Below are 72,089 nucleotides of genomic sequence, written 5' to 3'. Positions count from 1 at the left end.
ACAGATTCAATATGACATTGAGTCTGTTAAAGAAAGAGTTTAGAGGGGTGCCTGGGTGGCTCAGTTGGATAAGCATCTGCTTTTGGCTCATGTCATGGCTTGGGGTCCTCGGATGGAGCTGAGTATCATGTATCTATCTATCTATCATCTATCATCTATCTATCTATCATCTATCATCTATCTATCTATTGGGCTCCCTGCTCAGTAGGGTGTCTGCTTCTCCCTCTCCCTCTGTGTGCTTTCTCTCTCTCAAATAAATAGATAAAATCTTTTCTAAAAGAAGAGTTAAGATTAGAACCAGTTGGGCTAAACTCAATGCTGTATCCACCATAACTTGCTGCCTCACTTAAATCAAAGCATTTAGGGGTGTCTGGGTGGCTCAGTGGGTTCAGTCTCTGCCTTCTGCTCTGATCATGATCTCAGGGTCTTGGGATCCAGCCCCACTAGGTTCTCTGCTCAGTGGGGAGCCTGCTTCCTCCTCTCTCTCCTCCTGCCTCTCTGCCTACTCTGATCTCTCTCTGTCAAATAAACAAACAAAATCTTAAAAAAAAAACCAAAGCATTTATTTATGTTTGTTTTTGTTTATTTTTAAAGATTATATTTATTTATTTGAGAAGGACAGAGAGAGAGAGAGAGAGAGAGAGAGAAAGGGAGCACAAGCGGGATCATAATCTGGGCCAAAGTGAGATGTCTAACCCACTAAGCCACCCAGTGCCCTGAGTATATATTTTCATTAAGGATTGCTTACAATGGGTAAATGATAAATTCTGGTAGTATAGTGACAGTCTGGACATGAGGAGGACTCAGATCAAGTTTTTCATTGTTGCGTTTGTTTTAGGATTTTAATTTTATTTATTTGAGACACAGAGAGAGACTATGAGAGAGAGAGAGCAAGCATGAATGAGGGGTGGGCAGAAGGAGATGGTGAAACAGACTTCCCTTTGAGCAGGGAGCCCAATAGAGGGCTTGATCACAGGACCCCAGGACCATGACCTAACCCAGAGACAGACAGATGCTTAACTGACTAAGCCATCCAGGTGCCCCAATGAGGTTTATTTTTATTTATTTATTTAATATTCTATTTATTTTTTTGACAGAGAGGGACACAGCGAGAGGGGGAACACAAGCAGGGGAAGTGGTAGAGGGATAAACAGGCTTCCCGTTGAGCTGAGAGCCCGATGCGGAGCTCGATCCCAGGACCCTGGGATCATGACCTGACCAAAGGCAGATGCTTAACCATCTGAGCCACCCAGGCGCCCCAAGTTTATTTTTTAAAAGATTATATGTCAATGTTAATTAGGTCAGATGAGGAATTATATTTAAATTTTTTATTTATATGACTCTTTCTGACATATAACAATCATTAATTCTAATTAGTTTCATTATAACTTTAAATCAAAGTTTACATTATAACTCACAGCTTTACAAAGCATTTTGCAAAGATAAATATCTATAATCTTGAATCATATTTTCTTTGATGCTGGGATAGCAAATCCAAGTCTGCCAGCTATTTTATTCATTGCTAACATATAACTGACAACTGTTCATACCTGAGGCATGCTAAATTAGCTTATATGTGAAAAGATAGTGGCAATCAATCTAAAACCCTCAGAATAGGTACTAAGTGATGACAAGGAAGTCATATCCAGGCAGCTGGATCTTCCTGTAAGTTTCCCCAGACATCCCCGTTAATAAAGAGGCTCCAGACTCTGATAAAAGGACGGAATGTTAACAGGTCCCTGGAAGAAACTGTTTCCTTGGCAGCCCTGTGAGCAGACGAGGAAAATCAAGATGATACAAGTAGATTTCTTCTCCTTTTAATGTGGTAGCCCTGAATTAGATCTCTATATTAACACTGACTGAATTGTTAACCAAATAAAAAAACTGAAACAACACCCATCCTACAAATGACATTTTCCTTTGTCTGCAGCTGAGTTTCTGAGAAGCACAAATTTTACAGAATGTCACTTTATTTGATCAAACATCTCTGAATGATTTGTAAGCCATACAAACAAGAAATGAGAACAGTGGTGATTATTTTTAGAGTCGTAATACTCATTCCTGAAATAATATCCTCTAATTAGAATGCTACAGGTGAATATTTAGCACAGTTGTCGAAAACAAAGTAAACATATTTGTAAATATATGCATCATTCAATTGGGAAAAATGAAAATATGGGTTATAATAAATTGTGCAGTCTTTTTATAACATTAGCAAAAATGGTTGGGGAAAATTATACCAAAATGGAATTCATAAACCACAGAAACAAAAGTTTTATTTACATAAAATACAAGCTGGTTAAAAAGCAAATATTCAAGGATTTAAAGCAAAATGTTCTCATTACATCATTGAAGCAACTGAGGCTGAGATAGTTTATGTAATTTCCAATTATAGAAACGCAAACTGATAGTTCTAATTCAAACTCATTTAAAAATTTATGTATAAATTTGAGAAATAACTAGTTTTCATTCCATCTTCATTTTTGAAATGAATGTAATAAAGCTAATTATATATATTAAAATGCTATCAGCAAAAATGGAAATTTAGCAAGTCACATGAAAGATATAATTCCATTTTGTTGTAATACTGAATTGGGTCATAATCTAGCATAATTTCTTCTATAGAATTTATTAATTGGTTTTAATTATTAGGTGTCATATTAATTATATTTAGGAATTGTCTTGGAAAACAGATGTACTGAAATGTAAAATGGAAGCTTCTCACATTGTTGAACTGCAACCCTTTCACCTGTGTTGACTACCTTTAAATTTGTTGAATATGCCTATATAAATTTTTAAAAATATATTATTCTCTAAGCCTCCTGTGTTCTTGGGGGAAAAAATTCAAAAGACCTAAAAGAGTTAGGTAGCAAGAAAAAAAAAATAAATGAATAAGGTTAATTTTGTCAGACAGAAGTAGCTATTTTCCTTTTCTCCATTTATAGCAAGTAAAACGGCCAAGAACGGACAGTTCCTAGCACTACTAGATGTGGAGACATGACTAAATTCCATCTAATGCCATCTAAGGCAGAAATACCCTCGTAGATATTCCTAAATAGTATCATCCTCTATTTCCATAATAAAACTTTCTATTTATATCATGTAAAATGGCCACGAAGATGGACAACTGCTAGCATTATTATGTGTGAACACATGATTAAATTCTGTCTAATTCCCTCTAAAGCAAAAATGTTCTACAGCAGCTTTCAGAGCATTCCTTAAGAGAAAGTGCTGATGTACAAACTCTGTCCCTCCTCAATCATTCCTTTCTCTATGCTTGTTTCAGGAACATAGATCTGTCTACAACTTGGTCCATGTGAGCATTCCAAAGATCATGCTAAGAATACATGAAAACAATTAAATAGAATTAGGTTGCCCAAAGACTTCACAGAGTAGACTATACTAACCTTAGACTGCTTACAGATTTTTATTTTGTTTACAGCACTTTTATTTTGATTCTTTATTTCTCATAGCTGAATATGAAAAGATGATACAAATCAATAGTCATATGCACATTATAAAATGAAAAGAAAAATAAAAGAAAAAATTAAGTTAGAAAAAATAGGAAATCATTTAAAGTTGATCTGGAGCTTATGCTAGAATAGCTTCATTTATCATAAGCAATCAAAAATATTATCCCTAAGGGCACATGGTTATATCTTTCTCCAAGTCTGCCGTAAGTCTGAAATTTCCACAATAAAAAAATAATAAAATAAACAAAAAAATCTGACACAGAGATAAAATCCTGCAGAACACTGGTGTGAAGAATGAGAACTGAACCAAAAACTACAAAAGAAATAAAACAAACTTTATTACTAAAAAAAATAAATAAGTAAGAGCACCTGCATAGAGAATGTCATGAAAAATAAAATAAAAAATATAATTTAAAAAATCTGCAACACATGACAAATGTCTTAATGAAAACCAGTTTCATCTTTCAATGGTTTAAAATTTTGGCAATACTTATGCTGTGGCTCATGTTGTTAAATGAACACTTGTATATCATTAATAGGAGTGGAAATTGGTGTAACATCTTTGAAAGGAATTTGGCAATACATATTAAAACTACATGTGCATGTGAATTTGGCAATACAATTAAAATGTGCTCTTTTACCCCCAAATCCCTACTTCTAGAATGTCACCCTATAGATATGTTTGCATATATACAAAGATGGTCTTTGCAAGGTGCTCATTCACAAATTCTTTATATTACCATAAAACTCATAAATTTATTGTTCATCAAGCTATGAGCAAGCAGTTCTCATTCATTCATTCACTCATTCATTCACTTGCTTAATGAACAAATGTTTATTTTTGATATTATAGGTTCTCTTCTAGGGCTGAGAACCCAATAGTAAAGAAAACAAATACCCTGCTCTCATGGAATTTATATTCTAAGGGCATAGAGAGAGACGGAGAGAGACAAACAATAAAAAGTAACCCCCCCAAAATCATCTTTTTTGTTGATAATTGTTGTAAAGACAAAAAATAGAGGGATGTGAAAGCTACATATTGAGGGAATAGTTTTGATAGGATGTTCAAGGGAAACCATTCTCAGGAGATAATTCAGCTGAAATCTTAATGATACTTTGAAGGCTGCTCTGCATACTCTGAGGGTAGCATGTTCAAGGTAAGAGCCAATTCAAAGGCAAAGATAATGAAGACTAGTTTGGTACATGTTTCAGGAACTTTTCTGTACTAGTAAAAGGCAACAGCTGGTCATTTAAACAGAACAGACTTATTTTAAAAAAAAGATTCATTTGTTTATTTTTAGAGCAGGGTGGTAAGGGTAGAGGGAAAGGGAGAGAGAGAATCCCAAGTAGACTCCCCACTGAGTGCAGAGTCTGTTGCAGGGCTCAACCCCATGACTCTTGAGATCATGACCTGAGCTGAAATCAAAAGTCAGACTCTTAAAAAACTGAGCCACCCAGGCACACTACCAGAATAGACTTTCTAAGAACTAAGGTCTATGTAATTGCTGGAAGAATAGGTTGTTTTTCCAGGAATGGCCCTCAGCATACCAGAGAACCAACCTGCAAGGGAATTTGTCTCTTGAGACTACGATTGGATCTGCTTAGTTCCACACATGCTGCCAAAGCTCTTATGTAGTGAGCCAAGATAAATTACACAGCTGTTGATATTCCACACCCACAAAGCTGGTCACTAGACACTGGAGAGAGAAATCTGGCCACTGCCTCCACCACACCTGCCTCTCAACAACCAGGAAACTGGAGAATGGACAGTTGAATATTGCTATGAGAACCCTTGGATCTTCAGATTTGTTTGGCAGAAGGAAAAGGCCAATTGGGCAGAAAGCTGCCCACTGTCTCACTTCTATCTTCCAAATGCTCACACAAGAGCATCTGATTAGCAATCCTGATATTCATCCAGAAATATGGCTGGAGGGAAGCCCAGGGAAAGTAGTTCTTAGCTCTCTCATGTTTAGAGGAAGGAATGAATTGCAGTTGGATAAGCCAGTTCAGCTTTGGGAGAACATTTTATGAGATGAGGCTGAGAAGGTAAGTAAGGGCCAACTCAGATAAGGCTATTTGGGGCAAGGAGTTTGGATTTTATGCTACGTGCAATAGAAAGACACTGGAATTATAAAATGGGGATGGGGGATCTGTAATCTTGTTTATATTTTGAAGTACCTCTTGAGGTTCAATGTATAGATTGAATTGTAAGAGGGGTGAAAACGAAAGGAAAAAGGTCTATAGCTATAATACAGGAGAGAGGTAACAGTGACGTTAATTATGAAGAAAATCAAGAGTAGAAAGATGTAGAATATATTTTGAGGAACAGCTAATGAAACTTACAGATGTACTGAATGTGGGAGGTGAGGTAATGACAAGAATTAAAATTGGACTCCTAGGTTTTGATTGAGTATATGGCCCATGCTAGTATGGTATACTAACATGAAGAAGCAGAGAAACCGTATGTTATGAGATGGAGGTTTGCAGTATGGAATTCTGTTTTGTCTGTGAAATTTTTGAGATTCCTATTAAATATTGATCTATGGTCTTGATACAGTTTTGAGAGTCATTGGAATATAAACAATATTTAGAAGCACTGGGTTCCTGGCCATCATTTAGAAAGACAGTATAGATAAAATAGAGAGAAAAGGAGGACCTCTCCCAGGATTGTTTCCATATTAATTAGCAGAGTTGCAGACAGGATGGTAGATTCAGAAGAGTGACAAAAGCCTAGAGAAGAGAAGGAGGATATAATCAATTGTGATAAATTAGTCATTGTATTTCCATATGGTATGTTCCTATGCTGTCCTTAAAATAGCTAGAGCAGGGGTGCCTGGGTGGCTCAGTGGGTTAAGCCTCTGCCTTTGGCTAGGGTCATGATCCCAGTGTCCTGGGATCAAGCCCCACATCAGGCTTTCTGCTCAGTGGGGAGCCTGCTTCCTCCTCTCTCTCTGCCTGACTCTCTGCCTACTTGTGATCTGTCAAATAAATAAATAAAATCTTAAAAAAAAATAGCTAGAACAAATCAATATATGCTAATATAGAAAGAACTTAACATATTATTAAGTGAGAAAAATGTCTATTTATTAAACTATTTGTGTGAACATAATATATTTGCATTTATATATATATATATAAAACTTTCATAATAACAAGATCATTTAAATAATAACAATGAAGAACTATTACATCAGCTTACATAGACACATTAGAATGTCCTAATTTATGAAATTATTTCACTTGTTTTTTGGAAATGCTTGGATAAGCCTCCGAGTAACCTCTAAGTGGCTAGACTCTTGTATAAAAAGTAGACAGATGTCCTTGTGTAGTAGACAAAACTAAGGAATTCTAGTCCTATATCTGGGGCTTTCTAGCACTATGACCTTAGCCAGGTAACTTAAACTTTTAGAACCAGATAACTACATGGATAACAGACTAATTCAGTTGTGCTTTTTAACCAGTTAAAAATATGATGCAATTGTGAAATACTGAAGTATGTTTAATATAATTCTTATTTATCAGGAAACAATACAAAGCAAGAAGACAATTGTAAGTAATAACAACGAAAATGACAGCAATGAATGCAGTGATGAAGGCTTTCCTAAGACGACCTCTTTTCAAGGATACCAAAATTTATCTGTGGTTCTTTCTGATGTTGCAAACCCACTTCTTCAAAACTACTGTCATTTTTTCCTCTATCAACATAAGCTCACTGAACCTATACCAAAAATAACAAACAAACATTCAAACAAAAAAGTAAACTGGAACTGCTGATATGGGACACAAAGGCAGAAGAATAATTATTAAACTTCCTTACCTACTGACAATCCCTTAAAACAGGCAGAGTGACCACCTTAAGCCTTTGCTAAGGGCAAAGGACAATCCTAGCCTGACCAACCCTCTACCCCCAACCAGGATCCTGTAAGTCTACTTTAACAATTCCTTTGGAAACTTTATCTCTAAACCTCCAAGATAGTGTCCACAATTATTCCCAAGCATATTACATCTAAAGGGTCTCACGAGAAGGTTTTATTACTGGTAATGAATAACCTTTTCCCCAGACAATAGCTAGCCCCTCAAGGTCCTAGAAACCTTGCTTCCAAAATTCCTTAGAGACTTACGCCATCCCTAATCCCCTCCCCAACTTACAAGTATATAATAGATCACTCCTCACATCCCAGAGCAGCAGCTCTTCCTGCCCACGGGTCCTGTCCCCGTGCTTTAATAAACCACCATTTTGCCCCAAAGATGTCTCAAGAATTCTTTCTTGGTCATCGGCTCCGGACCTCACCCCACCGAACCTCACTTTTGTTCTAGAACTTCATCACTGCTACCCATTAAATGTCTCCAAATTCACCAAAGTTTTTAGTTTTTCCTGACAATTTTTTAAAATATTCTTGGTCATTGTTTTCCTTCCAGCTTTCCTGAATATATATTTAAGGATTTTATTTATTTATTTGACAGAGAGAGAGAGAGAGAGCACATGCAGAGGGAGTGGCAGGCAGAGGGAAAGGGAGAAGCAGACTCCTCATGGAGCAAGGAGCCCGATGCAGGTGCTCGATCCCAGGACCCTGGGATCATGACCTGAGCTGAAGGCAGATGCCTAACTGACTGAGCAACCCAGGTGCCCCCTGAGTAATTTCTGGACATCTTAATGACATATCTCCAATCTGTCTTCATTCACTCTAAATACATAAATTTCTTACAGCTTTGTGGAAAATTGAGAACATTGATAGTGATCAAATATATTGCCCCATCATTATAGGCAACAGATTTACAGTTGAGATGGAGTTCTATCTATTAGACTATATCCTAACAGTTAAACATATAAAATAAGCCTATAGGGATTTGTTTTGGTGACTTCTGACCTCTCATAAAAGAGAATATCTAAAAGCACACAGGTTTGGGGGTTTTGTTTTGTTTGTTTTTTTGCAGAAAAAATGGTATATTACAGGTAACATTTAGCTTTTAAACTGTAGTTTCAGAGTATCCTGCATTCCAACTCTTGGCTACTCTCTGCTTCTCCATTTAGCCCTTGACTCCAATCCATCTGGATGTTTCTGTCCCTGACCTTACTCTCACTATACAGTCAAAACATCTTGAGCCTACTTGAGAGCTTCCTGTCTTTCAGCCAAGGGTTGCAAGCTATGTAGAAAGATGCCCCTCTAACTGTCTAAAAGCTGGCATAAATAGATAGCTGCCCAACTCCCTTTCAGAAATCAACTAAAATGGAAGCAAACATTTTGTCAGATAGAATGATCAGGCAAAGAACTATCTATAATTCTCTGTCTGGCAGAGCAATGCAATGTTGTCAGAACCATCTGAAAGAAATTCAGACCTGGCATTTCAAAACAGGGGTCAATATGCAGGAAATACCATATCATGGAAGACTTGGGGCATCAAAGGGGGCAGGATGATTCAGCACTTTATACTATTTCTTATGGAAATGACATAACCACACATATCTTGTTCTATTTTTAGTTTCTATGTTGATTCATTCATATGCCTGATTATTCTTGCCTAAAACTTAGAGAAAATAAAGTTTTGTTTTGTTTTGTTTTCTCACAAATCTCCTTCTAAATCTTTTTGAAAAAATTCACTAGCCCTACCATGTCTTTCTATAAAATTTCCCCTTGCCTTTCTCTAAATATGTGACATAAATGACAGTTTTATTCTTCCTAGATATATAGCATCGCTATAGTTCCCACAGTACCATGTAGATGAAGAAAAGAGAAAAAAACTAGTAGATGAATAACTGAGAAATCAGTGATGTGTTTGTCAAAAACTCACTTCTTAAAGAAATTCCAGATCCAATAAATTTCACAGAAAATTATATCAAATCTCCAAATAAGCAGCCAATTCCTTTAGTATTGGGAGTTTTCTATGGCACATAAAGAAAGGATTCTGAACATTTTTAAAAGACATTTTTCTATTAGATAAGGAAATAAAAATAAATGAAATGTGTATCTTAATTAAAACAACAGCAGAACATATTCTTAAAATCAAAACCATAATGCATTACTTTCAAATTATTATCATTTTTGATGGCTCGATTTTAGGAAGTCTTTTATTAGAACATATATCAAGAAATAAAAAGAAAAGGGCCGCTTTAACAGATGATCTGTTGCTTGATTACATTTAAGTTCTTTTCTAGTGAAAACATGCGATAAAGTAGGAGTTTTGATGGGAAAATTCAACACAAAATAAATGCAGGTTCTCCCAAACTTTAATTATAAATTCCAAGCAGTATAACTCAGAATCCCAACGGGGAATATTTGAACTCTGAGGGAAAGTGTTGTGGTAGTTCTCAGATTATACAAAGTATAAGATGACAAACATATGGACAAGATAAGTTCCAAATCATTTCCTTTCTATAGCATTATATATGCCTCATAACACAATGCAATAGGAAGTATGCAGCATCCTCATTAAATTACCCTTGCCTGCAAAACTGAACATAAATCTAACTTTAGATGTAACTCCTAGAGGAACAAGTTAAATTATACCACTGTTTTAAATTGTTTGACTTGTCTATTAATATGTGTCATCTTTATAATTAAAGAAAGAAAATAATTTTCAGGAGACCCTCTGCCTCAAGGCAACTGGGCAATTGGAGTGTGACCTGCTTTTCTACAGGGAAGATCAGAAACTCCCAGAGAATTAACACCTTGGGAAAATGCTCACTCATTGAGGGAAGGGAGTTGGTGGACTGCCAAAGCAGATATCTGGCCTCCCAGGGGCACGATTCTGGGATGTGTTCTTTCAGACCCACAGAACTAAAACGAAGCCTTTTATCCAAACTTCTATATAGAGGTATCGCCAAAATTTCCATCTCATTCCATACTCACTCAATCTATTGAAGATTGGTCTCTCCGACCCCCAGAATAGAATTTGAAGGAATTCCACTACACTATGTGTCCTTCAATGTTTCTGATGAGTCCACTGTGTCCTGGCTCAGGCAATACTTTCCTTACTACTGAATAGCTAGGAATGTTTTTCTATAACTGTTTATTTCCTCTTGCATCATCAATGTTTCCTTTATGTTTTATGTAACTATCATGTATTTTCCCATTTTATATAGTTACACACACACAATCACATACACACATGCATACCTCAAATGCACACACTCTGGTCCTACATGCTCCTCCTGCTTTGTCACTGATCCCTCTGCTTCTATTACCTTCTTCTTTGAACACATTTATTACCCACATAGGTATTGACAGATATCTGTGTGAACTACACATCTGAACTCATCACACTCCTACCAAAATTATCTAATTCCATCCCTATGCCTAGAGATAAAGTCCATTTATTCATGTGCCTGCTGATGAACTGAATGTTGCTTTCCTGTCCTGATCCCTTCTGTTCATTCTTGCATTGTATATTACTGTCTAGAATTACTGAAATACTACGCACTTTTTATTTTCTTCCACTGTCTTTTTGGTTTAGTCCAACCTGTTCAGAATTACTTATCTTTCTCCTTCCTTTTTTACATTTATCTTTTCCTTACTCTAACTGGCTAACTTCTATTCAACCTTTGAAATATAGCCAGTTGGAAGGCCTTGTCTGTTTCTTCAATGGTAGATGCATTACGTTTCATAGGAACAATCTTCCAGGGTTTATCTTTCCCACCAGATTTTAAGTTCCTTATAGAGTAGGACTCTATTTTATTCTTTTCTTTGTGTAGCACATGGCACATTGAGGCTTTCAAGTAATGTAAATAAACTAAATTAATGCCTTAATAAATACATTATAAATAAATTGATAACTGGAAGATTTCTTAACATCTCTAAATCATTTCCAATTTATAAAAAGTCACTAATAACATCCTTAGAGGATTGTTTAGTATATTATATATCTTAAGGTTTAATGTAGTATCTGGCTCATCTAAGCAGAAAATAATATTAGTCCCTGTGGCAGACTGTATTTTCAAAAGATAGCCACACCAATAAATACTCCATCCTACATGTCCTCTTTAAATATGAGGTTGACACTTCTCCATTAAAAGGTGGGATTTATGAACCTAAGGAATCTTTATCATATGCTAAGTTCTAGAGTAATTACATAGACATAGTAAATGAAAGAGTTCTAGTGTTACTTCAAATGTCCTATATGAGCAATTATCAGAATTGGTCTCATATGAAGGTATTTACAAACAATACAGCTATGTCTCCACATAACCATGATTGTGGTTGACTACATCATCAGAAAGGTAAAACACTAGGGCAAAAAAGAAAGAAAAAAGGGGAGAATGAAACAACATTATTTCATAATTATTTTCTCCATACATGTCAATTTTAGTCTAAAATAGTACAAACAGAATTCCTGATTATCGCTATGACATCAAGTTGGAGCATATGGCCCTAACGTTCAAGATAAGTAAACTGATTTCAAACTCAGACTGATGATTTCATGCTTAGACAGGGTCAGGTACAAGTAGGAAAAAATAAAAGAAAATGTGTGGCAGTGAAGATTACTTAAATGAGGAATATGTGAGAGTAGACATGAAATTTCCTTTGCATTTAAGGAGACAATAAAAGGAGAAAAAAATGAAACTGTTGACTGCTTTGGAGAAAAGATTCTAAGCACTAATTTTGTCACAATAAATTTTACCAAGTTGCATATATAGGTGGACACATACAGATAAGAGAATCCTCCTTCTAAATTTAAGTCATCTGGGGCTCCTGGGTGGCTCAATGGGTTAAACCCTCTGCCTTCAGCTCAGGTCATGATCCCAGGGTCCTGGGATTGAGCCCCGCATCAGGCTCTCTACTCGGTGGGGAGCCTGCTTCCTCCTCTCCCTCTGCCTGCCTCTCTGCCTACTTGTGATCTCTATCTGACAAATAAATAAAATCTTAAAAAAAAAATTAAGTCATCTGTTTTTCAATGTTGTATAATCAAGAATAATGTGTAGAAAAAAAACTATATTCCCTTATCCCTAGTCTTCCCATTTTGATTAAATATTGCTTATACTTCCTTTGAATTGTCTTCATATCTAATCAGGAGAGAGTTCTCCTTATTTCAATAAAACAGAAGTTGTGAAGAAATAGAAGAACGTTCCATTTCCTTAGCATTATGAAATTGATACGATGTTACTACCTTCAAATCTCAGGTAACATTCTAAGTCAATCCAGGTCCTCATTTCATTCAACATCTCTGAACACTTAACCATATCCTAAAATGCTATGCACTACAAATACTAAGATCCCATAGAAACATCATGTTTTAATGGGAAAGCAGTCAGGTAACCAGCTAAGAAACATACAACAACTAGTATAATAATGATATATTCTTAATCCTTTACAGTAAATATACAATCCTCTACATACCCTTCCGGCATCTGAAACTATCACAATAGCCTTTCTTTTCATGTCAGAGCTCTTACACAAAGGTTATTATAAATATATATACATATATACATATATATACATATATATATACATATACATATACATATATATATGTATATATATATATAGTGTCCTTTTGAAGATCTGTGAGGACGTTTGTAAGGACAATATGTGTCCTTGTACCTTGTCTTGTACCTTTAAATTAATTATTCTCTTCTGTGAGCAATGAAGCTGTGATTGGAACTCTGCAAACTACACTTCCCAGAAACCTTTACCATCCAACTTCCTGTTAGCTTTTGCCAACAGGGAATTTTAAAAAAGATTCAAAGGCATGAAGGAAGAAGAATCTTTACTTTCTTGTCAACATGGCACCAGCAAGAGGAATTAGCCCCACTAGCAGAAACTAGACTTCACTCAGCAATGGCACTTGACTATAGTCTCCTGCCATTTTTAGAATTTCTGTAACAAATCTCTTCAATAATCCTTGGGCTGTGCCCAGGACCACCACCTTGTTACCAGTAGCAGCCATACAGCTGCTATATATACTGCCCCATCCATGGAAATCCAAGGTATATTTCATAATGAAATATGATGGATTCCTTATTTAAATTTCTTCTGTTGAAAAGCCTAATGTATTTTTTATTTTCCTTACTGAACGTTCACTGAACCTACCACAAATGTATAGAAACAAACGTCTGATCACAAGAAATTCACAAGTCTTTGAATGTTCCCAAGAATTTATTCTATCATTCTTTTCTTCCTGACTTTTCAAAATGTTCCCACAGAAATTCAGTTTTTCAGCAGGTAATGAGTAATTTGTGTATGTGAATGCAATAATAATTATATACAGCTTTCAAAATAGTTATACCAAATACTCTGTTATACACCCACTCTAATTTTGAGGTTTTGAGGTCTTTTCTCCCCTCTATTCTATTTATAGGAAACTAGTCAGGAAAATATTATATGACAACTGTTCAGAAATAACTGCTGTTTGCTTTTTCAATTATTTTTAGTAAACCACAGGAATAACTTATTTATATGCATTAAATATAATTTTAAATTGAATTTCTACCATAGAAAATGTATAAGACATTTAGATATATGCTGAGGAAGCATAATTGAAGTACACAGAGGCATTATATGAAAATTGATATAAATTTTACATATTACATGTAAAATTTGTTGCCTTGGGATCTTTAGATAAAGGGAAAATACTGGGGAAGGGGTTATCTCATATTTTACCACCTCACTAACTAGAACTTATTTATCTAGAGGAATTTGAGTCTTGTAATAAATTTTAAATTATAAATAAATAACATTTTATATTCCTTAGGCACTCAGTTCAATTATATGCTATTAAGTATTTTATATGTAGAGATTCTCCCAGGCCAGCTTTGATGACTAGATAAGACCCATTTAGATTTAACAGCATCCATTTTTCTTTTAAATGACTGGTGCTATAATCTCCAAAGGAAATTTTCTTAAGAAAATTAAAACACCTTTTATTTATCCATTTGCGACATAAAATTGCATATCAAATTTGTTCTCTGAGATGGTAAGAATGCATTTATTCACTCATTTCAATTAATATCACCTCTTACAAAATACAGTTAGGTAATTCTCTAAATTTAATGCATAAAAATCATGTTGAGTTGTTAATTATATAAATTATTAGGTCATAACCCAGATTACTGAATAAAAATCTATGAGAGGCAGGCATAAGCATCAACATTTTTAACAGGCATCTTAGTTACATTTAATACTAGCAGTCTGTAAGGCATATTTATATAAACATTAGGGTAGTTTTGAATTCTTTAAATCTCAATTACTACATGAATAAAAAACTTGACTGACTGAAACTAGCTGGAATACTGGTATAGAAACACTTTTCCAATAAATTAGATACAATTCAGTATTTAGAGCATTACAAAAAATAAAAAATTTATAATTGATCTGCAAATAAGATGTTTATTCCCAATGAAATTTTGATAATTAAAAAGCTAAACCTTAATTGCTTGAAAAATTAATTTCAGTGGAATCCAGTATTCTTTGATAATACTAAAGTGAAATATTATCAAGTGAACACTGGTTACTACTATTTTTTAAAAGATTTTATTTACTTATTTTAGAGAGAGCGAGAGACAGAGCACAATAAGGGGAGGAGGCGGTAGTGTGGGGAGAGGGAGAAGCAGGGGTCTCCCTGAGCAGGGAGCCAAAGCGGGGCTTGATCCCAGGACCCCAGCATCATGACCTGAGCTGAAGGTAGACACTTAACCAACTGAGCCACCCAGACACCCCTTGGCTACTACTATTTAACAGCATTTTCAATGAATTCTCAAATTATTAATGAGGAAAATGTAATAGTGCTTCAACACTGTTCTCAATTTATACCCCAGTAAATCTAAGAAAATGAATAAGCTTTCATAAAATGTATTCTCGCTAATATTTGCAAAGAGCCCTGTAACACATTTTCCTATTATCTGAAGAAATGTCACAAAATTATTTTTTTACTTCTAAGGCAAACAAATGCCATTCTAAAAAATAATTTCTGGGTAGTCTCCAGACACTTCCAGCTGAGATTCTTATATATATGCAAAATTTAGGATTTGGGAGTCTCTTCTGATCTCTATACAAGAAACAATGGAAGACAAATGATAGAGAACTAAACTGAATGCCCAAGGGAAAAATCTACATTTCAAAATCTGAATATATTTCTATTCCAAATGAATGTGTTGCCAACAACCTTTAAGGATAATTCACATCAGCTGCAAAGGAAATGTGATTACAGCTTGTATAATGGTGGCTTTAATCACATATCCATTGGTCTGGAAAAAAGTGCATTTTTCTAAGGTAGGTGCTATTTTCAGACACTTCATATGAATTTTGGAGAATTATATGCATATGAGTAATTTTCCTGTTACGCCTTCTAAAAGAAAAAAAAAATGGTACATTGCCAAGGAATCTCAACACTATGGCAACATTAGCAGTTTTCTCTATTTGCCCTTTCCTAAAATAGAATCATTCTTTTTAAAATTTTGTATAACTTTAAAGTTCTCTTTTAGTTATTTTGGGAAAATGTTGAGCAAATTCACTTAACACCAGAGAATCTGTATTTCAGATTATCAGTTTTTATTTTTCTAATTTTAAGAATGTTCACTTTTTGACACACTGTAATTAATTAGCATCCTTTCTTTATGTCATTCTTTCTGCTTCCCTTCTTCATTTCCTCCTCGATCTTTCCTCTTTCTTATCATCCTTTCTTCCCTTCTTACTTAAATATTTCTCCTTTTCATTCACAAAGAATATTGGAGATTTTATATGAATCTTTCCAATACATATAAAAATGGGGCATTGGTTCCATAAAAATTGGAACAGAAAATTAAATTACCTTTTAGAAAAATAAATTCACATCATAATATCCACAACTGCTATTATATTTAGAAAAAAAATGTTTCTAACACTCTTAGTGGTTACTATGTAGTTTATATACATATGCATATATAAAATATATTTATATATTTTATTTTTATATATCTTACTTATATAATTTATATAATTTGTGTGTATATATATATGTAATTTATATGATTATCTTGGAGAAATATACTTTTTCTTAACTTAATTAAAGCTTTCTATTGAACAGATCTCTACTGAGTCCCTACGACAGCCATGCCCTATGTTAGGTGATTGCTTCAAATGAGAAACAAGATAAATATACATATATATGCATGTTCTTATGCTATGAGAGTGAGGTGCTAGTTAATGTCATGGAGGTAATCATTTCCCAATGAAAATGTATCCAGTCAATACACTTTGCACCTTAAACTTAGACAATATTTTGTCATTTATATCCTAATAAAGCTATAGAAAATGTTTTTGTGTAAACAACTGTTTTCACTTCTCATGAGTAAGTACCTAAATATGGGATGTGTGAGTAGTATGGTAAATGTATATTATATCTCATTAGATACTGTCATACTGTTTTCCAAAGTAGCTGTCCACTTTTTCATTCATATAACTGGAATCATGAAATACGTAGTCTTTTGTGTTTGATTTCAAGTGATGTATCTAGATTTGGAGTTGTTCCTTATCCTAAACAAACCATAGTTTGTCTTTTTTATATGTTAGCTATTCTTATATGTGTACAGTGGTATTAAATGGTGGTTTCAATTTGCATTTATCTGATAACTAGTGAATATTTTTTGAGAAGTATCTGATCAAAATTTTGCCTATGTAATTTTTTTTTTTTTTTCAGCAGGGAAAAAGTCTTACTATTGAGTTTTTAAAGGAATCAAGGGCTGTTTGGAAAAATGACCTATTCCACAGCTTGGAAAAGAAAAAATATAAGATGAGCCTGATGCAAAGAAAAGAGTGCTTTAAAAACTAAAAAATGGAGTATGCTATAGGGACCCAAAAATCAAACTGGAAGAACTCCTACTGGTTAAAGCTGGAAAATCTGAACAGCAAAATAAATACTATATGAGCCAATTATAACCCAATGCAGTAAATAAATACACACAAGTTCATAATTATATAAACAAATGATTAAATACATAAACTGAAGATAAGTGACAACAGTACTTCATAGAAAAATTCCAAATACTGCACATAGCTCCTTCCTTTCAATAATTCAGAAATCAAAGGTCTATCCAGATGACATTTTTATTAGTTCATTCAACAACCACATTTCGTATGAATAACTCATATCATGTGTCAAAAAAACAAAGATTAAAAAAATGTGGCCTCTGACCTCATCAGAATGCTTGCTTTTTCTTACAGGCTTTATTTCATTTGTGTTATCTTCATGTCTTTTATTATATGCATAAAGTAATTGAAGGCTGGAAATAAATTTCAGTCATTTTTAATTTGTAGCATTTAGTGCAAAGTCGTGCATGCTTGCTCAGCAAGTATTTGATAATTTTTCACATAAAAATGAGGAATGAACAAAAAACAGAACAATTTATTTCATACATCTGGTCTTACTTGCCACAATATGATTTAAGAAGAAACATGAAGGCTGACTCTGGCAGATACCCAACATATTTGGTGTTGAACAGAATTTCTCCTAAGCTATGCAAAACTCTTCCTATTTAGCATTTCTATTAAGATTTATTTTAGAATATGGGAATCTATTAAATATTAGCACTCTGTACTTATCATAACATTGTAAATATGGATTTATTGCCCTTTAAAAACCCTTCATAAATGTGCATTCTCATTTGCATTTGATCAATTCATCTTTCCTTTATTAGTTTTTGAAAAATGATAGTAATGGATTCAAGACTAGGTATATAATATTCTATGATTTTTAGTTACCATATCCTGGATTTGACTGAATTCTGAAGTTAAACTGTAATTGATAATTATTTTTCACAACTATAACACATTTGAGAGAGTATTGCACTATATCGATCTTTGATCCCGTTGGGTTTGTGATATTTCACAACATTTTAAGAATTGATTTTTTTAAATATTTTTCTCTGTACTTAAAATTAATATTAGTATATTATTTATATAATCTTAATAAAATTATCTCTGAAATTCCTTTTAAAGAAATGAGATTCCATAACTATTTTATTAGTAGACTTTTCTACTTAAATTTACTATATTTTGCCTATTTAAACAATATTATTGTATCATACTTGTCTTTCTTACTGTAATGAAGTCACTTATTCAATATAATACCTGTTTCTCCCACCTTTATGATGACGTTACAACTTAGTCTAAACTATAAACCAAGGAAAGACCTTACACATCTATTTCTCTTCAGCTATTGAAAGTACTTCTTGCAATTAAATACATGGCAGAGCATTTTATTTGTGTATTTATAGTGGGTATATGTGTGTGTACACGTATTTTTTTTCATATGCTCAAAGAACATTTCTCATTTTGCCTCAGATATTTTAGACTCTTTTGAGTACTGCACAGTAGTTGCAGGCAGAAAGCAAAAACATTTTTGTTTACCTTCTGTTATCCATTTTAAAAATTGTTTCATTCACTAAAATAAAAAAAAATCTTATCTCTTTTCTTAAGAAAATTAAATGTCACAACCTTTAAAATGACATTTATTCCAAGACTGATTGAAAAGTCTTACATACATTTGATTTTGTTGCCTTCTATTGAAGAATAACCTCGTAATAATTTCCCACTTACATTCTATCAAAAAAAAAAAACAAACCCTCAGCTGTAATATTGCTTCTAGCATTTATGTTCTTATACACTTGTGCCTATAATATTTGGCTGTATCTACTTCCTTTAGCATTTTCGTCTAATATAGTCAGCAGCACCTTTGATAGAAAGGGAAAAGATTTTCATATATTCTGCCAATTTCATTTTTATAGGAGTTTGACTTGAGTGTTTTAGCTTAGCTGTGTAAAAGCCTCACTTCACTTGTTGTCTAATTTATATTCCTTGTCAATGACTGAAAAGCTTTTTCTGATAAGTATATGTTATTTGTTAGAATTAAAAAATCAATAAATTATTTCTCAAATTACCCAGTGTTATTAATACAAACTTTTTAAAAAAATTTTTGGCATTTCTCATTCAGTCTTTATTTTTTTATTGTCAAACTATGAGCTTATCCTTACACTGTTAGCATGTAATTGCATCATTTTCATTATTTCTGCCACAATTCTGAAGCTTCCCTTATACTATGAACATTTAGAAAGAATATGGCCATCTGAACAATAGCACATTTAGAAAATACTTTTTTGTTTGTTTGGGCATAATATGAGTTAAACTTTTAAGAACATCTATGTATGTACTTTTGTGTGAATGTAACTTTTTATTTCTCTGAGAATGATGTCTTTTAGTGCAACTGTTGAGTTGTAGGTTAGTCCCATGTTCAGTTCTCCAAGAAACTGAAAAACTATTTTTCAGAGTAGTTACACTATTTTATATTCCCAAAAGCAATTTATAAGTGATCCAATTTCTTTACATCTTTGCCAAAAATTGATGTTGTCACTACTGATTTTATTTTACCTTTTCTGATATGTGTGCAATAATCTCCTTGTGTTTTAGTTTAAATTTTCTTAATGGCTAATGATGCTTAATATTTTTTCATTTGTTATTTTCCCCTATATTTGTCTGTATATCTATTTCTGTAAAATGTCTGTTCATATCTTTTGCCTATTTTCTTACTGAATTACTTGTTGTTGTTTTTTTATTGTTGAGTTTGAAAATTCTTTCTGTATTCTAGATAAAGTCTTTTGCTGGATATGTGGTTTGCAACTACATTGTCCCATCCTCTGATACGTCTTTTTATCCTCTTCATAGGGTTTTTGGAGAGCAAAACTTCTAAATTTTGATAAAGTCTAATTTATGAATGTTTCCTTATATAAATTATGCTTTGGGTATAAAGCCAAACTTTCTTCCTAGTAGTATAATTCTGAAGATTTTCTCCGATTTTATTCTAAAATTTTCATAGTTTTACATTTTACACTTATCCATTGGAGTTCATTTTTGTATAAGGCATAACACTTAAGATTCACTTTTTGTTTATGAATGGCCAATTGCTCAAGCACCATTTGTTAAAAATGCTCTTGATACTTGAATGAACCTTGAAAACATGATACTAAATGAAAAAAGCCAGACACAAAAGGCTACATATTACATGATTCCATTTATATGAAATGTCTACAACAGGCAACTTCATAAAAACAGAAAGTAGATCACTTGTTGTCAGAGGATGGACATAAAGGAGAATTGGGACTGACTCTTAATCAGTACCAAGTTTCTTTTTGAAGTCATGGCATATTATGGACTTAGTGGTGATGGTTACGCAAATGGTAAATATGCAAAACCCAGTAAAATGATGCCTTAAAAGGGTGAAAAAAAATGCTCTTTCTTCCATTGAATCAATTTTCTACCTTTGTCAAAACTAAAAAAATTGATTGGGCATATTTTTGAGGGTCAATTCCCATAATCTCTATACTATTCCATTGACCTACATATTTATCCCTTCATCAGTAACACAACCTTTACTGCTAAGATACAGAGTAAGTTTTGGAATAGATTAGACTTGATTCTCACTTCATTCTTCTTTTTCAAATTCATTGAGCTACTCTTTTGAGCTACTTCTTTGCCTTTCCATATAAATTTTAGTTTGTTTGTTTATTTAATTTTAGAGAGAGAAAAAGCACATGACAGGGAAGGGGGCAGAGGGAGATAGAGAATCATAAGCAGGTCTCACGTCCAGTTCGGTGCCCCACACAGGGTCTAACCTTAGGACCCTGAGATCATGACCTGAGCTGAAATCAAGAGTTGGATGCTTAACCCACTGAATATACCCAGGTGCCCCACCATATACATTTTAGAATGTATTGGTTGAGCTAGTTCCTTGCCTTTCCATGTACATTTTAGAATAAACTGTATCTACAAAAACATCCCTCTCTCTCTTACATTGAACTTGAATATTCATTTGAGGACAACTGACACTTTTATTATGTTTTTTTCCAATCTACAAACACAATATGACCTCTCTTTTTGACTTTTTTTTTTTGCTCACCACTTTAGGGATCTTTAGGAAATGGTCATGCAATTCCTATCATATTATGCTGGCCTTTTTCATTTGTTTCCTCATGCAATCCTCAAAAAATACTTCTAAATTATTTATTACTTCCTCTAATTTGCCAGTGAAAAAATTAAGACCAAAAGATGTCAACTAACTTCTCCATATTACACAGCTGGTAAGTAGTAGAACAAAAATTTCAAACAGTGTTGTATTCCAAAGTCCATGCTTTTTCTTCAATATATCAAAGCTTCCCTTGGATGAAACTGGCACTTCTTATAATACATCCAGGACATATGCATTTATTCTCAGTTCCTTTTTGCTCCTATAATTCTTTTTCCCTTATATAAAATCATTCCATTTCTCCACCGAAAACAAACATCCATACTTTATGATTGTTTAGGGAGTTTCACCAATCACAGTAATCTTTCCATTTACCTGGGCCCATCCATAGCTCTACTCCTCTGTAATCCAATTTTGTCTCTAATAACTACTATATAATTTAGAAGTTATTGAGCACCAAATGATCTCACTTGTATATTTTTATGTGGACAAAATACTGAGAATATTGAAGATAAGGACAAGTTTTTAATTTTCCTTTTTTTATTCAACCTGCTCCAACTGGTACCAGCAACTGATTGTTAAAATGATAATGTCTCAGCACAAAGAGTGATTTTAGCAATAATCCCCATTTTATCACTGTTTTTGGCCATCATACTGTCATATTCTTGTAATTTCCTCTACAGGTGTATTCATGAATTTATTTCATGCCTTTTGTGCAAAAAAAGCCCACAACAAAAAGCCCACAATAAAAGACTAACCAAAATCTGAGAAACTTTTAAAGATGTTTTTAATTAAAGAGCTCCAAAACAAAATATTTCCTATGTAACAAAATAATGAATCCATTAGACACTTGAGATGTATGCATCACCATCAATATTGTCATCATTTTCAATAATAGTTGTATATGTGGTGACAGAGAACATTACTGGTTATTGTCTATGTGAATTATGTGGATTCTATACACTCTTACATGATGAATGCATAAGACAGTTTTCTCTGATTTCCCTATGAAGTAGATCACTCTCCTGGCCAAGTACACATTTTTATGTTTAAAATACCATAATTTATAGGTTTAATTGCATGCAATACCAGTTTTGGAGGCATATTATATATGTGTTTGTATGTACATTACATAAAATGTTTTAACATTTTTTTTGCATTTACCATTTTGTTTTAACATTTTTATAAGAATATTAATGTTTCTTCAAATTTGTACTTCAGTTACAGGAGGAGCAAAAGTGTTTCTTAGTATATTCGCACAATATCTAAATCATGTTCCTTATTATTCACTTAATGCGCTGAATATTTGATGCCTCACACACATTTTTAATTTTGAACACATTAAGGAAAAGACCAATGCCCATATTGAAGTACAATTTTGGTGCCATGGAATATTAATCTGTTGATGTGTATGCCCTTGTTGGAGAGAACTGCAAAGAGAAGCAGGCCACTAATTAACTATTTTCAAATGATGTATCACCTCCATGTGGCTTTCTATGAAAATTTGCAATAAAGGTGAAAGTTAATGACAATTTGACCAGGCAGGAATACTGACATAGATCAAGAATGCCATTTAGCATTCAAAAACCACAAGCACATCAAAGGATTCTTTGAAAAACAAAGACTTTAGGTTTAGGGGCCTCAGAAAATCAATTTAACCATGTGTTTTACTGACCCCCAAGGAATAGGATCAAAAAATAGTAGAGATGCAGGAAATTATTATTTACTTTATGAGTGCTACCTCCTCGGCTCTCGAGGGAAGAGCAAATGTCAAATGAACATCACAGCAGTCCTTTAATCTAGGAGTGCAGGAATAGTGATTAGGAAAGCTGAGAAAACTAGTAAAATCAAGATTAACTTTATCCTAAATAGGAATTTAGACTCTACATTTTTGGGGAAGTTACATATGACATAGGCTCGTAGGCCCTTTTGAAATGATGAAAATGTCATACAGAAATATAGAGACTGATTTGTAATGGGGCATATACACAATAGTATCCAAATTACAGAACTATGAACAAGAAACAAATTTGTTTAAAATAATAATAATGTCCACTTTTTGTTACTCTTCAGTGTATTAATGCATAAAAAAAGAATACAGAAGGAGCTAAAAATATAAAAGAGTGAGATGCAGAATGGGGAATAAAAGTGGAAGAGAAACTCAAAGGAGGGGAGGCTGAGATGCCTACATATAAAGGAAAGGGAAAGAAATGAGAATGGAAAGGACTATCAAAGATAAATCAAGGACTGGGTATTATGAACCATTAGTAAACATGTTAATTACCCTCTATTTCCTTGAGTTATGGGTCACAGTGTATTAATGTTTCTTATTGTAAATATCTAATTAATCCATCAACCACTTCGACAGCTCTGCAACTGCTCTTTATCTTTACACGCATTGGGTCCCACATTGAATAATAATGCCATCACAACTCACCCCACTCTCTCTAGTTTTGAGCTTATTATATTTTTGAAGTGTTTATATTTATATTAAATAGTAGTTATTGGTCTAGAAAATTTTTATTCACAATAAAATTTCATAAGAAAGGAATATATAATTTTTGCAGACTTTTTTATTTTAATAAATTCCAAGAGTAAAAAAAAAACATATTGATGAGAAGATTTATATTTATAGTATACAACTAGTAAAAGTATACATATTGATGAAAAGATTTATGGCAACTAGTAAAAGTATACAGAAAAAGAACAGCTCCATCTCAGTTAAATAAAACAGCTATATTTAATTCTTCTAGTCTTTTTAACTAAGACCATAATAAAAGTATCTGTAATTGAGTACATATTTATGCACCTGACATGGTTCTAAGTGCTTTACACATATTAGCACATTCAATCTACTACAAGCTTATAGGGTAGGTATTATTTTTGTCCTCATTTTGTAGAGCAGTACACTAATATATAAAGTAGGTTTAATAACTTAGCCAAAGATACACAGCTAATAAGGAGCCATAGGTTGAACAATTTCCAGATCCTTTGCCCTTAATCTTAGAAAATCTTTATCTTAAAACATCATAATTGAACAATGAGCTTTCTGTTCCTTTTTTGGTCTGACATAAGTTTTGGTTATTCTACATCAAATTATTTTCTTTCAGCCCATGAGTCAACTAATTTATTTGTGAAAATGCCTAAGTAGTGGAAACAAATATTCACTAAAGATACTGGGACAAAGTTAATCATAGAGCAAATAAAACACATGCACTATATACATATTATTAGTGTTTCATACTAATATCTTGCTGTAAAATTCAGAAAGATGGGTTAATTTCCACATATGAGAAAAAAAGCACTTACTCTTCTACCTGAGGACTTTAAAGCATAAATTAGATTTTCAATTATTGTGCATTGATAAAAGTAACTAGTGTTGTTTTTATTGGAAAGCACATTGAATATAAAGTCAGAAAGGCTGAGCTGTCTTCCTAAGTCTGCCTAAGTCTTCCTAAGTCTGCATAACCTTAGGCATGTCACATAAACTCCTGTCCCTCTGCTCATCTTTAATTTGGGTTAACCCACTACCATGGTATCCACCCACACTACCTCTCTCTGTTCTTATGAGTATCAACATAAAGGATGTCTCTGAAAAACAATAGTGGGCACTGGGATGGCTGAGTCCCTTAGGTAGTGACTCTTGGTTTCAGCTCAGATCATGATCTCTGGGTCATAAGACTGAGCCCAGTTGAGCACCTAGTGGAGCCTGAGTCAGCCACTCTCTCGCTCTCAAATAATATAAATCAACCTTTAAAAAGAAAAGAAAAGGATAAAAGAAAAGGAAAAGAAAAAAAAAGGAAAAAAAGGAAAGAAAGAAAAAAAAAAAGGTAATCTCTTTAGTTAAAGAAAAAAATTCAAACCCTAAACTAAATCTCAGGATACACACCAATAGCAAGGGTTGATTTCAGAGACAGATTAACTTGTTTCTATTTGTAGCCAAATGGTATAATTTAATGGTCTGTCTCTTTTGGTTCTAATTCATAATTACCCTTAATAATACCAATCATTCAAGAAGGAGCAACTTTATGAAGTGAGATTGTTATCAATCCCTTTTGGCTTCTCCTCAGTGAAGAAGATACCTGGTCATAGAAGAGACTTAAGTGACTTTTACAAGTGGAGGGAATGTTACAGATATGCAAATAAATATTTATGGTCATCTTATGATAACAGAAAGATGGTTTCCACTTCTCATCACTATGTAGCATAAGTGGCTAATCGAATGCCTGCTCATTTCAGCTTTCTATTCTAGACCTCGACACAAGCCTTGGGATAAGTGCTCAATGATTATCTACTGTCAGTAATGATGGCTTATTTCCATCAGCTAGAAATTTTATACAATTTCACTTTCATAAATAATATTCCTATGTCTTAATAGTAGGTAAATTTTCCCCTCTCACTTTAGTGACTTTAAAAATTATTTCAAAGCCCACTTATATGACCCCTGGAGTTTAAACTTAAGAATTTCTTCTTACAAATTTCATTATTGGGCTTTGTTGACAGAAGATTAGAGGAGTTTTCATGCTTGGTAAACTTTATTTCAAGTGCATTTAATTACATGAAAATGACTTTTAGCTCATCCTAATGCTAAGTATACTTAGGAAACCAGGAAACAGACAGAGGAGGAGGAGGTAAATGCAAACTGTCCAACAGTAGCATCCTGGGAAATCAAGGTGAGACAAAATTAGAAACTATACAGACTCTGTGTGAGCATCATGGGTTTGTAATAACCCTTGATTCAAGAGGCTGCTACCAAGTAAATTTGTGAAAACAGAATTTCCATAAGGGCTTCTAAAATTGAAGAGGAAAGATACAAACTATAAGCACATATCCCCCCTGCCTTCTTTTAACAATATAGAGAATCCCCTTCTCCTAGAAGCTTTTTGCATTAGAATTTTCTTATATTTTGGAAACTTACCAGTTTTTTTCAGTGTTTGTTGATTGGAATGATAGGCAAAAAGAAGAAGTCCAAAGTAAGTAGAATAATGTACAAGAAGGAGTGCTAAATTACAGATTTGGAGAAAGTAACATACAGACATACAGAACAGAGAAAAATTGTCCCTAGAGAGATTAGGAAAGTTTCCATGAAGAGGCTATGTGAGCAGAGTATGGAATGCTCAGGGGAGCTTTGTAGGTTGAGATGGGTGTGAATCAGCTTTGTATGAAGCAAGTACAAGTCTAGCACATAAAAGCCATAAATGAAATCGGACTAACAACTTAAACTTCTTATCTCATATTCTATCTACATTGTTTATTTACTTACATTTCAGTTACTGCAATCAGGAGATGAAATCTATATTCATGTATTTTGTTTTTGAGTTCAGCCATCCAAGTTGCTTTGGCCAATTGTTAGCAATGTCACATAAAAAGGACGAGACAGTATGCATCTGTTTCTGGAGCAAGCAAGGATAGATATTGTTTGCCAATATCTGTTTCAATTAATTATACTTTGGTCTTATATTCTCCTGTCCATCCTTGTGTGTTGTTGGTTTGAGTTTTCAGTAAGCTTGAGGACCATACACAACAATCAGTGTATAGTTAATCTATTCAAAGTTTCTAAGCACCTACTCTAGTCGAGGTACCATTCTAAGGGCTGTGGACATAGTGATGAGCAGAGCAAAAATCCCTACCTCCACTGATTTTACAATAATGAGAAATTTGCCTCAGAGTTGTTATTATGTTGCTAGGGAGAAAAGAAGAAAACATCTGTGAAAAAATGAGAGACACAAATGAATGTAAAGGATCCAGGGAGTCTGTGTTCTCTTGCCATCTGCAGTCTTTATTTTTTCATCTACAAATTTAATTGTATAAAATGGAGCAGTGCTGCTCACAGTTTCATATGCAGACAAATGAGTAGGTCTTGAACAGTACCCCAGAATCTACATTCCTAACAAGGTCCCAGGTGATGGGTATGCCTAAAATGGGATTATTTACTGAACACTTTCAAGGGATTACTTACTGAACACTTTCAAGGTTTTGTTTTAAAGGTAACAAAAAATATATAATTGTAATTCATGCAACAGATCCACATTCTCTGTACTTCCAAGACAGACTTAGAGATTTTCACTTATTTTTAAGATTCTAAGAGTTATCAGAATGTGTGTCTCATTGTTCATGATGACTTAAAAACATATATTACCTGGATGCTCATCTAATAATAAAATGTTTTCAGGTGTTATCAATGCACATGTTTTTTATGATGCCACAATTTATATACAGAGCCTAGACTTTTCTAACAGTCTTCATGCTTCAGCTTTTGCCCCTATATATCTGTTCTCATAGGATGAGGCCTGAAATACTCATAAAATAAAACTCACAGCATGTCATTTCTTGGCTCAAAATTCTCCAAGGTCCTCCTATCTCACTTCCTATTACCGACATAACATTGCGTCATCTGGTCTCCTTCATCTCTTTCCCTTCATCTCCTCTTACTCTCCTCTTGCTCACATTATAGTAGTATCTCTCTCTTATAACTCAAGCAATTGGCAAGCACAAGCTGCTTCAGTTCTCCGAAACTACTCTTTCCTCTCCCCAGATAGTTCTCATCCTTATGTCCTCTGGATCTTGCCTCAAAGCTCACCTTTTCGTTAAAGGGCTCCTTTGTCCAACCTAGACAGTTACAACTACCCTTCCAAATATTCCTTATTCATCATCACTGCTTTATTTTTCTCCAAGGCAGTCATCACCTTACAATATACAATATGTTGAATTTAGTGTTTAATACCTGTTATCTTAATAGAAAGTAAACCCTATAAAAGTTGACATTTTAGTCTATTTTGTTCACTGTTTTTTTTTCCCCACAACTGCAAGAATATGCCTACCATATTGTGTGTTTGTGTGTATATGTGAATATATAAATGACTACTCTTTAAAACAAACAACAAAAATAAAAGTTATTTGACTTTAGGCCAAAATATATCATAAGTCTCCATATTATTTTATAGATATTTACATTTTCGGCATTATCTTAATATTCTTTGGTATTTTTGCACTTTTGTATATCAGTCAGTTTATAGACATCTAAGAGATAATTCAAATAATCAGTATCTGTGACTTGCTACCAAAGGAGCATTATAGAATTCAATTCTGTCATACTCGTCTTTTCTTAATTGGTTATCAAATAGTTTTGGAGAAAGCTACATTGTTTAACATTTTTAATGTTTTCTCAGGTTATTTCTTCTTTTCTCTTGTTCTAAAATTTTCCACCTTCTGTGCAGCTGGCAATTAATCATCTCAGGTTTGCTGGCGGGGGACTGACTGTTTGGCTCCTTTATAAAATATGCCGTATGTTTCTTTCTTATTCTTCTTTGCTGCTTTGGGATTTTTTTTTCTCTCTCTCTCCTTTTTCCTTTATTGCATATGTATATATGTTCCTTTAAAGGGAGAGAAAATTGTTTTAGACCATTGGTACAAGCCAACGTGAAGGAATCAGCTTCTGATGTCTTCTCTAATCAGAGACTAAACTAGCTTGTAAAATGTTTCTTTTTTGAAGGGGAGGAGCCTCCTTCTGTTTGTTTCTATCAACAAGTGAGTGTGTGGAGTGGGGGGATGGGGAAAGGTCATTAAGTAGAGAAGAATTGTTTGCAGCACAAATCTTTTTCCCAGAACAAACATTATTAGGAAACTGTTTCTCCTTAAGTCAGCAAAGAATTTCTAATGTAGTTTCCAAAACTAATTGACTTGATGAGATCTGATTATTTTTTAAGATGTGCCAGATTTCTAGCCTTTACCATCTGCTCAGCCAATTGGTAGCAAGTAAAAATATAGTTGTGAAGATGAATACTAATACTGATTAATTAACCTCCAGGCAAGTGCCTTGAGACCTTATGACTTCTTCCTATTCTTAGATCTAAAGCCAGAGCCCTTTTGTACATGGCTGTCAATAGAGAGTTGAAATTCTTCATTCTTTTCTGCTCCAAAAAGGGCCTTAGAGAATTACAATGGAAAGGCTAATTTAAGCTTAATATTTCTATCAGATTTACTGGAAGAATTTAGAAAATAATTTAGTTTCACTTAGTTCCATAATTAGGGTGATAGGAAAATCCTTTATATTCCACCAAAAATTAGCATCTCTTTATTTTTGTTCCTAGTGAGAATTAACAACTTTATGTAATAGGAGTTTCTTAGAAGATTTAGAAGATAGCCTTATTTAATAAGTAAGGTTACATTTAATGAGATCCCTCCAAGACAAAAGGATCCCTCCATACAAAAGGATGCCTTCATAATGGTATAACAGTTTTACACTCCGTGGTTCTCCATAAGCTCTGACTGGTCTTCAAGAGATCTTTCATAGATGGTGTCTCATTTGCTCAATTACAAGTCTGAAGATACTCTCTCTGAACTGTTCTTCATGGTAAGCCACCATTTTCTTTACTGCTAAAATCCTCCATTGTAAATGCCAATGAAATTATTCTCTCCTCTTGGGTTAGTCAACAATCCTTGAGGTATTCAAACATTACAGAGCTTGCCACAAGAATATGGAGAATGTCCTTCTCCCTAACTTTGCTCCCATAATTTATCACCTTGGTCTTAAATCATCATGGACGGGGCACCTGGGTGACTCAGTGGTTTAAAGCCTCTGCCTTCGGCTCAGGTCATGATCCCAGGGTCCTGGGATCAAGCCCCACGTTGGACTCTCTGCTCATCAGGGAGCCTGCTTCCCCCTCTCTCTCTCTGCCCGCCTCTCTGCCTACATGTGATCTCTGTCTGTCAAATAAATAAATAAAATCTTAAATCATCATGGACACTATTCAGAATCTCAAAAAGTAGCTCATAAAATAGCAATTTCTTCTAGAAGTTCTTTGGCATTCCAAATCAGCCAAAGAGAGTAAAACAGGGAGAGTCGCCATGCCATACTATGCTCCTCTCCCTTCTCCTGCACTCCTGGTTTTCTCTGCCATAAAATAAATACATACATGAATACATGTTGGAAACAGATCCTGAGAAGAAGATTAGTATGCAATGGATTTATTAGTAAGCAATCCAAACAGAAAACTTTAAGACTGTAAGAGAACCAAGAGAAGAAAGGGGAGGAAGCCAAGCAAAGATTTGATTTCAGTTAAAGCTGATTACACAGGGGAATGCTAGGGTATAAATTGTGCCTCACTGTTTGTCCTGGTTAAAAACAAGGGATGAAGGTTTTCATACTCCTACAGCAGTCAGTCATTGGAAAAGAGCTGCCTCAAGTGATGTAAATTCCAAGGAACTTCTACTAATTATGTGGGCAAAATGGCCCCAGTAGTCGCAGGGTAATGTTCCCCAGGTTAATGATGTTGCAAACAAAAAACAGAAACTAGGCAAAGGGTACTTACAAGGTTCACTGCATCCTTTTGTAAGTCAAGAAAATCCAAGTTTCTATGAATACAACTCCTTTAAATACATGTTTGGGAAAAGGAATGCTTCTTAACCCTACTTGAACTAAAACCACAACTTTGACTCTCTCAACTCCCTGGTAAACAAGATACAAGTATCTTAACTATGCTGTGATTCATGGGCAGTCTCTATAGACAATACTGCTTGATTTTTGAATTGTTGCTGTTGGCTAATAAAAGTACCTTGGGATAAAGAGGCACCCAAGTAAATCTAGCAAATACAATGGATGACACATGCATCTATCTAATTTTTCTTATCTAACCTACCTTCCATATTTGTTTATTTTATGTTTCTAATAGTATATTAAAATAGTTTACTTATATCAGACACACAAAGCGATTACTATGTGGATGCATTTGATGCTTACCATTTATTTTCAGTGGAAAAAACGGATAGTGTCTTAGAACACTTAATGCTAAGTAGTCTGGCATTTTCTTCAAGTCCTAGGGATTACTGAGCCATTAGTAAAGGGAACTATTCAATAGCTAATAAGCAATGTGTTGGCCTTCAATGATCAATTTTCAACCACTTAAGAATTGTTCCAGATTCTGATATAAGATCAAAATGTGTTCACAATTAACCCTTAAACAGAAACATTTTAATAGAACGAGGATTTTTTTTGTGTATAAACTAAATAATGCTGCTTGATTAGTTATATCAGTGCTTTGTATATTAAGTAATGGTCAGTGCAAATTTGTAATTTAAATGATTTTTTAGTTACTCTTGATCTTTAGGTAAGACTCCATTTTAAAAATAAAATGTGATTAATTTTCTGTTCATTTTAACCTGTCTTTTTGGGAGGCAGGAGTAATGGGGGTAGAAATCCTTCTGCTCTTAGTGATTTTATGCCTACTCCCTAGATACGCAACACAAGATTCAACAAGCAATATTTTATCATGTTAGATGATACTTCAAGCACCAGGGAAGTCTGACAATATGGTCAGGATAGAGGAATAGTACAGTGGAGGAAACCAGAGCTGGAGAGGACATCACTGTTTTTAATGAGAAAGACACTGCTTTTAATTCATTGCACTCCCTACTATAGAATAACTTAACAATTCTGAAGTCATAAAATACCAGTAAGAGAACAATATTATAGAGAAGATAAGTTGAATTTTATTACATTGTCCTTAAAATCTCTATAGAATCCATTTAGAAATAGAAGCTGTTGGAAAAGTGGACCCAAAGGATAGAAGAAAACTACCCATAGAAATAAAGGTTTAGAAGCAACCCTCAAATAGGATCATAGCATATATGACACAAAGGGAGAGTGAGAGGGAAGAAGAAATAACTTTGGGCAAAATCTTTGGGAAACCAAATATTATGAGATAGAAAAGGAGGAGCCATGCACATACAAAAAGAAACTGGAATCTTTTAAGAATGCAAAGATATATATACATTGTGATGTTGGAAGCGAAGAGAGAAAAGTGTTACCTTAGGAAAGCAGTCAACTGCATATCTGATGAAGCCTCATTTTCTTAGCACTTATAGTTAAATGCTGAACTGCATTAGTTGCCACAGCTCTTTTCTTTTTTCCCATCAACAGGATCAAAGGTGATTGAACTATGGGATTGAAGGTGATTCTTTGTTCCTCTACAAGTAATACTCTTCACTACCCCCTTGACTCATTTTCCTTCCCTTCTGGTAATAAGGTACAGTCAGCGTTTATAAGTTATTGAAATTGCAGGAAAATCATTATGTTGTATTGGGAAGAAAGATGCCATACTTTGTTTCTTAATTACCTGAGAATAATAAAAACTCCCATTGGAACATAATATAATGAAAAAATAATGCAACTAAAATATGTTCCTGAACTGCCAATATGGATCAGGAACTACTTTTGATAATGAGATACAGAGGTGAAGAAGGTATTTAAATATATCTTGGATATAAAGACATTATGGAGAACTGGATGAGATATATAAGGAAACTACATTCTTTGTCATGTGCCTAGGTTTTGTAATATTTTTTCTGAGGTTTCCCAAAGGACTCAGCTACCAAATAAGGAGATAGGTCCTGGTATCTAGGAATAGATCAAAACTGTGAAAAATATTTTCACCACATAAGCATGCCTTAGTGCTAAAAAGTGATGGTTGATAGTCTAAAATAGACAAAAATATGCCCCTGAAGGAAAGAATTAAAGTATCAAAAGTTACCTTGATTATCCCCTCTAGTAGTATCTCCAAAAGTGCCTTGGAGCTGCCAGGTAAAGCAGAAAACCACTAAAAAAGCTTATACTATGGAACTCTCTAAACACAATAATAAACAAGACCACAAGGCACTATCATCGTAAAGTATAATTCAAAGCAGTGCATTCTAGCCCTACATTTTGGCGGTTTGTGAGAAGTTATTTCTTTTCAAATACAGTTGTGGGGATAATAGAAGTAGGTTAGGCAGCAATTTTTTTTTTCCTGAGGCTTAGTTTTTCCTTCTGTAGGTTTTTAGGCTCATAAATTTACTCCTGTGGGTTTTTAGACTCCTAAATGTTGATAATATGGCATTCTGAGAATTAGAAACCAATGCTTTAATTTGATTCTACCAGAAGGAAAAATAGTATTATTTCAGGTGAAAAATATTTTTAGGTGTATATAGCAAAATTACCATAGCAGAAAATAAAACATAAATAGTATGAACTTCCCTCTATTTGGTTCTTTTTAAAATAACATATAATGTATTATTTGTTTCAGGGGTACAGGTCTGTGATTCATCAGTCTTACACTATTCACAGCACTAAACATAGCACATACCCTCCCCAATGTCCATGTTTTAATTCTTTCTTATTGGAGGCACAACTTCACAAGGTTCAGAAAGGTTAAATTATAGCATCTCCATTCATTATGGGTTGTTCCTTTCTAGATCTCATGTTATCTCACAGATTAGCTATCTTTGTTCTTAATCAAAGTTCTATATTTCATAAACTGTAAGACTAAATATATGTCACTTCACTATCTTTAACTTTATCTGATTAAAATGTAACAAAATGTATATCTCAAAACTTTAAAGATGTTTAAAAATCTTTATGCAAGGGGGCGCTTGGGGGGCTCAGGCATTAAGCGTCTGCCTTCAGCCCAGGTCATGATCCCAGGGTCCTGGGATAGAGCCCCACATCGGGCTCCCTGGTCAGCAGGAAGCCTGCTTCTCCCTCTCCCACTCCCCCTGCTTGTGTGCCCTCTCTCGCTGTGTCTCTTTCTGTCAAAAAAATAAATAAAAATCTTTAAAAAAAATCTTTATGTAAGCCATGTGGAGAAAGAGGGACACTACATTTAATGGTTTCTTCCAATTAAAAGTTACAAGTGAAATATCATTCTTTTGCCTAGGTATCTAAATTTAGTATAGCTTATCAGTCAAATATTATTTAAGAGTGTCACTTTTTGAGTCAGATACTTTCAGACAGCAGCTTGGAAATGCAGGATGTAGTTCTTTTCCTATTTGGTAGCCAACATGTCCCCATGTAAATCTAGTCCTAGTCTCTGAAATCTTTATCAGAGTTCATGAATACGAAAGGGAGACACAAGAGAGGATAGATATTAAATAATGAGCAAGGATCTGGAAAATGAGAATCATTTGAATATAGTTGACACACAATGTTACACTGGCTTTAGGTGAACCACATAGTGATTCAACAATTTTATTTTATTTTTTATTTTATTATTTAAAATTTATTTTAATAAACATATAATGTATTTTTATCCCCAGGGGTACAGGTCTGTGAATCGCCAGGTTTACACATTTCACAGCACTCATCATAGCACATACCCTCCCCAATGTACATTTCCCCACCACCCTCTCCCGTCCCCCCTCCCCCCAGCAACCCTCAGTCTGTTTTTTGAGATTGAGTCTTTTATGGTTTGTGTCCCTCCCAGTCCCATCTTTTCATTTTGTCTTTTCCTACCTCCCCCCAACCCCCCCGCCTTGCATCTCCACTTCCTCATATCAAAGAGATCATATGATAGTTGTCTTTCCCCGATTGACTTATTTCGCTAAGCATGATACCCTCTAGTTCCATCGACGTCGTTGCAAATGGCAAGATTTCATGTCTTTTGATGGCTGCATAGTATTCCATTGTGTATATATACCACTTCTTCTTTATCCATTCATCTGTTGATGGACATCTAGGCTCTTTCCACAGTTTGGCTATTGTGGACATTGCTGCTATAAACATTCGGGTGCATGTGCCCCTTCGGAGCACCACGTTTGTATCTTTAGGATATATACCCAGTAGTGCAATTGCTGGGTCATAGGGTAGCTCTATTTTCAGTTTTTTGAGGAACCTCCACACTGTTTTCCAGAGTGGTTGCACCAGCTTGCATTCCCACCAGCAGTCAGGGAGGGTTCCCCTCTCTCCGCATCCTCGCCAGCATCTGTCATTTCTTGACTTGTTAATTTTAGCCATTCTGACTGGTGTGAGGTGGTATCTCATTGTGGTTTTGATTTGTATTTCCCTGATTCCGAGTGATGTGGAGCATTTTTTCATGTGTCTGTTGGCCATCTGGATGTCTTCTTTGCAGAAATGTCTGTTCATGTCCTCTGCCCATTTCTTGACTGGATTATTTGTTCTTTGGGTGTTGAGTTTGATAAGGTCTTCATAGATTTTGGATACTAGCCCTTTATCTGATATGTTGTTTGCAAATATCTTTTCCCATTCTGTCAGTTGTCTTTTGGTTTTGTTAACTGTTTCCTTTGCTGTGCAAAAGCTTTTGATCTTGATGAAATCCCAATAGTTCATTTTTGCCCTTGCTTCTGTTACCTTTGGCGATGTTCCTAGGAAGAAGTTGCTGCGGTTCAGGTCAAAGAGGTTGCTGCCTGCAATCTCCTCAAGGATTTTGATGGATTGCTATCTCACATTGAGGTCCTTCATCCATTTTGAGTCTATTTTCGTGTGTGGTGTAAGGAAATGGTCCACGTTCATTTTTCTGCATGTGGCTGTCCAATTTTCCCAGCACCATTTGTTGAAGAGGCTGTCTTTTTTCCATTGGATATTCTTTCCTGCTTTGTCAAAGATTAGTGGACCATAGAGTTCAGGGTCTATTTCTGGGCTCTCTATTCTGTTCCATTGATCTATATGTCTGTTTTTGTGCCAGTACCATACTGTCTTGATGATGACAGCTTTGTAATGGAGCTTGAAGTCTGGAATTGTGATGCCACCGACGTTGGCTTTCTTTTTCAATATTCCTTTGGCTATTCGAGGTCTCTTCTGGTTCCATATAAATTTTAGGATTATTTGTTCTATTTCTTTAAAAAAATGGATGGGATTTTGATAGGGATTGCATTAAATGTGTAGATTGCTTTAGGTAGAATAGACATTTTCACAGTATTTGTTCTTCCAATCCATGAGCATGGAATATTTTTCCATTTCTTTGTGTCTTCCTCAATTTCTTTCATGAGTACTTTATAGTTTTCTAAGTATAGTTTCTTTGCCTCTTTGATTAGATTTATTCCTAGGTATCTTATGGTTTTGGGTGCAATTGTAAATGGGACTGACTCCTCAATTTCTCTTTCTTCTGTCTTGTTGTTAGTGTAAAGAAATGCAACTGATTTCTGTGCATTGACTTTATATCCTGACACTTTACTGAATTCCTGTACAAGTTCTAGCAGTTTTGGAGTGGAGGCTTTTGGGTTTTCCACATATAGTATCGTATCATCTACAAAGAGTGAGAGTTTGACTTCTTCTTTGCCAATTTGGATGCCTTTAATTTCTTTTTGTTGTCTGATTGCTGAGGCTAGGACTTCTAGTACTATGTTGAACAGCAGTGGTGATAACGGACATCCTTGCCGTGTTCCTGACCTTAGAAGAAAAGCTTTCAGTTTTTCTCCATTGAAAATGATATTTGCGGTGGGTTTTTCATAGATGGCTTTGATAATATTGAGGTATGTGCCTTCTATCCCTACACTTTGAAGAGTTTTAATCAGGAAGGGATGCTGCACTTTGTCAAATGCTTTTTCAGCATCTATCGAGAGTATCATATGGTTCTTATTTCTTTTATTAAGGTATTGTATCACATTGATGGATTTGCGGATGTTGAACCAACCTTGAAGCCCTGGAATAAATCCCACTTGGTCGTGGTGAATAATCCTTTTAATGTACTGTTAGATCCTATTGGCCAGTATTTTGGTGAGAATTTTCGCATCTGTGTTCATCAAGGATATGGGTCAGTAATTCTCTTTTTTGGTGGGATCCTTGTCTGGTTTTGGGATCAAGGTGATGCTGGCCTCATAGGATGAGTTTGGAAGTTCTCCTTCCATTTCTATTTTTTGGAACAGTTTCAGGAGAATAGGAATTAATTCTTCTTTAAATGTTTGGTAGAATTCCCCTGGGAAGCCGTCTGGTCCTGGACTTTTGTTTGTTTGGAGATTTTTCATGACTGTTTCAATCTCCTTACTGGTTATGGGTCTGTTCAGGTTATCTATTTCTTCCTGGTTCAGTTGTGGTAGTTTATATGTCTCTAGAAATGTATCCATTTCTTCCAGGTTGTCAAATTTGTTGGCATAGAGTTGCTCATAGTATGTTCTTATAATTGCTTGTATTTTTTGGTGTTGGTTGTGATCTCTCCTCTTTCATTCATGATTTTATTTATTTGTGTCCTTTCTCTTTTCTTTTTGATAAGTCTGGCCAGGGGTTTTTCAATCTTATTAATTCTTTCAAAGAACCAGCTCCTAGTTTTGTTGATTTGTTCTATTGTTTTTTTAGTTTCTATTTCATTGATTTCTGTTCTGATCTTTATGATTTCTCTTCTCCTGCTGGGTTTAGGCTTTCTTTGCTGTTCTTTCTCCAGCTCCTTTAGGTGTAGGGTTAGGTTGTGTATTTGAGACCTTTCTTGTTTCTTGAAAAAGGCTTGTACCGCTATATATTTTCCTCTCAGGACTGCCTTTGTTGTGTCCCACAGATTTTGAACCGTTGTGTTTTCATTATCATTTGTTTCCATGAATTTTTTCAATTCTTCTTTAATTTCCTGGTTGACCCATTCATTTTTTAGAAGGATGCTGTTTAGTCTCCATGTATTTGCGTTCTTTCCAAATTTCCTCTTCTGATTGAGTTCTAGCTTCAGAGTATTGTGGTCTGAAAATATGCATGGGATGATCTCAATCTTTTGATACTGGTTGAAACCTGATTTATGACCCAGGATGTGGTCTATTCTGGAGAATGTTCCATGTGCACTAGAGAAGAATGTATATTCTGTTGCTTTGGGATGGAATGTTCTGAATAGATCTGTGATGTCCATATGGTCCAGTGTGTCATTTAAGGCCTTTATTTCCTTGTTGATCTTTTGGTTAGATGATCTGTCCATTTCAGTGAGGGGAGTGTTAAAGTCCCCTGCTATTATTGTATTACTGTCGATGTATTTCTTTGATTTTGTTATTAATTGGTTTATATAGTTGGCTGCTCCCATGTTAGGGGCATAGATATTTAAGATTGTTAGGTCTTCTTGTTGGACAGACCCTTTGAGTATGATATAGTGTCCTTCCTCATTTCTTATTATAGTCTTTGGCTTAAAATCTAATTGATCTAATACAAGGATTGCAACCCCAGCTTTCTTCTGATGTCCATTAGCATGGTACATTGTTTTCCACCCCCTCACTTTAAATCTGGAGGTCTCTTCGGGTCTAAAATGAGTTTCTTGTAGGCAGCATATTGATGGGTTTTGTTTTTTTATCCATTTTGATACCCTGTGTCTTTTGATTGGGGCATTTAGCCCATTAACATTCAGGGTAACTATTGAGAGATATGAATTTATTGCCATTGTATTGCCTGTAAGGTGACTGTTACTGTATATTGTCTCTGTTTCTTTCTGATCTACTACTTTTAGGGTCTCTCTTTGCTTAGAGGATCCCTTTCAATGTTTCCTGTAGAGCTGGTTTGGTGTTTGCAAATTCTTTCAGCTTTTGTTTGTCCTGGAAGCTCTTTATCTCTCCTTCTATTTTCAATGATAGCCTAGCCGGATATAGGATTCTTGGCTGGATGTTTTTCTAGTTTAGTGCTCTGAATATATCATGCCAGTTCTTTCTGGCCTGCCAGGTCTCTGTGGATAGGTCCGCTGCCAATCTAATGTTTTACCCTTGTATGTTACCGACTTCTTTTCCCGGGCTGCTTTCAGGATTTACTCTTTGTCACTAAGACTTGTAAATTTTACTATCAAGTGATGAGGTGTGGACCTATTTTTATTGATTTTGAGGGGTGTTCTTAGCATCTCCTGGATTTTGATGTTTGTTCCCTTTGCCATATTAGGGAAATTCTCTCCAATAATTGTCTCCAGTATACCTTCTGCTCCCCTCTCTCTTTCTTCTTCTTCTGGAATCCCAATTATTCTAATGTTGTGTCGTCTTATGGTGTCACTTATCTCTCGAATTCTCTCCTCGTGGTCCAGTATTTGTTTGTCTCTCTTTTGCTCAGCTTTATTCTCTGTCATTTGGTCTTCTATGTCACTAATTCTTTCTTCTGCCTCAGTTATCCTAGCAGTGAGAGCTTCCATTTTTGATTGCACCTCATTAATAGCTTTTTTGATTTCAACTTGGTTAGATTTTAGTTCTTTTATTTCTCCAGAAAGGGCTTTTATCTCTCCGGAGAGGGTTTCTCTAATATCTTCTATGCCTTTTTCAAGCCTGGCTAGAACCTTGAGAATCATCATTCTGAACTCTAGATCTGTCATGTTACCAATATCCGTATTGATTAGGTCTCCAGCCTTCGGTACTGCCTCTTGTTCTTTTTTTTGTGGTGAGTTTTTCCACCTTGTCATTTTGTCCAGATAAGATTTGCTTTCTCCTCCTCTAGAATTCTGCTGTTCTTGGTGAATGAAGTTGGTCTTGGCTGGGTTTCTTGTTGATCTTCTGGGGGAGGGGTCTGTTGTAGTGATTCTCAAGTTTCTTTGCCTGAGGCGGAATTGCACCACCCTTGCCAGGGGCCGGGCTAAGTAATCCACTTGGGTTTGCTTTCAGGAGCTTTTGTTCCCTGAGCACTTTCAGTAGAGTTCCAGAGGACGGGAATGAAGATGGCGGCCTCCCAATCTCTGGCCTGGAGGAGCCAAGAGCTTGGGGTTCCGCTCCTCAGTGCGCCCTCAGGGAAAAGCACCCAACCGCCCCGCCTCCCTGGCCTGCGGTCGCGCCGGTAGGAAAGCGGTCAATTGCTGGCACTTGGAGAAAAGCGCCCAGTCACTTCCGTCTCTGTGGCCTCCAGCCGCACTCCAAGCCCACCCAGCCTGCGACCGGCACAAGGTAACCCCGGGCTGAGAGCTCACTCCTCGGCTTTGTCGCTGGAGCCGGCTTCCCTGCTCTAATACCTGTGAGCTCTGTGGCACTCAGACACCCCCGGTCCTTCTGTGACCCCACGGGACCTGGGGTTACGCTGACCCCGCCTGGGCTTCCCCCCGGTTTAGCTTCTGGAGCGATGTCCCTCTGTGGAGCAGACTTTTAAAAGTCCTGATTTTGTGCTCCATTGCTCCGCCGCTTGCCGGGAGCCGGCCCCTCCCCCCGCATTCTGTTTTCCTGTCGCTTTGGATTCACTTCTCCGCAGGTCCTACCTTTCAGAAAGTGATCGATTTTCTGTTTCTAGAATTGTTGCTCTTCTTCTCTTCGATTTCCCGTTGGATTTGTAGGTGTTCACAATGGTTAGATAAGCTATCTAGCTGATCTCCTGCTACCCGATGTCATCTCAGCCTGCTACTTCTCCGCCATCTTGACTCCTCCCCCTCAACAATTTTATATATTATGCTATTCTCATTACCAAGAATAGCTATCATCTGTCACCACACAATGCTATTAAAATATCATTGACTAGGGGCACCTGGGTGGCTCAGTGGGTTAAATCCTCTGCCTTTGGCTCAGGTCATGATCCCAGGGTCCTGGGATCATATTTTTATTTTTAATTTTTTGAGGAACCTCTACATTGTTTTCCACATTGGCTGACCCAATTTACATTTCCAGCAACAGTGCACATGGGTACCGTTTTCTACATATCCTTGCCAGAACTTGCTATTTCTTGTCTTTTTTATTTTAGCCATTCTGACAAGTGTAAAGCAATTTATAAATGTGGTTTGGATTTGTATTTCCATAATGATTAATGATGTTGAGCACCTTTTCATGTGTCTGTTTATCATCTGTATGTCTTCTTTGGAAAAATGTCTTTTCTGATGCTCTGTGCATTTTTTTTTTAAGATTTTATTTATTTATTTGTCAGAGAGAGAGAGCAAGCACAGGCAGACAGAATGGCAGGCAGAGGCAGAGGGAGAAGCAGGCTCTCTGCCGAGTGAAGAGCCTGATGTAGGACTCGATCCCCGGACACTGGGATCATGACCTGAGCCGAAGGCAGCCACTCAACCAACTGAGCCACCCAGGTGTCCCTCTGCACTTTTTAATCAGACTTGTTGTTCTGGTGTTGAGCTGTACATGTTCATTATATATTTTGGATATTAATCTCTTATCAGATACATCATTCGCAAATATCTTCTCCCATTCAGTAAATTGCTTTTTCATTTTGTTGATAGTTCCCTTCACTGTGCAAAAGCTTTATATTTTGATTCATTGCCAATTGTTCAGTTTTGCTTCTATCTCCTTTGCCTCAGAAGTCATATCTAGAAATATGTTGCTATGGCCAATGTAAAAGAAATTATTGTCTGTATTCTCTTCTAGGATTTTTGTGGTATCAGGTCTCACATCTAGGTCTTTAACCCATTTTGAGTTTATTTTTGAGCATGGTGTTAGAAAATGGTCCAGTTTAAATCTTTTGCATATATCATCTAATTTTCCCAGCGTCATTTATTGAAGAGACTGCCTTTTTCCCACTGTATATTCTTGCCTCCTTTATCATAGATTAATTGACCATATAAATGTGGGTTAATTTCTGGGCTCTCTGTCCTGTTCTATTGATCTATGTGTCTATTTTTTTGCCAGGACCATATTTTTTTGATTACTATAGCTTTGGAGTATATCTTGAAATCTAGAATTGTGATACTTCCTTGAGTTGCAGCTTTAAATCACAGGGAATGATGGTTTCCAGTTTAATACCTCTTAGCTCCAAATTCACCTTTTTTGTCTGCTCCACAAAATTGGATCAGTTCCTTTTAAATATTGTTCCTTTTTTCTTAAGCTTACTTAGTAGGGTCCTGGAGAAAGAAAGTTAGTACACTGCAGAAAGAGAGAGTTTGATCTTATTCCAGAATCTCTTTGAGGCCTCCCATGCAGGTTCCTACAGAGCATGGCTTGCTTAGCACTGAGCTCCTACAATAGGAGCAAAAACTCCAGGCTCAGGCTACTTGCAGTGTATACTCCTCGCAGATATACTACCCAGCATCTTGTACCACCCAGTGGCCATACAATTCCCTGGGAACCTCCTTCAGACAGTTTTGTAGCTGAGAGCCTTTGATGAGATACCTCCACTTCCCCCACAATGAACAACTTTCTCTAGCAACCCAGAGCGCAGATTTCCGGCAAGTTACAGAAAACATATTTCCCGCCTGTTCTGCCCGTGTTGCTTCACAGCAACTTCCTTTCCATTCTGAGCTATGTTCTTGTTCTCTCCAACAATATCTGGATCACATCCCTCATTGGGAGCAGGTAGAAGACAAAAATTCTTCTTTGAATGCCTAATCTAAGCCCTAGAGCAGTGGCTATAACATATGATACCATATATTATATCATATTATGTATGTTATTATATGAAACATATTTCACATCTGCTATTCAGTATTCTTTAGAGTCATCTTAATTTCTTACTAGCCCACATGATTTAATTCCAATCCTGTTAAAATTAATAATTTACTATATTCAACTTTCCCTGTTTTGATTCCTGCATAGTTTCTTTTTCCAGATTGGACTTAGTCTGACATATAAGTGCTAAAGAAGATACAGCAACAAGATAACTTTAAACCATAGAGTGCCATGCCAGGCCAGCCTTGAACCACTACTTCTGGACTTCATTCACATAAAGAGAAATAAATAACTTGCTTAAATTACTGTGACTTTTGGTTTTTTAGCATCTAAGTATCATCCTGCTTCGACAAGTAGCTAAACTAATCTTATTTTTCCACCCAACACCAGATATGCCTTTTCAAGTGTTCCAGATAATAGAACACAGAGTCTCTGCCATTTAGTAGTTGCCCTATAAATATCTGCTGAATAAATGAGTCATAGGGTTCATAATGACTATACAAACTGATAGTGAACTCAAAAAATATAATGAATGTAGCCTAGTATTATGTAGAAAATATCACATAAGAAAAGGAAATAATCTGGGCACCTGGGTGGCTCAGTGGGTTAAGCCGCTGCCTTCAGCTCAGGTCATGATCTCAGGGTCCTGGGATCAAGTCCCGCATCGGGCTCTCTGCTCAGCAGGGAGCCTGCTTCCCTCTCTCTCTGCCTGCCTCTCTGTCTACTTGTAATCTCTGTCAAATAAATAAATTAAAAAAATCTTTAAAAAAAAAAAAAAAAGAAAAGGAAATAATCTGCTATCACTGACTATGGAGAAAATGATAGGTGAACTCTAAGTACAACTGTTAATTAAAAAATACAATACCACATGCCCCAAACAGACTTGAAAACATTTAGGGCTAACAAGACAAATATGGATGTTAAGAGAAGACCCCAAGGCATCTTACATTCTATCTTCCTCTTAATAACTCATCTTTTACTAGCATTAGTTCTACTAATGCCAAAACTCTCAGCTTTAAGGATAAATATAAACTGATTTATGGTAAGCATAGATACTTTTATTCTTCAATCATTTTTCTGTGCAATAATTTTGCTGTGAAATTTGTGGAGATAATTAGGAAATGATCACTTCTCCTCAGGACTTCCCAGTGTAGGGGAGCAGCTGCATGTTAAAACAACTTTGATGTAAGAGGAATAAAAAAAATACTGTAATATAGAAAGAAGTTTTTGTGTAAATGGGAGAGATAAACTGAATACAACTGATGGGGTAAGGGAACTTTCTCACAGACTGTAGTATTTTAAGTTAAATCTTAACTACAGAAGGATTTGAAAAGTCAGAACAGGAGAAATAAAGCACTCTAGGTATTACTACAAAATTAAACAAACCCACTGAGCTCCGAATACTCAAGAACTTTTCAGAGAATGGTAAAGAGAACAATTTGTTTTGAGTTGTCTGCATGGGACCTGAGAAATAAAGCTGTATGGACAAGTTGTAACAAACAGAGGAGCACTCTAAGTGCCAACTGGAAAAGAGACAAGAAAATTTTTGAACAAGGGTGAAAAAGGTATAAAGAAATTATCTCAAGAAAGCTGTTCAGAAACGAATGTGTAGGAAAGACTGGAGTTATGAGAGATAGGAAGCACACAGACGACTTCTTAAAATTACTGTGGTCATCACGTAAGGCCTGAGTGTGATGGCCTGGATTTAGAAAGTGGAAACAAAAAAGGAGTGAGCAAAAGACATTTTGCGGGGAACGCCCATAGAATTTTGTAGCTGATTAAATTCAAGGTATTAGAAAAGGAGAGGCTAATGTTTATTGTGAGATTTTGGAACTATTAAAGAATGGTTGCATATACACACACAAATTGCACCTATAAGAGTTCTTTCTTTTTTTTTTTTTAAAGTATTCTTTTTTTTTTTTAAGATTTTTTATTTATTTACTTGACAGAGATCACAAGTAGGCAGAGAGGCAGGCAGAGAGAGGGGGGAAGCAGGCTCCCTGCTGAGCAGAGAGCCTGATGCAGGGCTCAATCCCAGGACCCTGGGATCATGACCTGAGCTGAAGGCAGAGGCTTTAACCCACTGAGCCACCCAGGTGCCCCAAGAGTTCTTTCTTTATGTGGTTTTGATATGGATTAACTGGAAGTCTTCTGATTTTTTCTTTTGCTCTGGAATAATTTAAATACTGTATGAATTATTATTATTTTTAAGCCTGGCAGTGCTTATGCACAAATTCATTTCGGATTGGTGTACATTTAGGAGAGTAAAAATTAAATTTCCATTACTCTCTGTGGAATTTATGTTTCTATTTATCAAGAAAAATCATGAATTTCATCAAAACTTTCAAGTTTACTTGTTGAAAAGTGTGTATAATATTTTTTGCATTGTATGCCATCTATAACTACATTTTCTTTTTTCCTTAGATTTACTGTATTTTTATGCCTTTCTGTGCTACTGATCACTTAAAGAATCAGTTTTGTGTGGTCTTTATTAAAATAATTTAATAAAAAATCACATTTTAGTAACTGTAGCTAATTCTTATTTTATTTCAGTGTCAACAATATGGTTTACAAAATGTTTATTTTTAATTTATTTTTTCTTTCCATGCATTCTTGTAAATATTTCATGAAATTAAAATAGGAGATACATTCTCTACTTTATAATTATATATTATCATTTAATTTACTTATAGTAAATCCATACCTTCAATCTTTTTTTATCTGATTGTTCATGGTTTAAAATATGTAAAATAATTATTTTAATTATTGTCATTATTCAGGTTTTTATATAGATAGATGATAGATAGATAGAACATTATATTATTATATTTCTACTACAGGTCACTTCTAAATCTTTATGTGTATAAAGTACTAACGTTGGATTTATAACCTATAAACAATATCTTCAGACCTCAATTATAGGTAACAAGGAAATGCTCATCTTCACATTTCCCTCTTGTTTCTTCCTTCTCCCTCTCACTATTTAAGTATTACATTATCAAGATTTTTGTCATTTATGCTTTTCTATATTCCTAATCTTCACAGTTTCTAGCCTTATTTATAACTAAAATTATTCAAGACTTATGATTTCTTTAGTAATATATTGGCTTATAGAATTTTGACATTCAATATTTTTTAAAAATTAAAATTGTATTTTCCCTGAAATTCATGTTATTTTTTTATTTATTTTATTTTTTTTAGATTTTATTCATTTATTTGACAGACAGAGATCACAAGTAGGCAGAGAGGCAGGCAGAGAGAGAGGAAGGGAAGCAGGCTCCCCGCCGAGCAGAAAGCATGATTCGGGGCTCAATCCAAGGACCCTGGGATCATGACCCGAGCCGAAGGCAGAGGCTTAACCCACTGAGCCACCCAGGTGCCCCAAATTCATGTTATTTTTAATTTTTTTTTAAAATTTTAATAACTCAGTTGTACAATTATTAGATTTATCAGATCACTTTCCACTGAAAGACTTTATAATGTTTACATACCATTTTTTAACCATGCAATGCTGCTATGTGAAATTTAAAGCCTGCTTGATTTTTTACTCTTATATATACTTTTTTGTTTTTAAAATTTTTTCCAAACAAACACTTATAAATAATCTCCAAATATTCTCAGAATAAATTTTATTTCACTACATATTTATAAAGAGAACAATGTCACCTGTACTTCCACAACTGCTTTCCTGAAAATAAATTCTTTCACGAAGATACGATTTTACAGGACACAAACTAGCAGTCTGGGTGAAAGATCACAAGAATACTAAAAATAAAATTATAAGAATTATTATAGTTACTACATTCACTTTATAGTTCTTAGAATTTTGTTTTTCTTTAATTCAACTATTAAAAGGACTTCTCACGGTATTCTGGAGGCAGAATTAATATGTACTACATACCAAATTAATGCTGTCAAAAACATCCAGCTGATACTTTAAGATATTTTAAGATTGAGGTTGGCACAGTACTATCACTGTTTTTTAGATCTGGCAGTCATGAAAAATGCTTACTTAAATATCTAATATTACTTAAATATGACTTAAATATCTAATATTAAGACAGACCATATTATGAAATTTTCCCCAGGGCCTCCAGACAAGAACTCATCTCAGCCACATCTTGATTTCAGTCTTGTGATATCCTGCCAGGGAACTAAGCTATAGATAAGGACTTCTAACATACAGAATTTTGAACTAATGAATGGGTATATTTTAAGTTAACAAGATTATCATAATTTGTACACAGCAATAGAAAACAAACGTAATATATGAAATGCCACCCATTCTGCAATTCATAGTAAGCCTATAGTATGAGAAGCTCCATTTCATTCCTCTGGGAATGCATATAAATACCTATCCATAACACTTGACTGAGGGTTAGCAGATTCTGTCATTATTCATAGCTAATCGTTTCCTGTATTTCTTTAGACTTCTAAACAGGTTAACTGAATAGCAAGCATTCTGATTAATAATAATAATCTACCGATTATTACGTGAAGTACTACATATATTAATGAATCTTCACAGTATCCAACAGCCCTTTAGGAAAGGATATTTAGGGAAGTTAAAAAAATTATCCAAATCACACAGATAATAAATGAGAACTGAATTCATATTATAGGACTCTATTGCCTATGTCCTGTCCTTAACCATCACATTCTAGCGACAGAGAGAAAATGCTATGCCTCTTCATGTCTTCAGTCTTAATCCCCTTTTGGCATGTGCACAAAATATATTTGAAATATTTATAAATAATATCAATTAATTTATTTTTAAATTTTATCAATAAAGAAAATATGTTAAATATCTAACAGTTATGGAGGATCCTTTGTCAACTCTCTGTGGTGTTGAAATATCCTTCTGATGCTTACCCATATTATGAAGTTTTATTTCTTAACACATGTTATTCATGGTAATAAAACCTTTTTTTCCTTTCCTAATAACCATTCTAAAATGTGTATACATCTTCCACAAGGGGAAATAATGTCTACTGTGTTAAGGGAAGAAAAAACGTTCTTAAATTTTGCATGTAAAATTTTATTTATCCAAAAATTGTCTTCACCTTATATTTACTGATTCCATGAAATAATAGAGTCATCTAGTTCTTGGTAACCAAATGAGGTTAGAATGTCATTCTTGCATATACTTTGCATGATGTAAGAGAACTATGAGTGAATATCCCAGTGGATAGTCAAAATAAGGCAAGAATGCCCCATCCTTTGAATCATGTGCTCAATCATGCTTTGAGATTAGACTGTGGGCTCCTAACCTCTGCCTCTTTGCAGAGGTGAGTACAGTGGCTTTAAAGAAGTCTTAGGTTGCTAAAATGATATCTTGAAAGACAAAAAAAAAAAAAAAAAGGATAAAATTTTGTTTGGTCTCTTCTTTGTTCTTGAAAGTTGCATATCTCTGTAAATGATTCAAGATATGTTTCAAAGCAGGGAGCCAGTCCCACAATTTGAAATATTTAAAATATTATCCAGATATTTCCCTTGAATGTAAAATATTCAAAAGACAAAAATTTACTATGTCTGTGAAAAGATATTTTTGGAATTAATTTGAGCTTATTTATTGGAATTAATATGACCTATACTTACTCTCTATTGCTAATGGTGTACTTAATATTCTAAGGATTAGTACTATGAAAATTATTTCACATAGACAATAACATATGGTTCTTTTTAACTTTGTTTCCTATATTATATGATTCTTTCCCTCTTAAAATAGCAAATGACTGCTTGGACAATAACTGATTAGTCACTGATTTTCTGCTTTAATTCAGAAATCTAACAATAGCTTTGGAAAATTTGGGTGGGTTAACTACTGACAGATGATAGCAGTTAAGGGTGATTCCACTCTAGCTGGCTATCAGACTCACTGAATGATGAAAAAAACTAGAGAGACTCAAGTGTATGTTTCAGTGTTGCCTGGGGAAAAAATCCTATTAGGATACGGAAATACATTAACTTTTAATGATTATGATGTGAATAAATCTAATTGACAAATAATTAACCTAATATCAAAGGAACAATAGAAGATGCCATGCATTTCATTAATACATTAAATTTAGTATAGAAATTATATGAACTGTATTCAATTTCTAAAAATAACTGCAGCAAATTTAAGTGGATTTCAATTAATAGCTTAAGTGTTAATTGATGTAAATTTAATATTCATCTAACTATAGCTAGAGTTTTAAAATAGATCAGCAGCTGAACTTTCTTTTTATATGAAAACAGGTTAGATCAACTTACAAGAGTGCTCTAAAAACATAACTAATGTAAATCAATTATTTAAAACAGAATTAAAATATCTTTCTCTTAATTTGTTTCCATAGATTCAGACACATAACAAAATATAAAAAAATGAAAATTACCAGCACTTCATTACTCAAAATTAATATTTTGTATATATTTATCCATTTATTTTATGCTATAACATGTATTCACATATGTAATGGGGAAAATGTTTTTTACTTAACTTTCCTCTCTGTTACATATCAAATTGTTTTTATCATAACTATCTGTACATTTCTGAAATGATATCAATGATAAAATGTTAGAATTCCTGTACATGTGGGTCTATATCATCTAAAAATCTGTATTAATTTGATATTATACAAGCAATATGTGGTTGAAAATAGGGTAATTAAATAATTCTAAAGAGTAATAAGTATATACTTTGCTTGCCCACTACCAATCACATTTACAGAAATAATTGAGATTATAGAAAATATATATCTTGGCCTCTGCCCCCAGTTTCTAGCACAGAGCCTTTGAAACCTTTGTAACTTCCTAAGTGATTAGAGAGTGCTAGGTGCATCTTGTGTTTTAATATTTAGTCTTTGGCCCTGGTTCCTGACACAGGGCTCCTAAATTCCTTGGAATCTCCTGGGTAATAGGAGTGTCTTTTGTTCAAATGAGGTAAATCTGAGTGGGCCCTTAGATGGCTTCTGGATGGGAGCTGGTCACTAGAAAGGCCAAGTCATTGTTGGAAATTTGGAATTTCCAGCACTACCCCCACTCCCCCACAGAGGGGAGAGGCATTAGAAATGGAGTTAATAATTGATTATGGCTAAGTGAAGAAGCCTCTATAAAATCCCAAGTGTATAATATTTGGAGAGCTTCCAGGTTGGTGAATGCCTCATACCAGGAAAGTGATATACCCAACTCCACTGACAGAGAAGCTCCTCCACTCAGAAATCTCTCAGACCTCCCCCTATGTATTTATTCATCGGGATGTTCACCTATATCCTTTACATATACTTTAATAAACTGGTATACCTAAATGTTTCTCTAAGTTTTGTGAGCCGTTCTAGCAAATCATTGAACCTAAGGAAGGAATTATGGGAACTTCCAGTTTGTAGCCAATTTGGACAAAAGTTGGCAAGGACAACCTAGGACATAGTTCTTGTGATTGGCATCTGAAGTAGGTCATTTCATGAGACTGATTCCTTAACCTGTGGAATCTGACACTATCTTCATGTAGATGGTGTCAGACTGAATTAAATTAGAGGACATGCAGCCAGTGTCAGAGAATTACTTGGTGGGAGAAAAACCCCATACATCTGGTGTCACAACTATTGTGAAATGTGGTAGTAATGTGAGAATAAACGATGACAACAACAAAAAAACACAGAAGGGGAGACTGAGGTTTTCTTCCCATCTCATTGCTACTGACAACTTTGTTTGTGGTATTTCCTATGAGTATAAAGATCATATACATTTAAAATATGCATTTTACACATGGTATTATGTCATATATACACCATTCAGTAATATTTTTCACTAAAAAATGGATATTGTTATCTACTCAAATCAGGCTGCACTTATCTATTACTCTCATAATAACTGCAAAATTTCAAAAGCCTAAATGCATCATAATTCGTTTCCCAAATATACACTTCATGGGAATTTAGGTTATTACTGATTTTTTTCTATTATAAGCAGTAATGCAATGGACACCCTTATGTTTATATATTTGCATACTTATTCATTTAGTTTTAATTCTTATAATTAAGTGGGTTAAGTAATTCAAAGTAGATTAATTAAGGGAATTGAGTAATTCAAAGGATATCCATTTTTCACTTTTTATTAATATTTCTAGACTGTTCACTAAAATGGCTATTTATGAAAGACTGATTTTCCTCACAAACTTATCAAAAACTCCTATCATTAAAAAACTGTTTTCTCTTACAAGTCTTAACTTTGCACATTTAGAAATAATCTAGACAAGAAGATACAGATTTCACCAATTTCCTCTTAAATATGTTTAAATAGATAGCATGTGTTAGTCTTTGGGGAAATACTAGTAAACCTGTTAGACATGACACTCTCCAACTTTCATAGAATGTGTAGTTTAGAGCTATGGTTTGCAATTATAAAAAAAATCATCTGAGATGCCTGCTAAATATAAGATTTCCTAAAGTTATCTCCCCAAATTCTAATTCACTAGGGGTGATTTGTAAAGCAAAAATCTATAATTTAATAAGCACATTTATCTTCCTCTATGTTGTGATAATTACTCTAAAGGTTGTTAATATAGATTATGATATTCTATTGCTACCAATGCCAGTGGTGCTGAGTCTACAATACCACACATGAATAGTTCAGCTTCTTCATGTTCTATATCATAATTTCAGATGTGAACAATTAGTGTGGCTATTAATATATTCCATTAAAAACTGTCTTTCCACTTTGATTGTTGGAACCAATACTTATAATTCTCTCTTTCCTTACTATTCCTTCTTCTTCCCCCTAAGAAGACATTCTGATTTTATATGAAAATTAGCCCTTACTGAGTTAATATCTAGAATATCTGATGGTCACTGATATATATAAATCCCAAATGACAGATTTGCATAAACTGTGCCTCTCCTACATGTCTTTTGCCTCATATCTTACTACTATCTGAGAAAAAAAAGTGTGTTCTAGCCACAGTCAACTACTTGCATTTCCCCAAGTTCAGGAGTGTGATTAACTCTTTCAAATTTCCTAAGGTTTGGATATTTATTCTTTATCTAGACATGTACAGATTTCCCCATCTCCCTCATCTAAATTTCTGTTTAGCTTTCAGGACTAAATTCAAATATCAACTCCTCCATGATGTGCCCTTGGTGTTCTTTCTCTCCAGGGCTCCCACTGAGACTAGTTCATGTGTCTTGAAATCCAGCCCACATTCCTTTCACTAGACAAGTCTTGAGCCCTGGTGAATGAAATCTGGTAAGAAAAGTTGTGTATTGCTCTTTCACACAGGTGAACCATCTACTTTAAAGTTCATTACAAAGGGGAGGGGGAGTGCTTATGGACATGACAATCCAATATAATTTTCCTTTTACTTTTTTTGAAGTATTTTTTATAAATTTATTTGAGAGAGAGACCATGAGCTGGGGGAGGAGTCAGAGGAGAGGGACAAGCAGACTCCTCACTGAGTGGGAAGTCCAAAGCAGGGCTCCATCCCAGGACCCTGAGATCATGACTTGAACTGAAGTCAGATGCTTAACCCATTGAGCCAGCCAGGTGCCCCTTCTTTCTACATCCTTAATCACTTCTGCTGGACATCATGAATAGTTGAAAGAAAAAAAAAAAAGATTTGCATGTATATTTTATGTCCCATGTTTTGTATTAAATGTGCAGTAAGTCTGTGATAGCCTGATAGGACAGCAACATACGGCCTTAAAACTGTTCAACACTGCTAATTAACATGATGAAACAATGATTAAACTCCTACTACTGTTAACGGCATATATTGGGGAACCAACTCTTTGACAGATAATTCTCTAGCTAATGTAATGGCTTGCAGGAGAATGAATGAGTTGAAGGTAGGTTTGCTTTTGCTGAGTTGTAGCAAGAAGGATGGACTTTTCCTGTGGATGGGCCTTCTGGGAGTCCTCACGTGATATTTTAAGATACAGCTATATCCCTAAACTACCCCCTCTTAAGAATAATCCAAAATTTCAAAACTCAATACTCAGCAGGTTAATCATAGACCAAGATGAATACTTAATATTATATTCATCACAAGTTATACTTATTCTGAACTCAGCTTTTGAGAATGTGTGACATTTGGGAAGAAGGATTGAAAAATAGGATGATGAACTAAATTCCTATTTCTGTATTTGTCTATAATATCAGAGGACTGTCTTCTTCTATAAAATACTTAAACTTTTCAATGTTCCATTCAGTTTAATCATATAGGTGGTTAAGGAGGACTTTCTCAAGCTAATCTGCAAGCCTTTGTGTAATCCTGGTTAATTAAAAAATGTTTTTTTTTATTGAACTATAAGTGCCTTGAGGGTATAAAACACTACTTCTTAAAACTGATAGATTATTGCTTGCTTGTGTGTGTGGGGGGGAGTAAAAATAAATAAAATGGGCTGTGCTCCTTACGTTAGTTTTCAACTGATGTGTAACAATTACCCTAAACTTAGGAACATAAAACAACATAAAATTATTATTGCACAATTTCCACAAGTCAGGATTCTAGCATCTGCTTAGCTGGGTTCTTCTTTCAGATCTCACAAGGTTGTAATCAAGGAGTTAGCTGGGGACTCACAGTTTTCATCTGGGGGCTGAGGTCATTTTAAAAATTCATTTAAAGTTAAATTCAGTCCCTTATTATTTTTTTTAAATTTGTTTATTTTTTAGTGATCTCCATACCCAACATGGGCTCAAACTCACAACTGAGCTATCCAGGCACCTGCCAAGTTTAGTTCCTTATGATTATAACTGAGATCTTTGTTTTCTTGCTAACTGTTCACTGGAGACTTCTCTCAGCTCCTAGATGCCACATCTCTATGTAGTCTGCAATATGACTGTTTCCTTCCTCTAGACTTAAAGGGAAAAGAAAAAGAAGCAAACAAACAAAATCTCTGCTTTTGAAAGGCTGATTAAATCTGGCCTAATCTACTATTCATGATATATCCGTATCCCCTTTTTACTTCCTCAAAGTCAGATGATCTGTTACATTGATTACATCTGAAAAAATCCCCTTGCCATCTAATCACGGTAGTGATAGCATATGTGGAGCTCTGTGTACATTCAAGAGACAGGCTTACAAAAAGGTGAATTCCACTGGGGATAATCTTAATAGTCTGACTAGCAAACCATTTTTCTATTATACATCAAATCACATACATTTATGATAATTACGTATTTTTCTGTCTACACCAACATTTGCCCTGTCAAGTAATTCCTGCATTCTCACCCAAATGCTGAGTCTGAAACAAAATAGAAACTTCCCTGTCAAAATGAAATCAAAGTTGAAAACAGAAGCCAAAATCTGGAGTATAAATAATTACCTGTTTTCTTAAATGTTCAATTTCCCATACCTCTAATCACTAATGTTGCTAATTTTGCCTTTCTTTCATTTCTTCTTTTTGATAACTAAGTGAAATCTGAACAAAATTTGTTGTTAACCTGGAAAAATTATTTCCTAACTCTTAATTGTCGCATACTCACTATGTTATTCACAATAACTGAATAATGAATAGAACTTTGGGATTTGGCATATGAAAAAAAGTCAAAGACACATTTTAAATATATATGTATATGTTTCTTTTACAAGTTCATCTCAGATACATAAATGTATTCTGGCTTTAATGAGTTTAGAAAGAAAAATTTTATCTTCTAATTAAGAAATGATAAAACAAATAGAGTACTACCCCACTGGGCCCCATTATCAAAGCATTAACAGACCTTTAAGCAGACATTTTCTCCAATTTATGTCACAATTCTTACAAAGCTCTACTTTCCTTGTGCTTTTTTATTTTACAGTATATCAAGCACTCTTGTAATTAAACAAATGGTCCAGCCATGTCACTTTCAAAATGTGAAGAAAATGATTTTGGCTCTTTTGAGTTATCCACTTATTTGTTCACCTATTCAAAAATATTAATTGAATGCATAGTACTTGCCAGACTCTGTGTGGCATTGTGTGTACAATTAAAAAAATTTTAAAAAAGACATAATTTCTGACTTCATAGAATTTACAGTGGGAGGAGTGAGCTGGGTGTCAAATATTAAACAGACAAATATTTGCATCACAGATTATTTGATACTGTGTGGGGACTTCTGAAAAATATTTAGAGGGAAATATAATCCTATACCAGAGAAAATTCATCTAGATTTGGTAAGGAAAAGAAAACGGTGAACAAGTGATATTTCATCTGAAACCTGACATAAATATAAATTACAGATGCAAAGGGCAAGAGTAAGAATGGGTTAAACCATGTTGGAAAGGGCAGGTGCATATGAAGCCTGCGGTTTGAAAGATCTTAATACAGTAAGTGAACTGAAAAAAGAAAACAAACGAACAAAAATGGAGCTTCAAAAGCAAGGAGAAGAATGTCTCAAGATAAGAAGCAAGCACTAGGCCCTGCATGACGATAAAGGCCATGTGAAAGATCCCAGTGTTTTTCTTATTAGAAAAATAAATAATGAACTATTTAAATGAACAGTGCATCATAGTCTGAATTTCCTTGCATCTGAAACACTTGCCTGCCAATACTTTCTTTGGTTTCAATCCACAAGAAGCAAGGGGAAAGGAAAAGGATAAGTAAGGGAAGAAAAAACCACAAAAGTCAATTTAAGAGTCTGTGAGTGATCTGGCTCCAGCTTTGAAAGAAAGCACTTCCAATATCTTGGTCACACAAGACCTTTCCCAAGAGGCTGTATAGAGTCGCTGAGTCTAGGAGTAAGTATTCTCTTCTCTCTGGAATAAGAAATAATCAATTTATCTGTTGGATTCATGTGATATCCTGAATCTCTTTGTTAACATTTGTTGCACATATAACATAGAGTGACTCTCTACCTGCCTCCCCACCCCACCCCCCTGCCCCACCCCATGCAGCCTCCAGAAAAGACAAAGTTTCCCTGGATCTGATAGGAGGACTGGGAGCTGGAAGTGTGGTGCCTCTCAATAATGGCCAGGAGAGCAGCCATACAGAACACTGGTGTTCACCCCAAGGGGTTGCTGAGGGCAACGGCAGTGCTGAGATGAGCAATGATGGCATCAGGACCTTGGGTAAGTGATGATTATTCTAGTAGGGAAGCATGGCAGGTGACCCAAGCTAAAGGACCAACTGAGACCAATAGGTGAGTCAGAGGGTTTATAACTTAGGTTCCAGCTAAAGTATGATATAATCCATTTTGCATTTGAAAAATTACTATCCAGACGCTGGGTGGGGGAAAAAAAATCAATAGAGGCTGAGGGAATATGGGGAGAAGGCTACTGCAGCAGTCCAGGTGAGAAAATAAGACAGCATGATAGTGAAGACAGGGTAGAAGTGTAGATATCTGTAGCAACATGAATGTTTTCATGTTTCTTCATGGTTCAGTTTTCTGAGGAAAGAAAACTGGAACCTCAGATAAAATAAAATCCTTAGAAGTTAAAGGTAACTGAATAGCAAGGCTGAGAGAGATTTTAGAGATTTATCTCCCTAGAGTTACATATTTATATTTCAAGGGGCAATGAAACCCAGACAAGCCATTTCCATTCCGAAGAATGATAAGACATTAGAAAACCAAATTTCTCTCTCTCTCTCTCTCTCTCTCTCTCTCTCTAAGAGACAACTGTCTAGCTGCTCCCATATAAGTTTCCAGAGTAATAATTTCAGGGTTCCTTTCTTTCATGAAAAAAAAAAAAAATCCCTTCTATAGGTGCAGGGTGACATCTGGCTGTCACCACACAACCCTGAAAGGGAAGAATGGGTTGTGGGGAACCAATCCAGTTATTGCTGTAAGTAATACTAACTCTGCCTCTCAGCTGAAAACCTAGAGTTTGCCTTCAGGACAAAATAAATACATATATTTATCAGAGACAAACAATACTTAATAGATAAGATAAACAACACTGGGTGATGATTTGGAGATGGGAGTTCTTTCATTCTTTTTGAAGTTCTGTGTTGAGTACAACTATCGCAAGATACAGCTATAAACATGACTGACAATATCTCTGACCTGACAGAATTTACAGTGCAGCTGGTGGAGTAACAACAGCACCAACATTTTATTTTACTCACTGATATAGTAGCCAATTAGTAGGTTACATGGATGGGAAAATATGACTTACAGATGCTTCAAGTTCAATATTAGAGTATCATTTGCCACTTTCAGCTATCTTTTCCTTTAAGAATTGAGACTGTCTCACACAGCCACCCACTAAAGTCATGAGCCCACCCTCACCATTTTAATGATATGTATGTTAAGCAATGCAAAAAATATAGTTGAGGAAATAGCAGCAGGCTGATTTCAGCTCCAGAGGTTTTGTGCTTTTTTTTTTTTTTTTTAAGACAACCCTTTTAACGACCTTATTGGAAATTTTCCATTAAGTAGTTTTTTAAGGCACCTTGGTGGGGAATGTGTTTGCACCCACCCATCTTTAGGAACTGTAACTGAAACTTGCTTAATGTCATTGTCAGGATGTCAAGAATGACACCTGTATTTTGTATAGGGCTAGAAATCTTTATTGAGATGGGGGAGTACCTGAGGAAAATCCAGTTTGGTAGAAGGAAATGCCTAAACTTCGATTTTGATAAGTAGGTTTTAATTGTTTGTTGATTTACTTGCTTTGGTGCTAGCATTCAATCTCACCTCTTTAACAATGGCATACACATAGGGTCACTTAATAAATGTTAGTAGACTTAAGTTCTATCGCCCTTCACCATGCCACTTTCAGCTATCTTTTTCTTTTAAGAATTGAGACTGTTATGATGTAACCACCCCAAGTCTTTTATTTGGCAGAGGTTTCGCTACAACATGCTCCATGAGAACACACTGTCAGGTCCACTGCTCTGTTCTGCATTTGTTACTTCTTTACTGGTCCTTACCTGGCATTGTTGTTCTCCTTAATACATCATTAAGTTAGGGAAACTGACCCAGCACCAGGGTGGTACAGTGAGGACCAGTCTTCCCTTAACTGGCCAGACTTTGTTTCCCATGATACCTCTAAGCCAAAGGCAGTCTCTGAGAAGCATAAAATGGAATCTGAATGTTGTATGAGTTTTAAAAACAGCAGGGGAAGACTCCTTACAAAACTTGCCTAATGGGCATTTCCAAAACTTTAATCTTATTTCTTCATCTGAAAGATTGCTTATTATTAATTTTTAGCAAGATAGTCTCATTTGCCAATCCTTTTTAATAGCAATTTTCACCGTGTCTGTACCTGTGGAACCCTTAGTCTCTGCACAGAAATTGGTCTAGCTTAGGATTTCTCTCCTTTTGTCCCCTTTGTAATTAAACAAATAATATGAGTGACTTCAGCAGGATTCCAAGGGAATGCTCTACCACTTCAATTTTGGTAATACAGTTTGGATAGACTTTGACACTTTACCTCCAGGTACTAGCAAATTGTTCGTGCCAGCATGAGTAATAAACTTGCCATCTTTATATATTCCTTTCTCAGTATTCTAGTAAGCAATGATTAGACAACCTGTACACATGCACCTACACCACTCCTGGTAGCAAATACTACTCAGAATACATTATAAATCAATATCTTAAAAAAAAAAGTTTATTCGCTTGATGCACAGGGCCTTCTGCCTATGGGGAAGTGTTACCTACATTACTATGCAAATAAGCTTCTATATGGAGATAATGTTTAGAGACCTCCTAAAAGTTCCCTACCTAAACCCATCATGCACACTTGGTTTCCTTCTTTATTTTTATTTTTATTTTTTTTAGTATTTTATTTATTTATTTATTAGAGAGAGAGAGAGAGAGAGGAAGAGCACAAGCAGGAGGAGCAGCAGGCAGAGAGAGACACAGGCTTCCTGTTAAGCAAGGAGACCCACATGGGACTTGATCCCAGGACCCTGGGATCATGACCTAAGCTGAAGGCAGCCACTTAACCAACAGAGCCACCCAGACATACCAGAACAATTTCTTAACTAGATAAGATGTTGAACATCTTTTCATATGCTAATTTTTCATCTGTATGTCACTGTGGTCCCAATTCAAGGCTGAAAATTATTTAGAATGGGACACATTTTGTCACTGAAAATATTTATCTCTAAAGTCTTATTAAAGCAATGATATAAATGCCTTGGAGTAGCATATTGTCCCCTTTCAAGGCTATTAACTGTAGGATCTAGTGACAAACGTTTTGGCTAAGGGTCCAGACATTTAGATTTAGTTCAGCTCTTCTACTAATCAACACTGTTATTACTAGACATGTACTTTTTTTCCCTGTTATAGTTCTCTCTTAGCTTTACTGGTCTCTTGGGATTATAGTGAAGAAAAAATATAGCTGGTGGGATAATGCTTTGTAAAGACACTATGAAAATTCAAAATAGAATCACCATTTTCTATTTATATTGTATAACTTAAACCATCCCTCCCAGAACACATATAAACCCATCTCCCCTAACATATTTTCATACAGTTGGCTTCTCTCCCACATTTTTTATAGAAAATATTGTCTAGAAAATCATTAGATACAGAATCTTTTTTATTCATTAATGTTTCTGACTCACTCAGTACATTTATTCATTCTTTTGACATATTTCTTCCTTGTTCTCAATCATATGAGTATCTTGTTTCTTCTTCCATGTCTTTGATCACTTTACTACCTCCCTCCACTAAGTATTCTCTCACCATCAACTGTACAGTGAAAAAAGTGTGTTTCAAGCTTTCTGTCACAATCCTTTCATTTCCCTGGTAATATAATCATCCTATTATCCATCTGTATCTGTAGCTCCTGTATTATCAAATGAAGCAGGATTTTTTTCTTTTATCATAATACTTCCTTCTGTCTTGAGAACTAAATAATTATTTATTTATGATTCCATCCCCCCCCCCTTAGGATATTTTGTCTTCCTTTTCCTCTATTTTTCGTAATACAAGATTTTTTAAAAAAAATTTCACATCAAACTTCAACTTTTGTGGTATAACCAATTGAGAGTTAATAAGACATTTAGAGATATAGAAATAGAACTTGAAGGGGAGATCAGAATTGAAAAGATAAATTTATAAATTTATATCTAGTAGCATTTCAACTTTCGGAATGGGGAAATTAATATCTAGAAAAGTCAATTAACTTGTCCAAAGTTAGCAATCATTAAGTGGCAGTTAATTCAAGCATGTCTGATTCTTGAATCCAAATCTTAACCATCATGACGAACAAGCTATGCTCATAAAGACTGAAGTATTGACTGAATGAGTGAGTAAATTGTTCTTGCCCCATCTGCTCTTAAACAATATTTTTTAGAAGTCTTTTAAATATTTCTATAACCCTGGTCACCATTGTCTCTTACTTACACTACTGCAATAACCTCCTGAAAGATCTTTCTGCTTTATAATTTGCTTTCCGTGGTCTATAGTCTATTCTCAATATCATAGCCAGAGTGAGCTTTGAATTTCAGATAATTTTACTCCTCTGTTCAAACTCATGCGATGGTTTTCCATTCCTACAGCATAATATTGAAACTTCTTACGATGGCCTACTGGACTCCACATTAGCTGAACCTTTATAACTTCTCTGGACTTTTTCTTTAGTTTACTCCAACCATATACTGGTCTCCTGTTGATGCTCAGGTAAACTGAATTCCTCCCCTGGCTCCCTTCTGCCATCTGCACTGTGGCATAGATAATATGCATTGTTAATTCTCTCAATTCCTTCACAACTTTTTACAGAAGTCATTTTGTTAATGAAGCTTACTCTCACTATTTTATTAAAATTCCACAGCACATCATTCTAGCCCTATAATTTGTCCATAGAAGAGAAATTTATCATTTCTCTACATACTACATAATTTATGTGTTTATTAGTTTTATAGTTTATTCTTTATTTCTGCTTCCTGACTAATGTAAACTTGAAAAGGGCAACTATTATATTTTCAACAAATATTTATAAATATTTCCTTACCTGGTAAGGTAAGGAAATCATTGAGAATCAAAGTAAGACAGGAATGGCTAGATTAGAGAGTTATAAGGTTATTTTACTAGTGGAAAATATATCATTATTCTCTGATACTTAGACAAGGTGTTTTATGAGACTAAATTTCTCCCCCAAAATAAGAGAATTTAATTTTGTGTTTTCTCAATGCACTTTTAGCTCTGAAATGTGAAATATGAATGAAAGGTTATAGTAAACTTCTATTTTTCATTAAGTCCATAATATTAGAAAGGACCTCCTGGAATTGAAAGTAGTGGTTTTGTAACTCTACAGAGTAACCACTTATTTCGCACAGTAGGTAGTAAACATATGGAACTTATATTCACAGGACCTGGTCTGACTGAAAATTCCACTAAATTGAAAAGAGTTTAAGATACCATTTTAGGTTATGCTATTATTGTTGCTGTTGATCTTTTGAAATCAGGATCCTAAATATCAACTTTCCTACCCCACATCCTGGTAAAGACATATTTGAAAAGCTGTATCTTGACTTAATCCAATGAAATAGTTTTACTAAGCATAGTTAGAATTTTCACAAACTTTAAAAAGATGCAATCTAAGCACTATTCCATGTTCATGGCTTGGGAAAGAAAATGTCTACCTGTAAGTGATACATGCATCTTAAGAAAATTAGAATCAGGCAGATTTATTCTAATGTTGTTACTCAATAGTCTCTCTTGGAATTACTTTACACTTTTAAAAAAGATTTACTTATTTATTTGAAAGAGAGAGAGAACACAAGCAAGGAGGAGGGACAGAGGGAGAAGGAGAAGAAGACTCCCCGCTGAGCAAGGAGCCCGATGGGGAACTCATCCCCAGGACCCTGGGATTATGAACAGAGCCCAAGGCAGATGATAAAGGACTGAGCCACCAGGTGCCCTGTTTTACTTTTTTTAGTCTATTCTCGGAACTTAGTGGCTACTGGTTTAGTGATTAGCTGCCACTTCTGTTTGGGCAAGTGATATTAAAGAATAAAGTTTATCTGCCTTAAATCAGTGTATGAGCAGTGACTGAATTCCAGGAAATAAAGATTACAAAATGTTTTAATTAATATACAGTAAATGATAAGCTGCTAGTAAAATTTTAGATATGTTGCTATATTCTTGGCAATTTCAATTATTCTCTAAAATGCTAAATTTTATTTTGATTATGCACATCTGGAAGAATGAGAATTGTATTGACAAAACAGATATTGCCATCCTGGAGAACTGGATTTGTCCTGCCCTAAACTCTATTGCATATTATTTGACCTTAATCTTAATATTAAATATCTACATCCTTGATGATATGTTAAAAGAGAGGAACTTGACCAACACAGAGAAAATGTGAGATTATAACAAAAACCTCCATGAATATATTCTAAGATCCTTGAAAGAAAAATGACACAGTGAATATTATAAGAAATATTCATTAATAGAAACCAAGCAAATCTGATTTCTAAATTATCTTTAATTTAGAAGGTAGTACATTGGTTTGCTTTTATAGTATGGGATTAAAAAGAGATTTCTCAATAAATATTAATCATGCCTATAACCATATAGGAAATAATTAAGTTTCTCAAACTTTTTGTTTAAAGATTTTTATTTATTCATTTGAGGGAGAGACAGAGACAGCACAAATAGTAGAAGGCAGAAGGCAGATGCTTAACCATTTGAGCCACCCAGGCAACCTGAGTTTCTCAAACTTTGAAGAAATAATAATAGTCTCCTTTTTTAATAAAATTGATGTATGTAAATATGACTCTAAATTTAACAATTGTCAAATATCACCACTATCAAATTTGTGATTCTAAATCTTTCAGAAGCCTAAATTATCTTAGCAAAGGAGTGTAAAAGCAGTCTTCTGCGATATCAAGTGATCTAATTGTTTTTAGTTTTTCATTCCTGTTTTCATTTGAAATCCTTCTTAATTAAAAAAGGATTTTTTTTCTCACCAAGAAGAAGAGGAGAATCAAACTGATTCTTATTCTGTAGCATCACAGTGGATAGTGTACCAAATTGTTCAAGATGGCTTTACAAAATGTATGTATTTATTGACATACTGTGTTGGCTTTTGTATTTTTGTAATATATGAGCTAATAAGTAAAGATATCTGTATCACTCCTTATTTACCAGAGATATCAGTTGTTAACATTATAGTGTTTGAATGGCTGACACTTCTACAACATATACACATACATTTTTTCCAAATTAAGTTTTGTTTCACTAATGGTATTTTCCAACATTTTTCTCAGTTCATCATATATTGTAAAAATATTTCCATTTCTGTATAATGTCATCTCTTCATTTTTTAAAGCATTTAACATATCATTACATTGTAGTGATGAAAGTTACTGTTGGTTTCCTTCTATATACCGTAGAGTATACTAAGAAAATACGATTGATTTAGTGGATTGGTAGTTAGCAAACATTTGGGTATTTTTCTTCTGGGTAGAGTCTGGAAACAAAACATTCAGTTTCCAGACTTACATATCCAGTTAGAAGCACTCTGAAATTTGAAAGGCATAAGATGGTGACTGTACTTTTGAAGTTTTTTGTTAGTATAGTGAAATACTGTTTCTGGCTTTAGTGTTGAAAATTTCTGATTATAAAAATTTCTTAAGAGTAGCTTATTTTATAAAAACAGCAATAACAACAACAAATAACCTGATAAGTATACAGGATTTACTTGTATTTTTCCTTTAAAATATTATACCTGAAGAAATAATAGGATTTTGACCAGGTCTTATATTAAATAGAACAGCATACTTAGTGTTATATATTTCTATAAACTAGGTCCTTTTACATAAAATTACATTATATTTACAAACTTTCCATCCTATATTGCAATGTTCTATTTCTGTGAGGAGTTCCCAGGACTTTCTCTAAGGGACGAAGCTGATATTACAGGGAATTCTAGGCTTAGACTGATGAAGACGTTAATGCCGTTGAGTATAGTTTATGTGTCAGTACAGGTTATTATGGAAGCCATTACTGAATAATGTAACAATAATGTTTTCAATAGAATGTAATAATCATGTTTGTAAATATTACGAACTATTTCAACAGTAATTTAGCTTTATTTATACCAGAAAAAAAATATGCTATGTCAAGTCTATATTCTCTCCATTACCATGGATTTGAAATAATTAGAATGTCAAATGACATATTCTTAGTGATCAGACACATACTAATTGAACACAGGATGAATGTGGTGTCCATGAAGCCTTGGAAGTGGAAATAATTAGTTCTGGAATTAATTGACATCTTAATGCTGATTAGATGGAAGGAACAATGAGGTAAGAGTTAAAGTTGAACAGACAAAGATATCTTCTGGCACTTAGGTATAGTTTTGGTCTGAAAACTGTCATTTTGTCTAATCAGGAAATTGATTTATGATAAGGCTCAATATCAGTTGGAGATTACATGAAAACCGGCCATCTTCCAATTGGATATGCATTTTGACCAATCTGACAAATTATTGAGTGTTATTATTAACATACAAACTCATATACAAACGTGCCATGATTGGGCTTTCCTTTGGTTAAGTGACAAACAGATGATAAAATAAAACTTCACCTGAATCTTAACTAAAATATCAAACTGTATTTAAAATTTAGAAAAAGCAAGTTATATATTCAACGTTATTGATTTGGTAAGTATATTTTAAAAGCATGCCAGATACACAAAACTGTATTAGGAGCCATAGTGGAAGAAGTTATAATCTAGTAACAGCTATAAGATATGTGAGGACTTGTGTAAAAATATAAAAATAAAATAACAAAACAAAGCTATGTCCCACATCTGAATGAGGAGTAAATGGGTATTAGCATCCAAAATGAACTTGTCGGGCAGAAAAATAAACCAAATCTAATGATATGAAATTATTTATCAAGGGTCATTTTATTTTATTTTTTTAAGATTTTATTTATTTGAGACAGAGAAAGAGAGAGAGCGCGCACACATGCGCACAGGTGTCTACTAGTAGGGGGAGGGGAAGAGGCAGAGGGAGAAGGAAAGCAGACTCCCTACTGAGCAGGAAGCCCAACAACGGGAGCCTCATGGGGGTCTCCGGCCTAGATTACAGGACCCTGGTATCATGACCTGAGCCCAAGCCAGAAGTTGAACTAACTGAGTCATCTAGGCACCCCTATCAAGGGTCATTTTAAAATCTAAAGCTAGTCAAGCATATTTTGAAGCTGCCAAAAGACCATCTTTATTTGATTGTAATCAGGTTAATGTAAAACAGGGTCTGAAAGTGGTAATTCTATTGTACTACTTTATTTTCAGACATTTGAGGTGTTGTGTTCAATTACATTACACATTTCAAGAGAACAATACTATGTTCATGCAGTAATGGTCATGATTCAAACTTAAGGGTTCTCAAAGGCATTTTACCATGAAATTAAAAACACTTACTACAAAAAACAGAGGAATCATACAGGCATTAATAACTTTTTTTGAAAAACTGTCATTTGGAAGACAAATGGGTGTTGTTCTTATTACTCTAAGAGAATTTGCACCAATGAATGAAATGTGCATGAGGCACATATTGATGTAATATAGGGGAGAAGTTTTTACTTTTGAACTTGGCTGCAACTTCCACAATGAGAAAATGCATTATCCTTTGTAGGATGGGTAAAGAAACTGAATGAACACCCTTACAAGAAGCTTCAAAGGGAATTTGTTTTCGATATGGAACTGGCAACAGAATATGCTTCTGTAGTTTCTTCTAAATATGAAAGTCATTTGTCCTATGAATTATGGTTATTAGTTCACTACTTTTAGGTTACTAGAATCAGAAGCACACTGAAGTTACCTTGAGTTATGGGAATTTATTGAAAATTGCTTCAGAAAGATTTCCTCACAAGCTTCATGTGAAGGGTTCTTGACCATAGAGGAGCTCATCACTCATCAAGATGTACCAGCAGCTCTCAAGTCAATATTCTTAGTGTTCACTCCAAAGTGGGCTTCCACTTCTCTCTTTTCCAATGATGGACCACTCATGGCCTATCTTCTTTTGTTTGTACCTGTCTCTATATAGCCTTTGCTATTTACTCTTTATTTTTCTGATACGATCTCTGCCATTTCTGTAGGTACCCTCTCTCTGTTTCCACTACCTTTAAACTGCTTTACTTTAACTTTCTCTATGAGTGACTAACTACTTGAGTCACTATTTAAAATTAAATGTTCTTTCTGAGCACAGTCATTACACAAAACACCTCACAGCCTGCTGAACTTCCTTATATCTGGTCTATAAATATCTTTTTGTCAGTTGCACATTTGAGTTTAATGAATTGTGACCAGGACAGCAGGGTGAGAATGTAGAGCTTAGTGTCATAGGTAGAGGAAAATCATGTAACCTCTTTCCATAGAAGAGGGCTCTTCCAAGACAAGCACTGGGCATTTCCAGTGTTTCTTCCCATTCTAGTCACAGATAGCTGGTATGAAGAGAGATCATCAGTTCAGGAGTGGAAGATAGGGAAGAAGAAGAAATCCCTTTACTCAAATCATTCTGACTCTTCTGAATATCTTAGAAAGAAATGCTTAGGTTTTCAATCTAAAAAATCTCCAGATACTTGACAATTTTGGCTTCTCCACTGTGACTTATAAAATGATAGTCTGTCCTCAGGCTTTAATGAATTATTCATTTTTATAAATCTATTTTTCTAAATATAGTATCTAATACATGCAAAAGTATATATGTGCCATATATACATACATATATATATAATTCTACATTCTATTAATAAGTTGTGTACATACATCTATCACTCCACCTAAGAATCAAAGTGATATTTAGCATGAATAATTTATTCTCTAATCAAACTCCTGCTTAATGGTAGTCCAGTGATACCTATAGTATGACTTGTGCTGTAGACATCAGACCTAAATAAATATTTGTTGACTTAGTAAGAGTATAGATGGCCATTTGACAAATAATCAAAGAGAACTGTACATCAATATCTCCTTGGCTTCCTTTTATCTTGATTTATAAAGTTATATACATTAATATATAGTAATATGAAAAAATATTTGAGGGAGGAGGTGAATTTGGAGAAAGATTATGAGGAAAGAATATCATTATCTCCTTTATTCAGATTTAGGTACCTATTGTTTAGCTAATTTTTTTTAAGTTTTTATTTGAAAGAGATAGAGAGAGTGAGAGAGCAAGAGAGAATGAGCAGGGTGAGAGGCAGAGGAAGAAGCAGACTCTTAGCCTGCCAAAGGCAGACACTGTTTAGCTAATATTTAATTTATTAGTCCTGGTTATTGCTTTGTTTGGCCTCTCTGATTATCATACTTAGATTCTGGAATCCTTTTATACAGAAATTAAAGGTGTTATGTCTTGTAAGAACAATTGCTACTCTTACAAGTCAGAAACCTGATAAGGTATAAATATAGAGGCCTTCAATGTCAGTGGAAGATATGTGGAAATTAGGAGAAGTAATACAGATGGAAGAACAAGGAAAACATTGTGATAAAGTTAAGAAATTAAACATCATATTGTAGGAGAATGTTATATAAAGTGATAAACAATAATACTTCTTATCAGTAGGACAGCAGAACACTTGGTAAACTAAAACAACACTAAGATGAAGTCTTACCTGCAGTGCAAACTAAGTTTCACAAATTATACAAATGGTCTGAGACTCAATTTTTTCATTTTTATAATGTACATAACAGTATCTAATATGAGGGCTGTTTTCAGTAGCCAACGAAATATTGTGTGTGAATGGCTTAAACGAGGGTCCGACAAACAAAACAATCTCAATATATATCATTTATTCCTATCTAGGTTCTTTAAGATCTTTGGTAAATCATTTAATTCTCTGGTTTTATTTTCCCATGCAAGATTATACATGGATAATTTCCTACACAATTTTGTTAAAATTTTCTCTCCCAACCTGCAAAGATGATATGGAAATTGAGGAGATAATTCTTGAGTGAAGAACATTATTCTGACCCTTTTGGGATGAAAGGGCTCTATACCTATTAACCACTGCTATAACATATAACTCCCATACACCAAGGTTACAGATGTTAGGTCGCATAATACAACTAGTGTGCTATTAAGTATTTATTAATGATAATATTGCATAAAATCTTATCTGGATGATCAACAAAAGAAATCCCTGTGTTTTGGTTATTGCCATTTCACTGCTGTAATGAACTACTCCATGTAAGCAATTCAACTGCTTGTGCTCAAAGTAGTATCAAGGCTAAGTTATCAGTATGTTTCAGGAAATTGTATATACTAAACTTACTTCTCTCAGAGTAACTTCTATGCATCCCAGGCCTTCTTATATCAACTCCATTAAAAAAATAAAAACAGTATCTAAAAATCTTTAAGCCTATATTCTAGAAAGACATTAATCTATGAGAAGAAGGCATCGGGCAAAAATAATGTGTTTTGGTGCAGGAACTTTGGAATTAATGGGATGCAGCCCAAGCAAACTGCAACAAGAATGCCCTGTAGTCACAGAATGCCTGAGCTAGAACAAATGTCAGAGCCATGCAGCCCATATTACAGAAGAGGAAGCTAAATTTCAAAGATTTCAGCTGGAAAATGGAAGTCACAGAATAGGTAGGTTTCCTGCCTGTTAGTTCTTTCACATCTCCATGGCATACAACCTGGAATTGCCCACATTGAAAGAATAATGATTATCATGAAAGGAAATATGAGAAGAAAACCAGAAATCTGTTGCTCTAATTATCTTTCTTTTTATAGGCTTTGAGATTTAATGGCTTAACATTAATACTTTATTTGAATGGCTATTGCCATTATAAATACAACAGTCTTGAAATAAGGATTTGTACTATTTAGTTTCAGAACATTAGAGAAACTATTTCTTAGATCTTAAACATAAATTATCTTCCTTTTTGATGAATAAATCCACATTATTTGACTTGAGATATTATTTCTTTTCAAATTAGGGAAATCTTACTCTACCAACAAGGGTTCTTCCAGCCTATGTTATCTGCCTGTAAAGTCTTAGTTCATATGTATAAAATCGACCATTCCCACTTCACATATAAATGCTGACTATACAAAAATTCAAGTAACTGATAACATAATGTTTAAAATGGCTAGGTTATTTTCCAGGTAAATCATAACTGAGATCAAATCCATTCTTCACATGTTAACTGCTTCACTTAGAGATAAGGCTTTTGGAATTTTACCAAGTTTGGAATTCATTCATAACCGTGCTCTATCTGCTTTATCCCTACAATTTACAAGGAATTGATGGATTGTTAAATGTCTTCTAAGTCTGTATGTCTTTTTTGCACAGTTAGCAAATGATATCACATTCAAAACAATGCAACTACATAAAACAAGAACAAATGTGCTCAGAAATCTCCAAAGTTGCCATGAGGAGTTGAACTTATTAGAGCATTCCTACTAAATCTTGTTAGAGAAGGGGTTAAAATAGGACATTTGGTTCAGTTAGGTTCTTTTTACACCCAAAATGCAATTTACAGATTGAGAACAAGGCAGGCACTATCAATCGTTTCTTAATTGTCTAGTGTAGGTATATTCTTGAATGACAGGGAATATACATTTTCTCTTTTTAGTGGTAAGTACCCTTCCTAATTTTTCCTAGGCACACAGATAGAACTGCATACTGAAGTTCAAAACTCTTTCATTAAAAGAGGCCTTGCTTTCAATCTTTGCTTATTCTTCATTTTTATCACTGAAGAATTTGAAAACTGAAAGTATGTTCAAATATAGTGAAATGTCCTGGTCATAGCCAAGGATTTTACATTTCACACCAGCAAGGGCATTTGAAATAAATTAAAAATTGTTCTACCATATGCTTCTGGAAAATATTTTCCATTTTAGATATTTTTACTTCAAACTGAAGATAGTATGCTTCCTGAAAGTAGCTCTACAGAACCTGGTAGGCTTTCTGTGTTGTAAATTCATCAGTGAAAGAGTATAAAATTAATAAACTAAGATACAGACAGGTAAATAGAACAGAAGTAGCATCACCCCAAGATAAGAAAGTAAGCTTGAAATTCATGTAAATGTAGCATATGCCAGGAATCTTCCAGAGACATCGAATATTAAAAATGTGACAAATACTAACTGTGTGTTAATATCTGGGTTAAGCTTTGCACATGTAAGATTTTACTCTGGTTAAGACTAAAGTTTGTTAGAAGATATGAACAACAAATTACACAAAACAAGACAAAGAAAAAGATACTATATGAGGGTTAAATATAAAGAAGGGGTAAGTCTTTATAATAATAATGTCACCATATATTTGGTTTTCTCCAGAAAGTTCTGGTTTATGTTTTTTGACCCTACTTAATTGTTAATGTCAAACTTCCCAGGTTTGGATTTTAAATTATATGGCTAAACAAGTTTTGGGAGAACAAAAACAAAAAACACACAATTATCTAAATAAAGAAAAAAGAGTGTGTGCATCTGTGTGTTGAGGGGGGAGAACTCCATAACTTTTTCAAGTTAAAGTCATACATAACATGAAAATGTATGGTATCTTTGAGATATTGAAGATAGTCTGTTATGTGGACGCATAGATTGGGAGAAGGCTAACACACAAAAAGTGGAGAGACCGGTAAGTTAGATCCTGAAAGCCTACTGCTCTGCTAAGGAATTTCTATTTCATCCCAAATCCAGTGAGAGGGGAAATAAATATTTAAACAAAGGAACTGTATAGGTGGATTCTAATTGTATCTAAACAAACAGACAAAAAGGCTGAAAATTTGATATTATGGTCACTGTCAATAATTCAGGAAGGATATTATTAGAGCTTGAAGTAAGGCAGTGAAATTTATGATTGAGAGGAGAAGATGCACTCAAATAATATCAAAGAGGTTAAATTACAGGTCAAGAGGTTTCTTAAGCTCCATATTTTAAAAAAGCATTATTACATTACAAAATTCATTGCCCTTTAAAATACCATAACTGAAACAAATAATGAAATATTTGGGTGGGCTATATGTAAAATACAATTATAAACATATATACACCCAACAATGGAGCACCTAAATATATAAGCAAATATTACTCTATCTGAAGGAAAAAATAGACACTATAACACTGGCAGGGACTTCAACATTTCACTTCCTACAAAGGCATTGGACTTAAATTATACTTTAGACCAAATGGTTCGAATAGACATAAACAGAACATGCCTTTGAACAGCAACAGAATAGACATTCTTTTCAGGTACACATGGAGTATTCTTTAGAACATATTATATATTAAGTCATAAACAAGACTTACCAAATTTTAGCTGAGTGAAATCATACTAAGTATCTTTTCTTACGATAATGGCATGAAACTAGAAATCAATAATAGGAGGAAGACTGAAAACTTCAAAAATATATGGAATTTAAACAACACACTCCTGAACAACCAATGTGTCAAAGAAAAACTCAAAAGGGGAATAAAAAAACTTTCTGAAACAAATGAAAATGGAAACACAACCTACCAAACGTACAGAAAAAGCAGTTGGATGAGGAAAGTTGATAGGGATAAATGTCTTTGTTGAGAAAAATTTTAAAAATCTCTAAGAAACAACCTAACTTTATACCTCAAGGAGCTAGAGAAAGAAGGAAAAAAAATAATTCCAGGGTTAACAGAAAGAAGAAAACAACAAAGGTCAACAACAAAATGAAAAGGTAACCTATAGAATGGGAGAAAATATTTGTAAATCATATACCAGATAAGGGGAAAATACCCAAAATATAAAATAACTCATACAACTCAGTATCAAAAAACAATTGAATTGGAAAATGAGCAGAGGGCCTCAATAGATATTTTTCCAAAGACATCATACAAATGACCCACAGGTAAATGAAAAGATGCTTAGCATCACTAATCTTCCAGAAACAGCAAATCAAAACTAAAATGAGATATTACCTCACAGCTGTTAAAATGGTTATCATCAAAAAATAATGGGTAAGAAATGTTGATAAAGATGTGGAGAAAATGTAATATTTGTGCATTATTGGTGGGAATGTAAATTTTTAAAGTTACTATGGGGATTATTATGAACATTACCAAAAAATTAAAAATAGAATTACCATATGATCCAGTAATCCTCCTCTTTGTATAAAAAAGAAAATAAAATTGTTATCTTAATGGGTTCTCTACATCACCATATTCATTACAGAATTAATCATAATAGACAAGACATGGAAATATTCTAAGTGTCCATGGATGAATGAATAAAGAAAATGTGATGATATATATACATTAAGCATATATATATGTATATGTTATATGTGTGTATATGTACACTGTATATATTATATGTATTTTATATATGTGAACTATATGTATGATTATATATATATGCACACATATACATATTGACATAACATTCACACATAAAAAAGGACAGCCAGCCATTTGTGACAATATAGAAAACTTTGAAGGTATTATGCTAGATGAAATAAATCAGACAGAGGAAGTCAAGTACTATATGATCTCACTTATATGTAGAATGTAAAAAAAGTCAAACCCATAGATACATGGAAAATGCTTGTGAATTGGGGAAAAAAACCCTAATATCCAGAAACAATTTTTAAATTACTGAAAATAAATGAGAAAAAGACAATGACTCAAGATAATCACTCTGACATTACAGAACATTTCACTGGAGAAATATAACATGGCCAATAAACATAAAAATATTTCTCCTATGAAGTAACTAAGAAAATGTAAATTAAAATACAAATTAGTAAAAGATGAAAGATTTACGCAATCTGAAGAGAAACCGCAGTATGGACATTAGGGAGGGTATATGCTATGGTGAGTGCTGTGAATTGTGTTAG

The sequence above is a fragment of the Martes martes genome (genome assembly GCF_963455335.1).
Source record: "Martes martes genome assembly, chromosome: 9".
In the NCBI taxonomy this organism is placed as follows: domain Eukaryota; kingdom Metazoa; phylum Chordata; class Mammalia; order Carnivora; family Mustelidae; genus Martes; species Martes martes.
Note: the sequence above shows the minus strand (reverse complement) of the source record.